This window comes from Alligator mississippiensis, chromosome 1, assembly GCF_030867095.1.
Source record: "Alligator mississippiensis isolate rAllMis1 chromosome 1, rAllMis1, whole genome shotgun sequence".
NCBI classification, from domain to species: Eukaryota; Metazoa; Chordata; order Crocodylia; family Alligatoridae; genus Alligator; species Alligator mississippiensis.
This window is the reverse complement of record NC_081824.1, coordinates 233,308,771-233,380,859: the sequence shown is the minus strand read 5'-3', so window position 1 is coordinate 233,380,859 and position 72,089 is coordinate 233,308,771. Positions and strand designations below refer to the sequence as shown.

Here is a 72,089-nt window from a genome sequence, read left to right as displayed (position 1 = left end):
CACCACATGGGGGCTCTGCATGAGCCCCCCAAAGCCCCAGGGCCACTGCAGGAGCAGTGAGTCCCGGGGCTTTTCTCTGTTTCTTTTTTCTTAAAGGGCCAGAGCTGGCCTGGGCGGGGCATCTGTAGGGTGGTCTGGGGGAGTGAGGGGGGATTTCAGGGGGCTCCTGGCAGAGCCCCCCATGCAGTGTGGGCCAGTGGGGATCACCCCCCGCCCAGCAGCACCTGGTGTGTGGGGCTTTATTTTAAAGCACTGGGAGCTGGGACGGGCAGGGCAGCCATGGAGGGACTGGAGGAGCAGGCAGGGGTCAGGGGAGCTGGCAGGGGACGGGGCCTGGCAGGGGTCCCCCCATGATCCCCTCCTCCCTCTCCCACCCCTAGTACTTACCAGCTCAGAGTCTGGCTTCAGCTCCCTGCTGCAGCCACTGGGGACTACCCAAATCATCAAAGCTCTCTGAATGTTTTCTGAAGATACGGAGAGCTTTGAATCAATTCAGACCTTTTAACTGGCCCCCTGATTTGATTCAGATTCAGAGATTTGGCCAACAAATCAGGCTGAATTTCCTCTGAATCAAATCACCACCCAAAGCTTCGTACAGCCCTAGTATTCAGGATCCCTGTGTTTCAAAATGGCAGCGGGAGCACTTTAACTAAAGTTTGTTGTATGAGCTTTAGTTAAATCACCCCGCTGTAATTTCAAAACATGCCACGCTGAATATACATGATGCTGTAGGCATTTTAATTAGACTGGCTCCCGAGAGCCAGTCTAATTAAAATGCTTCCCCCCACCCCACCCCACCCCACCCCACCCCAGAGCATGTGTATAGGTGCCCAAAGTGACTTGTCTCTCCATAAGAAGTTGCCAACAGGTAGGAAAAGCCATAATTTGGGGGGAGGGGAAGGGGAAGGCAGGATTGAAGGGGAGCAGTCAGTCCAAGGCATAGTGTGTTAGAGTATTGGACTGAAGACATCAGATGAACTGCAGAGACTTCTCAACCAAGGCTGCTTCTCTGAACCAGAACTGATCTCCAGACTTGGACAATTTCTCCAGCAGAAGTTTGACATATGATGCTGTTTCTTCCACAGGCATGTCCTATATATAGCTGCTCCTATAGTAAGATGTGTTTTTCTGTGTGACAGAGTTTGTTTAAGTCATTTTGCCTTTTGGTCCTATGTTTATTTTGCAATCCTGCAGATGATGCTTTGGAGGGACTTGCATAAGGTTTGCCATGCCAGTGCTGGCTCTCTGAATGTACAGGCATGTAGGATGCCTCCAGTAGAAGATAACATAAGGCATGTATTTGGGGTGGCTCAGTTGTTAATCAGCTACATCTTGGCAAAGTCCTGAATTAATTCTGTAGGTCATGCCAAAGGTCAAATTCCTTCCCTTACCAAACCTCAGTCATTTCAGAACTAAAGATATGCAAAAAGAAGGCAGATTCCAGCCCCCCCCCCACCTTTTTTTAAATGAGAATAGTGTAGACCCAAATTCCCATATGATGTTGCTGTTACTTTCTCAGTCTTGTTGCCTGTGGGCCAGAGAAGGTTGGTGACCACTTGCCAGCAGTCCATATGACCCTGGAGACCTCGTGAAGCTCACAAACCAATAAGGGGAGTCTCCAGGACTGATCAGTGCCAGACAGCAGGTAGCAGATGCTCCCTTTATTGGGTGGGTTGGGCTTGGAGGTAGGGAGAGGGCAGGGAGTTGACTTCTTTCCCATTTCTTTTTTTTTTTTTACACCAACTCTTATGAAATCCTCTCAGCTTGCATATAGGAATGCCCTTTGCTGTGCCACTAAGAGTTAAGCATTACGTTTTGCTAAACACTTTCCAAGTGTCAGATGTGGAACTTTAAACCAATTTGTATTCATTAGGGGTTTGCATGAAGAAGGTAACTTGAATTAATATGATATGGATTGAAGCTGGGGATGGTTCATTACATGCACACCTCAAAAGTGTATAAGACACAACTAGGCATCTCATCTTTTAAAACTGGCCACCTCCAAGCAGCTATATCGTCTGGAACTGCTGTAATGCTATTATGAGAAGCCTTCCACAGTTATATATTTAAGGAGATTACTTTGATTGCTAGAAATTGCTGTTAGAGTTGGAAGCTTGCAAAGATTAATCTGCACTGTAGGATGCTGAGCTGCCAATCAAAGCCCTCCTTCTGCTACACCTTTCTGTGAAATTTGCGATAAATCTGCTAAGTGAAAATTAATTGGTGTTATATTGAGAAGTGCTGAACCATAGAGTGTTAATTTAAATTGTTTCCTTTCTCAAACGCCAAGGACAAATTACTGTCTGTGCATTATTATGCAGGAAGGTACCCTTGTATCAGACAGGTTGAGTGGGCAGCTGTTTGAAAGCAAAATATTAATCTTTTACAGTTCAAGGGGAGTTTTACAACTTACTTTTTTGGAAACAGAGGTGGGCCACTACTGATTCCTTCTGAAGAAACCCACCTTACAATATGTTACGTATCAAGTTGTGGTCATATGGATTAATTAAACCAGTCATGAAGATCCCATACTTAGACTCTGCATACCTCTTGGGTAGACATGGTGGAAACTAAGAATTTCCACTCCACATGGAAACCTGACATTTTGAAATGGGTTTTATTTCAATGCAGAATGAAAACAACCCCACTTAATTCCCCCCCTACCCCCAAAAAACAAAACAAAACAAAACAAAAATTGGATAAGAAGTCATTTCAGGTTTTGTTCAGTAAAATCAAAATGTTTCATTCTGATTTTGGCTTCTTTAAATTTTGCATCACCTCATATTTTATGTTATAAAATGGATTTAAAAGCCAAAGGTTTTGACCTTGTAGAATTCTAGAAATGGAGGATTGGAGGGGACTTTTATAGTTTATCTAAATCATCTCTGTGCACTGAGGCAGTATCAAATATGTATAGACCATCCCCAAGAGAGGTTTGTCTGACCTATTCTGAAAAGCAGAGAAAGGTAGTTAGTGGTGCTAGTCTGAAATTAGTCAGAAGGCAGGGTAGGTATGCACCTTTTTAGACTAAATAAATAAGATAATTTATGTAATATATATAACACAAGCTTTCACTTCATCAGATGCTGTAGAGGACATGCAGAAAGCAGAGTATAAGAATAGAGAAATTAGAGTACAAAAGACAAGGGAGGAGAGAGCGGGGGTGGGAGGAGGAGGGCAGTGCTAGGAGAGAAAAGCAAATGAGCACTAAACTCATAGGAATAAAAGGGGTCACAAAAGTTAGTCCAGGTAATGAGCATCTGATGAAGTGAACTAGTAAAAATTTAAAGAAGCCAAAACCTGAATGAAACATTTTGATTTTACTGAACAAAACCGGAAACAATTTTTTATTCACATTTTTTGGGGGCGTGGGGGGAAGGGTGGAATACTATATGCTACTTCCAGTGCTGTTCAGCATTGGTGAAACCTCACTTGGAGGTTTGTGCCCAGTTTTGAGGACTGCACTTCAAGAAAGATGTGGACAAGTTCTTCCATAGAAAGATCCCAGCTGGGTGGAACAAAAAAGATTAGAGATCTAGGGGTGCCTGTACACATGCAGTGAGGCTGCTCCAACACACTGAAATTACAGCATGTTGGAGTGGACTTAATTAATTGAGTCTGCTGGAGCGTGAGCAGACTCCAGTGTCACATATATCAGTGTCCCTGAGTTGAAGAATGGCAGTGAGGGTGCTTTAACTAAAGCTGGTAGAGCTGCTCTTGGAGTCACTCTAATTAAAGCTGCCCCACCCCACTTCCCTGAGCACATATATAAACACTCTAAGACACATGACTTATAAAGAAAGATTGAAGGAACTGGGATTTTTTAGCCTAGATAAGAGAAGCCCATGGGGGATTTAATAACAGTTTTCATGTAAAATAAAACATGGTTATAAAGGGAATGGTTATTCTTTGTTTCCACAGAGGGTAGGACAAAGAAGAATAGTCTTAATGTGCAACAAGGGAGATTTGGGTTGTATAGTAGGAAGAACATGCTGACTTTGAGGGTGGTTGAGTTAAACTGATTGGTCTGTAATTCTGTGTCCTTTCTTTTAAATATAGGTATTAGGTAATATGCCCCAATCCTTTGGGATCTCACCTATCTTCTGTGGGTTCTGAGACTGCTTCATAATGGAACATTTTGATTTTGGTTTGGCTTTCTTTTTGTTGTAACTAAATTTCATTGAAATTGACACATTCAGACAATTACAATTTTAGTGGAATGGCATTTTCAAATGAAAAACAATCTTCCATCAGACACTTTTTCATCATCTGTATACATGACTCATTTGAAATAGAATTGAATCTTCTCCAATCCTCTAAATGGTAACCACAAACTGTATGTAAGAAAGATATTATTTGTAGCCCCCTGCACTTAGATTGCACAATACACCAGCTGGGTGACATGTATCTGCCTCTTTCAAAAGCAAAGGTAGTTTTATCACTGAGTTAAGAGGAACTGAGTTAGATCAATGAAAATTCTGCCCATAAAAAGATAGAAGACTATAATATTTCATATATGAAGTGAATTAAGACCAGTCCTTGACATTCAAAATACCTGAATGCTTGACCAGTCTGTAATGGAGACTATGATCCTTGCTTCCTTGTGTGCATAGACATAATTAAAAGCTGTTGCTTTCCACCTTTAAGGCCAAAACTTCAGTTTGTGCATTCTGAGGTTCCTTAGCAAGGTGGTGCTGAGAAGCTTTCTTTTATGTTCTATTTTCTTGAGTTGAAAGGAAAGGGGTAGGGATGAAGCAGTGCAGTAGAAGAAGCCCCATCCTATGGGCCATGTCTACCTCAGAAACATTCCTTGCACAGCTTGTAAATGTGTCAGTAGTTAACTGACCAGGAGGCCCCAGACTGCATGTTCTTGGTGTGACCTGGGACATGACAGATGCTGTACCTCCAGTGGTGCTAGGGATCAGTCAGAGCCTGCACAAATGCTCCAGGTCTAGGTAAAGCTGGTGTTGCTGGAGTAACAAGTTTACAGAGTTTACAGCACCTGGGCTAACTGGCATGTTTGTCATTGTGGCAGACTGCTCTCTTGCTTCAGGAGAGGGTTTCCTTTCACATTCAAAAGGAATCTCTCAGGTTGGCAGTTTTTCTCTACTCATTCTGTTTTTGGGAGGCTTTTCAGCAATGTTTTATTATTGTACAGCTGGACAAAAGAGCAGAGGCATCACTGGAAGTGACTAACCTGTTTCCAGACTGCCTACAACCAGGAGAAGGACTCTTTTATGACCTAACTACACTAAGTGAAGATGATTGCTTTCTATAGTAAATGAGGATCTTGATGGGGTTCTTAAGATCTGGCTTCATTGTGCTTAGTCTGCTCAGACTTGGCAAAAGCCCTGCTTCTTCAGACTAAACTCAGCAGGAGGCATGTTTTAGGTTGGGTGGCTTTGCTCTGCAATAGGCCTAAGGTGCTGCATGCTGTAGATGGGACACTGAGTAGTTTTGAGCATTTCTTGGTGTGTATGGGCATTGTGAAAGCCTGCAAGGTCTCCTCTTATCGACTCCTATGTTGCAGTATTTCAATCTTCCTCACATGTTTCCATTACACAGCATGACCTGGTTCTAAATAATTTCTGATTTGGGTAGGATTATCTAAATCCAGGAGGTTGCTTGGAATGGTAATCATCTTGCAGTGGAGCCCAGTGTTCTGCATACAGCCTTTTTCAAAAAAACCCTGGCCTCCACACACCAGGTGTTACTTATACATAGGGGATAAGACCAACATTTTTGTACTTGTGTGCTTAAAATAAGTCACCTACATCCATGTCTTCTTACTTATCTAATATCCAAGGTTGGATTTTGAGACATGATGGGTTCCCATGGCTCCCACTGGAGAGTGGCCTGGGAGGGTTTAAAGACCAGTTCTCTGAGCTGTCATCAAATAACTGGCAGCAGCTGGTGTGCTTGTGTGGGGAGGACTACATGTGGCAATGAAACTATTACATCACCACTGGCATTGCCACTGTACATGGCACACCATCTACCTTGCTCACAACAACTGAGGTAACAGAGGAGATCCTGCAGCAGGGGCCTGTTAGGAGCTGGCACTGAAGGGATGGGGTACGAGTAGTTGTGGGAGGTGAACCTGTCCACATATACAGCAGGAGAGATTCAGAATGAGGCTGCGACATAGCATCACTCTCCACAAGCATCAGCCGGGATCAATTGCCCTGCCCCCCCCCCACAACAGGGGGTCAGTGCCTGCTCCCCCCCCTCCCCCGCGCAGCTCACCAAAAGTCCCTAAGTGGCTCTTCAGCCCAAATAATTGCCCACCCTGTTTTAGCAGCTACCCCATAGTGCCACTGAGATAAGAAGAGGCCAGTCTAGGCTACGTCTACACAGTAGAACATAACATAAAATGGGCCATACTGGGTCAGACCAAAAGTCCATCTAGCCTACTATCCTGTCTCTGATATACAAGCCAGTGGGGTCCTCAGCTGGCAGCTCCTCCATGGAGCAATCACCATGGGCGTGTATCTGGCATGCTTTATGGACACCCCTGACAGCTGCCCCTTTTGCCCATAGAGGAAAACCCTGGTGCACATCTACCTTGAGGGCTCCAGGTTGCACACCCTCTTATGCTTCCTCCAAAACCTCCTGCGGAAGTTCTGGCTGCACTTCCCCCAGCACTTTTTTTGTTACACACTTCCTGTCCATGGGTCCACCAAGTCCCAGGACCTCCTGGTTAACCTCCTCCTGGCTCTGGCTAAGCTGGCCATGTATAAGACCAGGAAGGAGGCTCTGGCCAGGAGGAACAAATGAGGGGCTGCTTTCCTGGCACTCCTTTGCTTGCATCTCTGGATGGAGTTTCGCTGGTCGGCATCCACAGGCTCCCTTGACTCCTTCAGGGGCAGTGCACACTGGTTGGTGTGCTCTGTTTGGTGCCTACTTCCAATACCCTAGTTATTAACATATGACCTTACTCCCATTCCTGTTTTCTTTTTTGTTGTACCAAGCAATTAGTTAGTATGTCCCCAGTGGCCTCCAATCTTAAAGGAGGCTTATAGATTTTGTGATGGGTTGAGGCCCATAACACCAGGACATATTAAATAGGCCTGTCTCTGACACAATTAGTGTCCTCCATTACTAACGGGGGCTTATAGTTTCCTTGGTGGGCCTGGGACTGTGATTCTTATTGACATGTTAGAAGATGGGTTATGGGTCACGGGCACAGAAGGGAGAGACGTAGGAGTAGGCCTTGCCTGACTAGCCTCATTTGCTTCTATGACCAGGTGATGCAACACCTGGAGAAAGGAAAAGAGGTTGATGTCATATATTTAGATTTCAAAAAAGCCTTTGACTTGGTCTCTCATGATGTCCTTATGGTAACATTGGGGAACTGTGGCCTTGAGAACTTTACAGTTTGATGGCTGGGGAACTGGCTCTGTGGTCAGACCTAGAGAGTGATAGTTCATGGAACCAAGTCAACATGGCACATGGTGACCAGTGGCATCCCCCAGGGCTCAGTACTCTTTAATACATTTATAAATGATCTGGTTTTGGGTGTCAGAAGTGGACTGGCTAAGTTCATGGACGACAGCAAATTATGGGGAAGTGAGGACACTCTAGAGGATAGGCTGGCAATTCAGGCCGACCTGGACAGGCTCACAAAGTGGGCAGATAAAAACCTGATGACATTCAACACAGATAAATGCAAGGTGCTCCACCTCAGGAGTAAAAACCCACACCATACTTATAGGCTCAGCAGTGCTACACTCACTAGCACCACAACTGAAAGAGACTTTGGGGTCATAATTGATCAGAAGATGAACAAGAGCCACCAACGCGATGCTGCAGCCAGCAAAGCAAATAAAACTCTGGCTTGCAGCTACTGATGCATCTCAAGCAAGACCCAAGAAGCCATCCTCCCACTTTACTTGGCCTGGTGAGTACTGCATCCAATTCTGAGCTCCGCACTTACACAGAATGTGGAGAAGCTGAGAGAGTCCAGAGGAGAGCCACATGCTTGATCAGAGGTCAAGAGAACAGGTCTTATGAGGAGAGGATGAGAGGCATGGGACCCTTCAGCCTGGAGAAGTGAAGGCTCAGGGGTGACTTGGTGGCAGTCTATAAGTATATCAGGGGTGTGCATCAGGAACTGGGAGAACATCTGTTCACCAGGGCACCCCAAGGGAAGACAAGGTCTAATGGTTACAAACTGCTAGAAGACCATTTTAGACTGGACATAAGGAAAAACTTCTTTACCGTTTGAGTCTCCAGAGTCTGGAATAGACTCCCCCCAAAAGTGATGCAAGCACCTACTCTGGATACCTTTAAAAAATGCTTCGATGCTTATCTTGCTGGGGTGATCTGACCCCAGCTGACTTCCTGCCCCTTGGGCAGGGGGCTGGACCTGATGATCTAGGGAGGTCCCTTCCAGCCCTAATATCTATGAAATCTATGAAATCTATGAAGTCCTGTCTCCAACACTGGAAATAGTGGATGCTTTAGAGGGAGAGAATTGAATGGGCTATATCTAGAGTGATCTGTCACCTATTCATTACCCATCCTGGCATCCATTGTTATGCGTTTAGAGGTGCCAGAGGAAACAATGCCAACAATACACATACTGTGCCCAGCCATAGTGTCTCAAACACACACAGTTCCTTTGGGCAGGCTGCAGAGCAGCTGTGTCCATGTGTCACCGCAGGCATGGTAATTAGATCAGATGCAGGCTAATGAACCTGTTACTTAGCTGTGCTTATTACCCTGCTAGAAGTATTGCACAAATGTGGCTAAACAACCACCATGTTAGGAAGTGGCTTGCATGAGGCAAGTATTTGGTTTGAGGCCACCACTGCCAGACACTGCAGGTGACAGTATCTGTCCTTTGATACCACAGGTGATGTGACAGCAGCTCTTTGCTCTGCTAATAACCCAGGGTACAAACCGACCACAGGAGCTGGGTCTCAATAGGTATAAATCAATGTAGGCCTGCTGAAGCCAGTTCAACCTTGTCAGTGTCTGCCAGATGAGGCTGTGAGCTGACATAGCTCTCTGATTAGCGCTTGCTCTCCTAAGCTAATGGTGTAGATCATGTCTCATGAACTGCATAGCAAACCAAGACAGCTAGATCCCTGGCTGGTGTAAGCTGACATTGCTCCACTTGCTTCGGCAGAGTTGCACTGGCTGAGGATCTGGCCCCATTGGGTTCAATGATGTGTAGCTAATTCTGACCAGCTGGAGATGTAGCTCATTGACTTCTGTGGACCTATTCTAATTTATACCAAGCCAGGGTCTAGGCCCTCATTTCCAAAAAATCCAGTAGTGAGGTTGCTAAGTGACAACTAATCATTTGCAATAGATAAAAGCCAGAAGGTAAGGACATTAATCTTGTGCAACCCAGATTATTCACAGGCATATTTAATGGCCAGATTCACTACTGATTCAAATACCCAGAACCCTACTGAAGTCAATTTAAAGTCAAATTCTGTGATGGTGGCTGTATAGACTCCAAGGATGAGAGATGCTTCTAGGTTTGTAAAGGTTCACTGGGGAAGTCTGTGTCCCAATGCTGAGTGGTGGCCACTTTCAAATGTCCTCCAAGAGTTACACTTACTGCTTCTCAGGGAATGTCTTCTGCAAGCTTTCCTCTCCTTTAAGCCCCTCTCCCTATGTCCTAGTGATGGAGAGCAATGAGAGGGGAAGGTGCACAACCCATAGGGTCTGGAGAAGCTTGGATGCTTCACTTACAGCTGCTGATATAATTGCAGAATGCAGATCACTTTTGCTCCTGTGACACCAGTGTTTTATGAGGATGACTTTCACCAGAGACTTTTGGTGCATGGAGAAGTGGCAAACTTTGTGCCAATGCAATCATAACTGAAAGTTTAAGCCCCTTTGATAGGTTTAGAAAAATAACATGCATCAGCAACGAAGGGAGAAGCCTGGAGTGGTCTGACCTGGCCCAGAGCCTGCCGAATGTCCTCCACAGGTGCGGAGCAGTTAGAAGGCTTAGTCCAGGATAGGAGAGGATAGACTGAAGGCTCAGCCAGGGCCATGGGTCTCCCTCCCTACTCTTCTGTCCTGTAGGGAATGTGATGCAAGGTTGATGATGCCTAGGACAGTAAGAATGTTACTCCTCTCTGCCCAGGGACCCTACTCCATGCAAGTTTCTAGAAGCAGGTCCCCAACAGCCTTGTTCCAAAAGTATTTTTCAAGGGAGAAGATGGGGGTGGGGGTGGGGAAATGTCCTCAGGGCAGTTGTTTAACCTGTTGTAATTACAATGTTTAAATGATTAATCGTTATGGCAACCCCAGTGCAGGAAGGAGTGGGCAGTGAGGAGGAGAAAATGGGAGTGGGGACTAGTACCTAATACAGGGGTGGGCAAAATACAGGCCGTGGGCCACATCCAGCCCACCAAGGGATTTTGTTTGGCCTGCAGTGGGTCCTTCAGCCCTGCCTGGCCCAGGCATGGGGGCAACCTGGGCTGTGGTGTGTGAGGTCAGTCCCACTGCTCCTGGGCACAAAGTAGGGTTGGGGCAGAGCAGCTGCCAGACTCTACTTCCCAGCAGCCCTGGTGGTGGTGGCAGCTCCTTCTGGCTGTCGGAGTTGCCATATCTGGCCTCATTGTGCAGGCAGCCCAGCCGATCTGTCCTGTACCACTGATGGGGGAGGGACCCAGGAGGGCGGGCCATGTGGCTGGGCAGATAGGATAGGCCCGTGGGCTGCTGGGGGATGGTGTACAAGATGGCTGGGATCATGGGGCTGTGACAGTGCAGGGTTGGGGCCTGGGGCAGAGCCACAATCTGCTGCCTGCACTTCCCTGTGATGGGCACTGGTTGCATGGGCAGGGGCATGTGGGAAGTGGATCGCAGCTCTGCCCTAAGCCATGTCCCTGCACTGTCACGACCCAGCAATCCCAGGGTCTCCATGGAGACCAGCCAGGAGCCACGTGGGCAGGGTGCATGTCTAGGTGGACAGGATGGGGCTGCAGGCAGGTGGGGAGCTGCATCTGGGAGCAGGGTGGGTGGGGCCAGGGCTGGGATCTTGGGGCGGTGATAACACAGGACCAGGGCCCGGGGCAGAGCTGTGATCTACTCCTCACATGCTCCTGCCCACAGAACTGGTGCCCATCAGAGAAACATGTGGGCAGTAGATTTCAGCTCTGCCCTGGGCCCCTAACCCTGCTATCACCACCCCAAGATCCCAGCCCTGGCCCCACACACCTGTCCAGCTCACAAGTGCAGCTCCCAACCTGCCTGCCCATGGCCTCATCCCATTCTCCTGACTGTGCAGGTCCCAGCTAGTCTCCATGGAGACCCCAGGTTTGTGGGGCATTGACAGTGCAGGGCTGGGGCCCTGGGCAGAACTGCAATCTGCTCCCTGCATACCCATGGCTGTGGAATTGGTGCTCATTGCAGGTTGGTTTGAGGAGCTGACTGCAGCTCTGCCCTCGGCCTGGGTCCTGGCTCCATGCTGTCATGGATCCATGATCCCAGCCCTGCCCCGCCCCCTCCCCCCCCCTTTCCATTCTGCTGCTGGTTGCCACTCCCTGACCACCCATGTCTCCAACCCAGCCATCCAGCCCAGCATGGAGCACAGCCTCTTGGGCAGTTTTGGTGAGCTCTGCGGCGGGGTGGGGAGGGGAGGGGTGCTGACCCAGCCTGCAACAGCTCACTAAAACTCCCTAAGTGGCCCTCCGCTCAAATAGATGCTGACTGTGCTAAACTCTGTGGACCCCACTGCAGTCATTTGAAGCAAGGCTGCTACCTGACTGGAGCAGCCTGGACTCTGTGGCAGGTGCTTGCCCAGAGCCCAGGCTGCTCATGGAAGGTGGGAGGGAGGCTGCAAGAGGCAGCAGCAGGGGCCACGAAGCCTAACTATAGGTACTAATGCCCCTGCCTCTTTCCCTCGTCCTCTCTCCTTCCTTCCTCCTTCCTGTCCTTCCCTCCTTTCCCTGCCAGACTGTGCCCTGACCCTCACTAAACTATAACTAGTAAGTTATAACTGGTTATCACTGGGGTTGTTGGTTAAATGAGTCATTGTTTAACTGCTTATATCCCTAGCTTGGGCCCCATAATGGGAAGTGGTACCCATCTGCTCCCTATCCTAAAGGTGGGTTCTTTGGTATATAGCTCCTTTCCATGTGGAGCCCTTAACTGGAGCTGCTCCCAATCAAGTAAATTCACCATCTAAAAAAAAAACAAGCTGATTTCTCAAACATGGCAGGCTTAAAGCCTCCAGAGGAAGCAGTACTGCCCACTAATAGATTACCCATGCGCTGATAGCCAATATATCTGCTCATCTTTACCAAGACTCACTACCTAATGTGGAATAGGGCTCTGCCGCATCAACTGAAAATACTAGGAATTATTTTTCATATTTAGATCAATATTTACATTTCTCTAAGGGAGTGTCATTACAAAAACGTTAATTTTAGCCACTTCACTTCACTTCACTTCACTTCACCACTAACTGTGACTTAAGTACAATTTATGATTCTAGTCAAGGTCCCGATTGCATTTAGTTTGCTGGTGACAGAATCAATTCATTCCAGGTAGAAAGAATGATGCATTACTTGTCAGCCCTTTACTGGTCCATGGATTATTGAGCATTCCAGTGGATACCTTTGTCTCTTATGGAGCCTTGTACTCACTGCCTTATCTGGGCAGATCTGGCACAAATATAGGCCAGAACAAAATGGATCTCTGTATTGAAAGAGAGTTTCCTTGGTGCTATAGTAACTGCAAAATAGAATACAATGTTGCTATGGTTAACACAGGCCATGGTAAATTCTACAGGACAGTGCACTGGATTGGAACTATGATGACCTGGCTTCTTCTCCCAGGTTAGCCATTGGCCTGATGGGTGATACAGCTTTTTGTCTAATTATGCTGTCTGTACACCATGGCACAGACTTACGCATTGAATCAAATATGTGCAGGGCTTCTCTGGGTATGTCTGCACAGTCATGACTCAATTCCTGTTTCACCTCTGCAAAGGTCAACTACAAGAATGAGGCAGGGAGAATGTCCTGGTGGGCACCTTTGGGACAGCACCCAAGGCTTTGGTTTCCAGCCTACTCAAGAGCACTAGCTTGGGGTTCCCCAACAGCATCCTCACCACATCATTCCCTGAGTTGGCACACATAAAACATGGAGTAGGTGGGTGGGGCTCACGGTCTTGTTCCTCTGTTGGAGCCTATTCTTGACACATGTATCCTCTAGCTGGGAACTCTTGTTTTGTTTTGGGGTTTTTTTTGTCCTTTTTTCTGCAAAATCAGTTTGAAATGTTGGTAGAACAAAAAAAAAAAAAAAAAGAAAAAAGGTGGGGGGGGGAGAGAATTTAAACAAACACACTATCACAGCTCTTGCTTCTCCTTTTAACTTTAATTTGGAGATTTAAGGAATTGTAAACATATAGTTCAACAAGTTTTCTATTACATCTCTCCCTTTCACATTTTCATATGAACAGCAAAGTCAGTGGAAGAATTCATTGCTACAGGACCAAGAGTTTATCCCTGCAGCCAGTGGTGGTGGAAGAAAATATTATTTGGGGGAGGATGGAGATGTGGGGGGCAGTGCAGGGTGGAGTATAGATGGTGGTGCAGGTGTGTGGTGGGGGCACTGGGCACAGCACTGCTGTGGCGGCGTGTGGCAGTGGCGCTAGAGCAGTGGAGCCATGTTTTGTGGGAGATAAACCCTGTTAGCTCCTGCATTTAACACCTACAAAAACTTGTGGCTAACTCTGTGAAGCTAGACCATGCTCTGGGGAATACTTTCCAGAAACAATCTCCTTGAGTTCACTGGAACTGTTAGCATAAGTATATGCTCATGACTATGACTGTTTCACAATCAAACCCTCTGGGAACAGTTAAGAAACATATACCTTTGCCCTGAGAACTTGAACTCCCTCATAAGGAGTACAGGCTTTCCAGAAAGAGAGCTAGGAAGTGGACCATTATTCACAGGAAAAATTTAGTATGAAATGTCCACCAGAGAGCAAAGAAATACAGCACATGCATTTCAGTATACAAGTCATATCCCACAGGTGGACACCCAGCCAAGGTCTCTTCTGTGGCTAGATTGTGATGGACATTACATGTTCACTCAGGGAAAAAGGGTAGCAAGAAGCCCATTAGGTGCCAACACTAAGCTTGGGACAGGGGTATACTAGTCATGCAAGTAGTACGTGGGTAAGACATCAAGTCAAGGCCTTGCCCTCCACCCCAACATACCTGTTACTTCAGCATGGGCTGGAGTGATTTGCCCCTAGTGTATGAGTGAGCTGCAGCAGTAAGGAAGTTCTACTTAAGTCTATTGTTGTGCGGAAAATTTAAACACACAGGGCATCCATACACATGCTCTTGGGTGGGGGGGGGGAGAGGGGGAGGGTGGCATACTTTAATTAGAATGGCTCTGAGAGACATTCTGATAAAAGTGCCTACAGCATCATGCGTATTCATAGAATCACAGAATCATAGAAGTAGGGTCGGAAGGGACCTTGTAGATCTTCAGGTCCGACCCCCTACCTGGGCAGGAAGAAAACTGGGCTCAAATGACCCCAGCCAGGTAGGCATCGAGCCTCTTCTTAAAGACCCCCAGGGTAGGAGTCAGCACCACTTCCCTAGGAAGTCGGTTCCAGATCCTAGCTGCCCTAAATGTGAAGTAGTTCATACGGATGTCTAATTTAAATCTACTCTCCAACAACTTGTGGCCGTTATTCCTTGTTATACCAGGGGGCGCTAGGGGAAACAAGGTCTCCCACAAACCCTTCTGGTCCCCCCTAGTGATATTATAGATGGTCACCAGGTCCCCCCTCAGCCTTCTCTTGAGAAGGCTGAACAGGTTCAGGTCCCGTAGCCTCTCATTGTAGGGTCTGCCCTGCTGTCCCCGGATCATGCGGGTGGCCCTCCTCTGGACCCTCTCAATGTTGTCCACATCCCTCTTGAAGTGGGGTGCCCAGAACTGGACACAGTACTACAGCTGTGGCCTGACCAGTGTCACATAGAGGGGGAGGATCACCTCCTTGGCCCTACTTGAGATGCTCTTGTGGATGCACGATAAGGTCCAGTTAGCCCTGCCAACCGTGACCTCGCATTGTTGGCCCATGTTCATCTTGGAGTCAATGATGACTCCGAGATCCCTTTCTGCCTCTGTGCTCTCAAGAAGGGAGTTTCCCATCTTATAAGTGTGCTGCTGGTTACTACTGCCAAGTATTCAGCATCCCTGAATTTCAAACTGGTGGTGAGGGTGCTTTAACTAAAGCGTGTTGAACGAGCTTTAGTTAAAGTGTCCTTGCCATTATTTTGAAATGCAGGGATGCTGAATACATGTGATGTGGAAGCTGCTGGAGCATGCTAATTAGTGCACTCCAGCATACTCACAGCAGACTTGATTCACTGAGTCTGCTCAAATTAGCATGCATCATAGCAGATGTCTGTCAGGTGCCCATAGTTTTTGCCCAGGCAGGGTTTAAGACACTGTTTAGCTTATGACCATTCACTGGCCTTTTTCATTATTGCCAATTAAAACCAATTAAAGGAAAGGGAGAGAGAGAGAGAGAGAAAAAGAGAGAGAGACTAGTTGAAAATTTGTTGATAGAACAAGTCTCTCTTGGTAACAAGGTTTTCCTTTTGGTTTCAGGAACATGCCATTTTTGACAAAATTTTAGATGAGGGGTCAAATATTTAATTTTGAAAAGGTAAAAATATTTTGTTTTCATTCTTAATAGTTTGTAAGAATATGTTTTTATTCAACATGTTATATACCATGTGGTAAGCACAGGAGGGTGTGCTATTACGCTGAGCCACCCACCTCAGTGTGCCAGACCTGAAACCTCACTTTGGGAGTCTCCCTTGGGGAACCTACAGACGGCTGTCCCACTTCCTGGAGAACACGCACAAGCCTGGGGTAATGCTCCCGCCACCCAGGCACTGGTCTCTGGCAGGGCCCGGTGCAGCCTGGGGAACACAGAACCTGTGAAGCTTGGGGGTGCTTTGCCCACAGTAATATTTTTGGGTGTTTCTTTCAGCCTGAAGCATCCCAAGATAGCATCGGGTAGAACCAAGGGAAAATAAAAAGACAAACTCCACTGGCTAAGCTGGGAATGGAAAGCTTCTCTCCCCCCTCCTCAGTAACACAGCAAGGCAAGCTGTAACCTGACACCTTTATTTGGGGCGGGGCGTAGTATGAAGAAGTCAGAATACACTTTGAGCAAACATAAGCACTTGAGTCTTTACCGAAACTGGACTCAGTGATCCTTTTAAGACATGACTGGCCTACACATAATTCCTATCTCCTGGCTAGTTTCCAGGCTTTTACTTACAGAAAATCTCCAGGCAGCAGCCTGGTGTTTTTGCTTAAAGGTTTCCAAATGTCTGCCGAAAGGAAGAGAGTGCTTCCTCTCTCCCTAGGAATTTATCTTTCTGGGTTGTAGTATGAATTTTTGCATATTAGTTATTATGCTTAAATGATAATAGCATTTAATTGATAAACCTCTATGATTGTATGAACAACTAAAACTCCATTTTGTGCTTGTTGCCTGCTTGACATGAATAAATGAACTTCATATGCCCTGTGTACACGAGTGTCTGTGTGAGGTGAATGGTGAAAGAATGGTAACTATTTGCATGAAAACAGAAAAAGATTTAACTGATTGTGTAAGCAACAAGGCACCAATGTATGAGTTACCAGACAGTAAACTAATTAAGCTAATTAATGGATGGCTGAGGAACTTGTCTGTGATCAGGTGCAAAGAAGATAGTAAGAAGAAATTTTGCATATCCTGCCATCTGAACTACACAGTGCTTCAAGGCAGAGATACCAACTCGGAGATACCAACTTTACTGGAATGGTTTCAAGTTGAGATAACCAGAAGATGGATAAAAAACAACCTCCAATTAAAAACTAAGCATGGAAAACCCCCAAATGCTGAACAAAGACTTGAAATCCTTATAAAAGTGAGATGCAGGCAAGCCAAGATGGGGAATCAATTCTGCAACCTCCTGGAGCACAGGCACATCTGTTTACCCCTGCTCCCATCACTCTCAATGAGCCTGGACTGGCCATCCAGTACTAACATTGAGCACCTTTTGCTGGTTGTTGCGGCGCACCTCGCTGCCCCGCTCCTAGAGAGGGGGAAACTGCCAGAGGAGAAGCTCTGGCAGTGCATAAGGAGCCCTAGTGGTGATTAGGGAGTACAGGTGTGGGTTGCTGGGGCAACTAATGAGAATCAGCTGCCTGTAGGAGGCAGGGCCTGGCCCTTATAAAGCCCAGGGCTGAAGCCAGGCTAGCAGCCCCATGTTAGCAGCCAGAGAGGCAGGAGTGTTTTCAGCCATGACAAGAAGCAGTGAGAACCACAAGTACCGCTTGAGCAGAGCTACAGAAGGCAGCTCGGGAGGCTTGAGCTGTGGTGTTAAGTTATAGCCAGGTGGCTTCAATTTGTGTTACAGCCTAGGGGCTTGTGGTTTTGCTTTGGCGTTGTTTTGTTATTACACTGGTGGCAAGGGTGAGGCTATAAGGGGTTGGAGGAGGCCTCATAGGGACCCCCAGAGGGGTGGGGGGACCCAGCACCTGAGTGAGGGCACAGTGTACTCATAGGAGACCCACAGTAGTGTGGGGATCCAGGCGCCAGTCAGGGCGCAGCAGTGTGGGGTGTGGAGACCCTAGGCCCAGAAAGAGCCCGAGAGGGGCAAGATGTGAGAGGCCTGAGAGGGGCAAGATGTGAGAGGCTGGTAACAGGCTAGCACTGCAGAAAACCCAGGAGAAGGGCAGGATGTTGCGGTGGACCCCAGGAAAAGGGGATAGCTGTACAGCTTCCAGGAAAAGGGGAAGCAGCGTGGTGGGCCTGAAAGACCGGAGGCTTGATATAGAGTCCCAAAGCGGGCAAGGGTCCCTGAGCGGGACAACACTTTTAGAGGAGGCCCAGAAAGGGCACCGAGACCCCAGAGAGGGGGCTCGATTGAGAAGGCCCAGTGCGGGTGTGACGAACCCCAGGAAGGGGGGCAGCATTTTGGGAAGCCCAAGGTGGGCATGGTGAGCCCTGAAGAGGGGAGCGCCCTATGTAGAGAAGGTCCCAGAGAAGGGGGCAGCATTAGAGAAGGCCCGGGAGAGCGGGCAGGTACTTTGACAGTCCAACGTCCAGTACATCTGCGAGGCTTGGGGTGTGGTATTAGGGGTTGGTAGGAGCCACGTGTAGCCCATAAGGCTAGGGTGCCTGAGTAGCACCCATCGTACGGGGAGACCACAAGAGTCCGGGAAAACTGCAGGGACAGAGGTCCCGATACGCCGTGCCCAAGGCGGTATAAGGCAGCCTCCCAACATATACTGAACATCAAAGACGTGGCGGGCGAGAAGAAGAGGGTGTCCTTGGGCCGGCCTTGACACGGTGAGAGGGACCTTAAGGAGATCACGGCCCTCCTGCAGGATCACGCCGTGACAAAGGTAACTATAACATCTTACTGGAGTGGTCTTGTCTGTATGTTTGTCTATTTCTGCTTGTATGGCTGGTGTGTCCAAGCTTATTTATCTGCTTCATGTAATCAATAAATGCAGCATTTTGCCTTATCCCCCTTCATAAGGTCTCACTCTTGATTTGAGCAATTGGCAATTTAAAGTAACAGGGTCACCTGATTGACCAGCCTAAACCAAGAAGAAAACCAGGAGAGAGAGGGGTAACTTGCCCTTACCCAATTGAAGGGCAGAGAGAGGGGAAAAGGATTTATTTACATACCATATTTGATATCTTACACTAAAGTGCTTCAACAAAGAATTTTTATGAATAAAAAAAAAAATTCCAACATCACTGAAATAAAACAGTTGGACTTTACAAGAAGAAAATGTTTTGATAGTTTCAAATCTAAATTCTTCATCATTTCACTTCATTGAGAAATGTTGATTTTTCTGTTAGAATTAAAAAAAGAATCATTTAAAACTTGGAATTTCCTACAGGTTGGAACTTCTGGTTTCTGAGCAGGTGTAGCTAGAAGAATAATTCATAGATTTCATAGACCTTAGGGCTGGAAGGGACCTCGGAAGATCATTGAGTCCAGCCCCCTGCCCCAGGGGCAGGAAGTCAGCTGGGGTCACAGGATCCCAGCAAGATAAACATCCAATTGACTCTTAAAGGAGTCCAGAGCAGGTGCTTGCACCACCTCTGGTGGCAGTCTGTTCCAGGCCTTGGGGGCCTAGACAATAAAGAAGTTTTTCCTTATGTCCAGCCTGAAACCGTCTTGGAGAAGTTTGTGACTATTTGACCTTGTCATTCCATGGGCGCTCTGGTGAAGAGGCATTCCCCTAGATCCTGATGTACACCCCTTATATATTTATAGGCAGCCACCAGGTCCCCCCTGAGCATGCACTTTTCCAGGCTGAAGAGTCCCATAGCTCTCAGCCTCTCATCATAAGATCTGTTTTCCTGACCTCTGATCATGCGCATGGCTTTTCTCTGGACTCTCTCAAGCTTCTCCACATACCTTTTAAATTGTGGAGCCCAGAATTGGGTGCAGTACTTCAGCTGTGGCCTCACCAAGGTCGAGTACAGTGGGAGGATGACATCCTGCAATTTGCTAGAGAAGCATCTATGGATGCAAACCAGAGTTTTGCTCACTTTGCCAGCTGCAACATCATGTTGGTGGCTCATGTTCATCTTGTGGTCAATCATGACTCCCAAGTCCCTTTCGGCTATGGTGCTAGCAAGCGTAGCACTGCTGAGCCTATAAGCACGCTGCGGGTTTTTCTTCCCAAGGTGGAATACCTTGCATTTTTTGGTGTTGAAGGCCATCGTGTTTTCGTCCGCCTATTTTCCAAGCCTGTCAAGGTTGGCCTGGATCACCATTCTGTCCTCGGGTATGGACGCTTTACCCCAAAGTTTGGTGTCTTCAGCGAACTTGGTCAGTCTGCTTCTGACACCAATGTCCACATCATTAATGAAGATGTTGAAAAGATTAGGTCCAAGGATGGAGCCTTGCGGGACCCCACTGGTCATGGCATATCACAATGATTGACTTCCATCATCTACCACTCTCTGGGTCCAACCTCAAAGCCAATTCCCCAGCCAGCAGACTGTGCTGTAGCCAAGGCTGCAGTTGGCTAGTTTTTCTATAAGACGATTGTGGGATACCAGATCAAAAGCTTTTTTAAAGTCAAGATATATGACGTCAATCTCTTCTCCCTTGTCCAGGTGATATGTCACCTGGTTGTAGAAGGAGATGAGATTGGTCAGGCAAGACCTACCCACGAGAAACCCATGCTGGCCATCCCTCAGGAAGTTGCTTTCAGCCAGTTTGTCAAGAATGGTCTCTTTGATGATTTTTTCCAAGATCTTCCCAAGGATGGAGGTCAGGCTGATGGGCCTGTAGTTCTCCAGATCTACTTTCCTCCCTTTCTTGAAGATAGGCAGTACATTGGCCTTCTTCCAATCTTCGGGCACTTCGCCTGAGCACCACGAGTTCTCAATGATCCGTGCCAGGGGCTGGGCTATGATGCTTGCCAGCTCCTTAAGTACCCTGGGGTGTAAGCTGTCTGTGCCAGCTGACTTGAAGGTGTCCAGCCTCTCAAGGTGTTCCTTCAAATTGTCTACATTGATGAAGGGCAACAATTCTCTCTCACCCTGGCCATCCCATACTGTATTGAGCAGGGCCGTCCCTTGGGGCTGGTGAAAAACTGATGCAAAATATCTGTTAAGCAGATTGGCTTTTTTCTGAGCATTGGTTGTCAGTTGACCCATCTGGTTTAGCAGGGGTCCAATGTTACCCTTGCTTTTCCTCCAGCTCCCCACATATCTAAAAAAGGACTTTTTATTGTCTTTGATATGTGTAGCCAGTTGGAGTTCAGTCACAGCCTTGGCTTTCCTGGTTTTCTCCCTACAGGGAGTGAATAAGACTGTGAGCTGGGTATTTGTATTCCTTTATCCTGATACGTGTGACAATGAGGGTTAAATTCCTTTCAGTGTCATTCTCGTAGGATTTCTTTTTTTATTATTTGTTTGCTTTATTTCTTGACAAATCAGGAAAGAATGTTTTTGTTCTAAATGTGCAGAGGGAAGATGCAAAGTGGCTGAGGACACGTCTAACTGAAGCATATTGGAGGGAGGAAATGAAGGGAGAGAAGTTAACACTGCCAATCATTTGGTGTAACAGAATGAGTTACTGCACGGAAGATGACTGTCACAGGATCAATATACTTAACTTCAAAAATAAAAGCCTCAAGTTCTACTTCTAACTTCATCTTGTCACTTATTTGGCAACAAGAAGCCATTATTGTCTTTTCCATTGACATTATCTCTTAATTCTTATGGATGCACTAGATGAACTGGAGTGCCTCATCTTGTTTCTGCCATCATCTGTGTCACTAGAGTCCTCTTTAATAGTTTGGATATTTCAAAATAGGTCAGGATGAAAGATTACCTTGCCTAGTCTAGGGCTATGTCCTTACTACAAAGAAAAAAAAAATAGGCCTGTTTTCACCTTAGAATAATTATATTGATGTGGAGACAAGGCATGTTGTTGTAGGTTTTACCTCCATGAAACTAAACAAAGCCAGCTTCAGGTTTAACTCTGACTAGCTACACCTGAGATAAAGTTAACAATCTGCTATACCTATAGTAGGACTTTCTGTCAGAATATAGCTAGGGGTCTACCTACATCGCAGCTGAATACAAAATTTGCAGGTGGATTGTGGTGCCAGGCACCATTTTTGTGGTCTTTTTGCAGTGGGGACTCTCTACCACTGATTGGTGAAAAATGCAAAATCAGAATTTCAGTAGGTCCCTAAATATAGGTATCCTGCTAAAGTACAACCAAAGCACACCCTAGCATTTAAAGGCATGGCATTCACAAGTCCCCTGAGCTGACTGATGGGCTTTAAGTTTCCAGTATTCCTACATATGCAGTTTGGGATTCAGCTCTGGTGCAGATGTCCACAAATTTACTGAACTTGTGGAGCTATGCTAGGAAGATAGATGGCTCCTGTGTATACCCATATGTCCTAGGCAAAACCCCATGACTAGTGGAGGTGGATAGGGGAGGGAAGGAGTAGAGGAGGATAGCCCTCCTCCTGCACCTTTCATTTATTCAGTAAATAAAAATGGGGTGGAGAGCAGTGGGGAAGTCTCTGCCCCTTAAAGAGCAAATGTCAAGGCTAAAACGCAGGGTTTGCTCCCTTTCAGAGAAGCATCAGTCTTTCTGCCACACACCTTGGTTTTTTCATTTATTCCTAGCCCCACATACATTTGTTTCTTGGCTGTATGGGTGGCCATTTTAAAAAAGGAGATCTGGAGAGGCACCTGGATAATATATAATCTGTGCTTGAGTGGTTAGAGTACTATGCTGAGAGATGTAAATTCAAAATCCTCTGGGTAATATGGACCTTGAACCTATGTGCCCTGTTTCCTCAGTGAGTGTCTGAGTCATTCAGCAGGGGCACATGACTTATGAGGAGAAGCTGAGGAAACTGGGCTTATTTAGTCTGGAGAAGGGAAGACCGAGGAGGGATGTGATAGAAGCCTTTAAGTACCTGAAGGGTGGTTCCAAAGAGGATGGAGCTAGACTGTTCTCAGTGGTGGCAGATGGCAGAACAAGGAGCAATGGTCTCAAGTTGCAGCAAGGGAGATTTAGGTTGGATATTAGGAAAAACTCTGTCACTAGGAGGGTGGTGAAGGATGGGAATGAGTTACCTAGAGAGGTGGTAGAATCTCCATCCTTGGGAGTTTTTAAGGCCCAGCTAGACAAAGCCCTGGCTGGAATGATCTAGTTGGGGATGATCCTGCTTTGAGCAGGGGGTTGGATTAGATGATCTCCTGAGGTCCCTTCCAACCCTAATTTTCTATGATTCTATTGGAGCTAAAAGATAAGATATCTGTCCTCCATCTTACTTCCAGCAGATATTCATATGGGACAATTCTGTTTTGCCGCAGGGTGAGAGAGAATTCCAAGATCCATAGGTACCAAAAACTGCAGTCATGGGGCTGTGTGAGTGCTGTTTTGGGACATAAACTGAAACAGGATTCTGCCTGAAGTGTTCAAATACATTTTATATTCATCTTTTTTTTTTTTTTTTTATTCACAAGATCTGTCTGTTTACCAGTTTTATTGCTGGGATATGATCCTAGAAACTCCTTTAATTGGAGTTAGCTCAGATTAATACCTGACTATTCCTCCTTTCTAACTCATTGACAGTGATATCTGATAGCATCATGCAGCAGACGTTTGAAATGAAAAATATGAGGATAAGTCAAATTAATGTAAATGCACATGATGAAGTAATATGTAGCAGGCTCACCTTTCAGAGCTTGGGTTGAGTCCCAGGCTTGAGATCCTGCTGTTTTGATTGGTGGAGCCCATCCAGCAATCAGGAGGCAGCAGAGCAAATAAAGTCACATCCCTTTCCTGAGGGGAGGGAGAGAAGAGCTCTCCCGGACCTGATTGAAGACTGTAAACTGTCAGGTCCGGAAGACTTCAGGGGCAGAGCCCTGGAGCTTATAAAAGGAGCTGCGTGCCTAGTAGAGGGGGCAGATGCAGTGAGGGACTCAAGAGTGGAGTCAAGAAAAGCTGGGGAGCTCTCCCCCAGGAGGCAATAGGCCCAAGTCTCCTGAAGCTGCCATTGGAGCAGCCTGGGGAGCCGTACGAGACTGCTCGGGCTGTTGATGGCACATGGAGACCTGGCCCTGGGAATGGTGTGAGACTGCACAGGCCATCACGGAGTGTGGGTGTGTGGTTCGGTGCATGGAGCCCAGACCTGGGGAGATGCAAATAGCGGCTTGAGCCTGCAACTCCGGCAGGGCCAGCGGGCCACACAGTGCGCAGGGCAGTGCATGAGGCAAAGGCCTTGGGGCTGCAATGAGGTGGCTCAGGCCCCATTGCCCGGCAAGCAGCCTGGTCCCACGGTGCACAGGGCAGTGCATGGGCCTGAGCCTTGGGAGCCAGGGAGCAGCGGAGGCTGTTTGGGTTAGCCACCCAGCGTGAGGATGGCCAGCCGGAGCCTGAGGGGCCCAGCCTGTGCTCAGGGAGCCCTCAGTGCTGAGCCAGGGCATGGGGAAATGGTAGTGCTGCAGTGTGAGGCCTAGCATCCAGGAGCCAGCAGTGGTGGTGCAGCAGCTAAGAGGACCTGAGCCCTCGGTGCCCAGAGTGGGGCACAGGGTGGGGAGGAGCCCTGTGGCACAGGAGAGGCCTGGAGAGATGCTCCAGCAGAGGGTCCCCCATTGAGCTGCACCCTGACCACCGCCACCTGAGGAAGCGTGAGTCATTGGGCCCTTGGGTCCCACAGGGGAAGGACGTTTGAGGTAGGCAAACCCCAGAGAAGGGGCTGGGTGAGCAGCCCTCTGCCTAGTCAAGGGCCTAAGGGGAGGGGCCCCTGGTGCTTCCTGGACACCCCCCAGGGGACCCCATTGGAAAGAGGACTATCTCTTGCCAGGGTCAGGGACTAGATTAAGGAATAGATGTTATTAAGATTGTTCATGTTTGCACCTTATATTTTGTAATTGAAAAGTTGTATTGTGATGTTGTAAATAGTGTTATTTGGGGTTTGACCTTGGTTATTGCTTAGTGTTCACTGTGTAAATATATGCATATGATATTTAGTTTTATGTTTATGTAAATTATAACTTAATAAATTATATATAGTTAAGAACTTTGGGCTTGGGCTAATTCTATAGAGGAAAGAAGGATCTGCTTGAAATTCTGGCATCCCTCTCACAGCACCCCCTCCTGCCTACCCATCCCATTCAACTGAGAATAGGGCACATCCTTGGGTGTACCCAGGTTACAAATATATTATTTTGCCAAATAATATATTTAAAAAAAAAAAAAGTATCACTATAGCATGAAGAGAACTCAAGCAGCTTTTGCTTTGTTGTTTTGGGCACTGTAAAAATGAAGTGTGCAGCAGTCCCACCCTCGAAGGAGTTTATATTTTGACATCTCTTGTTTTTAATTAGTGAGTAGACCAGTAGCTCAAAGAGGTGTTATTACTTTGACGGTAAAGTTTTTAGAGAAGCCAAGGGAAACCAGGCACCAAACTCTAATATTTTTCCCTGAGAACGCCGGCAAAAATATCTGAAGCTGAACTGATGGAGGGTCATTCTTCTGACTCATCCTGTCATCCAGGTGACACTGGCTTCATCACTTGCAGTCTAGGAGGATGGAAGGTAGAAATTTTGTCAAGCAAAAGTATGACTTCTGGAACAAGCCAGGAAGTCCTGCAAGGAAAATGCTAGATTAAGATTGCCAGTGTATCTTGTGATTCTGCATGACTTAGTTTGGGGGTCTCAACCTCAGATATCTTAAAGAGACTTGCCTTTCAAAAAAAGGGTGCTGAGTGTTTCTTGAAGAAAAAAATCCCTTTATGGTGACTCAGGTTGGGCAGCCAGAAATTACAAGTCAGTTTTGAAAATCTTAGCCATCCCTTTTGTTCTTTGCTTTCAGTCTTTGTGAGCATTAAAATAGTGACACATTTCAAATCGAGCTATCACATGCTTGGGGAAAGGGCAGAAACTGAGGGCCACACATGCATAATGATTTTTGGAGTCCCTTTTGTACATTGCCAACCTTGGACTGTCAGCCGATCCTGAGCCCAGAAAATTCCTAGTACCAGTTGCAGCAGGAAAACAGATAACATAATTCAATTTTGGAAATGTGTAAAGAATATGGTTCAATATGTCCTTTTGTATGAGAGGCATGCAGTCTGGAGTCTCTTCTTGTAGTATCACAGGAAGGTTTTAACATGACTACAGGTGTCCTCTAGTTACTGACGGAACTTATGGAGGATGGAGCAGATAGCAAAATGTCACATCAAGAGGATTCAGATTCACAGCATGTGAATATTTCATAGGCAGGAACTTGCTTCAGGTGACCAACAGTCATGAATCAAGCCTTCCATATACATGAACTTGGCTTAAAAACCACAAGATTTGTTAAAAAGTCTAATGGATGGTGAATCCTTTTTTTTGCTTCTGGGTTTTGAGCCACCCAATTTCACATTTCCAAGGTTTTCTCCCTTGCAAGGAGACATGTGCTTATATTTTTAAATAAAAAGTGAAATTCTCATATAATGATGTGACTGCAGGAGCTGAGGCTTTCAAAAACAGAACCACACTTATTGCCAGCCTCACAATCCCAAGAATTGAGAGCAGCATTACACAGATCCTTGCTGGGGTCCTAAAGGATGCAAGTGGCTGCAGGAGTTCCTGTGCGTTCTGCAAAACAGTTCTCAAAGGACAAAACAAGGTGTGGGACCAAACAGGTGGGCAGGGCAGGAGAAGTGGGTCTGGAAACAGCTGACGCCTTTTTGGTTTAGGCATGTTGTGTGCACCATCTGAACCTTGGGTTGTGTGGCAAGTGCTGGGCTTGAAGGATTCTGGGAGCTACCTCAAGATATGACTTGTAAGTTGGAGAGGAGGTGAGATGGGGAGTCTTATGTGATAATCCATTGTGTCAAAATGGCTACTCAAGGGGTAGAGAGCATCGCCTAAGTCTTCAAAAGAGGATGTATAAGGGAATAAAGAGCATGTGACTCTGGTACAGCCACAGCTTGCTGAGCCCCTGACTGTTCAGCTTAGACTAAGAGGATCTAGATTCAGTCCTATGTGTTGCCCAAGGTGGTAGTTGCTATGCATGGGTGGTTGGGTTGGGGGGGGGAGGAAGGGGGCGTTGACCCTCCTTGCACACAGTTTTCTTTTTTCTTGTATGGTAGCAGAGTCTCAGCTGCCTGGTGATGCCAGCATAGGTGTCTGAGAGAGAGGAAAGCCTAGTTACAGTGGAACTGCCCTCTTGAGGGGACCCAGGGTGGGCAGAAAGAGCAGGTGGCACACAACCTTTTAGGGAAGTTACAAAGGCATCCTTCTTTGCTACAGGATAGGCCCCATACTGAAACCATGAGCTTCTGGGAGGGCCCCTCAGCTCTTTCACGATGTGTACAAATGATGTGGCTCAATTCCATGTGGAGATCTTGGTCTTTGCCTGCAGAGAACAGGTGTCCCCCAAGCTTTGTTAATGGTGGTCTAGCATTCCTCCAGATGCAGCTCCCACCAACAGCTTTACAAGCCTTCATTTTAGCTCCTGTTGCTCCAAACACAAGAGCAGCAGGAACACTTTTTTCACCGGGTTAAATATTTATCACATGCACACCAAGGGGTATCAACAGGTAGTTAGACAAATGTTGTAGTTGGCCTCTTTCTAAGAGAGGCCTTGGCACTGTTGGTGGAGAGACCGTTCTCATTGGTGGACAGAGGACTGTGGGGATGCAGTGAAGCCTGGGAAACAGTAACACAATCAAGCTGGCTCTAAGCCACATACTGGGTAAGTGAATGTCTAAGCATCATGCTCTTTGACACATGCTGCAAATGAGATGACTAGCAACAAACAAAATGCAAAAAGTGCTGCAGCCTGGAGATAAACCTCAGTCTAAAGGCCCATGCCATGATGCTGTCCATCAACACAGATGCCTGGGGTGTTGACTTGCAATGGCTAACCTTGTTACACAGGGCTGGCCCTCAGCCAGATTTCTGGGAGGTGTAAGAACAATAACAGCTCCACTCTCTTTCCAAGAGGTGCCTGTCATATCCAGCCACCAAGAAGAGACAGCAGAGCTGCAGCCAACCCTGACAGGCTGCTGTCTTTCAAAGTACAGGTGCTCCTTTTCAGCAGCTTAGCATCATCAGCTTCATATACCAGTTGCTCATGCCATTGTCCAGAGTCTCAAATAGGAGGACTTTGTCCATCCTGTGTGGGCTGGCATCCTTCCTAGAGTCACCCTGCTCTCATTTTTTACCCCACTGCAGCTTACCCACTTCTATCTCTCTGTATTCATTGTTTTCTTCATCTATAAGCTTTGTGGATATAATAAGCCAAAGCTCACTTGAAGATGATGCCCCCCCAGGCCCAGCTGAAAATGAACAGGGTCTAGACAGAGTCATCCCCAAAGGCTACAGGAAGGGCTGACATCCAGTGAGGTGATGAAAGCCCTGTTTGGAGCTATTATGTGCTATAGCATAGCAAATAAATAATAATACCTTTAGTCATCAGGCTGCAGTCAGCTATGTTTGTGTCCCAGGCAAACCACCTGGTTCAAAACCTTGCAAATCTTGCAGTCCATCTTGCCTTTCTATCTATTGCACCCTCTAGGCTACTGTGCAGACCAAGCACAGGTAATACAGTCTCCCTGTAGAATTCATTCTTCTGCTGATTTCTATTAAACTGTTCAAGTGAGAATTTCCTCACCTGTGCAAATGTGGCAGAATCTGGCCCAAGCTGGAGCTCAGACAGAAAACTGCGCACACATGTTTTGTGGCACTGCAGACCTATCTGCAGTGCCACAAACTGCACACGCAGCCATTTGCTGCACTGCTAAGTTGCAGGGTGGAGGGGTTTTTCGACACTGGGAGATCCTGGCATCAAAAAACCTCTGGCAGAAAAAAGCATGGTGGTGCACATGGTGGCAGTGTGCGCTCCCCGAAACCGGAGCCTGATCTGCCAGAGCCACACTCCGGCTGCCAGCCAGGCTCTGAGCACTGGATCACTGCTGGAGCCTCAGGAGGCACCCAGGACCCTGGGTAAGACTGCTGGGACCAGCCATCCCACCCCACACATGCATGGGCATTCCCTGGGAACAAGTAGCAGTGGCACAACTATGTGTTGCGGATATTGTCCCTGGTGAAATGCACGTGCACGCTCATCTGGACATACCCATTGAGGGTATATTCACACCTCTGCATAACTTTCTTGTTCTTTTTCCGTAGTGTGTGAGCAGCATATTCTTTCTACAGAAATCTGTAGCACTGAATTTGTGATGCAGCTTTTTTGTTGAGCTGTCTGAAACCCTAGGATCTTTCTGACTCAACTGCTCTCAATAGTGGCTATTCTTGAGATGCTGCTGGGTGGGCTGAACACTGTCACTGCCTGCTTGCTGTTTGCAACCACCTCTGTTCCAGGACTAGGGTATATATTGTAAATGGAGAAGTGGTGCTAAGAATATACCCATATTCCTTAATGAGTCATTGGGAAGCCAGCATTTCCAGTCGAGTGGCAAAAGGACAACTGGAGAGACTCTATGTTCTTTTCAGACTAGGAACAGGATTTGTATTCTATGCCTTGCTTACATCAGGTGCAAGGCTAGGGTATAACCTACAGCTTCGGGAGGAAATCAACTGGACCCAGTTTCTTTTGAAGGCTCAGTCACTCATTTTACCTCAGATAATCCTACCCCAGGTTTGTTGATTTTCAGAGAGTAACCAGGTTCTGTTTGGGAATAGGGATCCTGACAGGCTGATCCATCCCTCAACACAGAGAGGAGGAGCCTCAAATATAAGAAATGTCATCTTCTATTGTTGCCAGCACCCAGCTTGGGACATCTTAACTGGCCCTGATTTTCAGATCCTGAGTGCTGAACATCCTCTGAAGGTCTCAGCCCCTGGGAAGAAGAAAAAAGCAGAGAATAGTAGATCCACAATAATGTCCACATGTTCTTGAAGATACCCTAGGGTCCCAGAAGCTGCAATCAGTATGAAAAATAGAGAAGTGGGACTGCAGATGCTGTCCTCTACCTTGAAAGTCAGGGGCAAGTTGGACAGTGGCAGGCTGGAGCTCCCAACAGGCTCTACTTGCAGACTTCTGTAGTGGTAAAACAGAAACAATTTAATTGGTAAATGCCAGCTCTCTTCATGTAACTAAAAGGAGTCAAATAAATGTCACTGTCTTGGGATTACACAGGGAAAATTAATCTAAGTCTTTGTCCCTCTGATTTTCAGTCTGGGACAGAGGAAGAGGAGGGATTGTCTTTTAGGTCTGCTTTTCCCTGAATGATTTAACATGTCTAGAGAAAATAGGGAATTAATAGCACAGAAGCAGCTAATACTATATTAAGGTATAATGAAAGAATGATACAATGCCCTTTCCTTTGTAGTTTGTTAGTCAGTTAAACCTAGCTTCTGGAAGTTGTACATAGGACCTGTGATGTCTTATAGAAATGGCTTTGAAATCATTATAGGATTTCTATTTTAATCATTATTGCTATGCCTTTTCAGCAGCCCTGTATTCAGAGATCTTCCCAAAGCTTTAAATAAAGCAATAAAATATTCCACAATAATAGGAAGAATTTAAATTCTGTTGTTACCCTTTAAACAATTTCCAGTCATAACAAAAGACATTATTTTGGGAAGAGGCACCAGTCAAAGAGCCCCAGTGATAATGCATTACATTTTAATTAAAATATTTTAGAAAGATAGGAGCAGATTTAAATATATATATATTATGGGGGAAATTTTCCAAAATGCTTATTTGATTTAGAAACACAAAGACCAGCTAAAAGTTGATGGATCTTGGACTCCTAAAGCTACTAAGCAATTCTGAATATCTCTTCCTGTATTCTAAGCTATGCCAATGATGTCATTTTCCATTCTTTTTAATAAGGCACGGTCTGCTTTCATCTCATAATATAACCAGGCAAGCATTTAAATACCAGCACTGTACCATTATCAAGTTACATGGTGTTTTTAATTTCCCTAATTATTTTTAATTGCTGTATACACTATTCCAAGGATCTCATTAGCCTGGTTAAAAAATCATTCAGAGCAAAAATTTCTTCTAACATTTTATCATGCATACTAAGAGTATTACCTTATAATGCCTAAGACCTGCTTTATGTCTGCAGAGACAAATTCATCATACACTCCCATAGGCTTTGTAACAATGAATAAAGGCAGCTAAAATGCAGCAAGAAAGGAGTTTGCACAGTGGGCCAGATCAGTGACTCATCCATTATGTCTTGTGGATGAGTCCTGTCCATCTTTCCTGTACCCGCAGAATCACCCTGCACAACTGTTAAATTGTGCATGGAAGCCCCTGCTGAAAGTAGGGGGCCAATGAGGTAGGCCAGTGATTTTCAGTTAAGGTGCTAGGACACGCTGGGCTGCCTTGAGATCCTTTCAGGTTTACTACAGGATGCCATACAACATTAACACTATTAGATGTACAAACATGATTCACAAGATAAACCCAAAGAGTACAGACAGAAGTGCAACTCCCAGGTCTAACTCATGGCATGCCACAGAAGGCACTATGAGTTGGACCAATCCTCCCAACCCAACAGATGTTAGCTGTTAGATCAGGAGGCTATAGGATGAGCTCCAATTTGGAGCTGATCCAGAGAGAGAAGCTGGGTCTTTGTGGCCTCTCCCCGTAGCTCTGCCCTCTCTCTCCCAGCCCCCATGCTGTCTCAGGGTGGAAGTGGGAGCAGGCAAGGGAGGGAAGTCCATTCTGACGTTTCCCATCTGCACTGGGGAGTGCAGCATGCAAACCCAGCCACCCTCCTGCTGCCTTCCTGCACTGCCCCCAGGGCAAGCCATCCCATTCCCAGGTGGCCCCAGGCATCCTGCTGGCTGCAAATGCCTGCTGAAGGCAGAAGAGGCAAGGAGCCTGATCCTGTTTTTCTGCAGAGCCTGCCTGCCTTTCCCTTAGCTGGGAGGTGAGCTGCAATGTTCCAAATTGCAATGCTGCAAACTAAATTACATCGGGATGTAGTTTAGTTTGCAGTGATGCAAACTCATTTAAAACTCACAAAACTCGGGTATGTGTAATGTGTGACACCACTAAGCCACACAAAGAGAAATTTTCATCACGTGTACATTGTGACATTGTTATGTATACAGGTGCCCTCTGGCTTGCTCATGCCATAAGGAAGGGTGAGCTTTTGCACTCAGCAGGGGGTCAGAGAAACATTTACAGTAACACAGCACCAGGAAAGGGAGTAAGACCCATCTGCTCACAAGCCCCCACACCTCTGTTAGCAGCAATGGGGAATGGACGAAGGGTTATATTCCTACAACTTTCTTCCCAAGAAGAAGGGGAGAGAGAAAGGGAAGTTGCAGGGAAGGAGACATCTTTCTTCAGTTGGTCTGGTCCTACAGGTGGGACCCTAATGATTCTGGAAGTGAAGGCACAGCTGGTTGTGAGGGCAAGATCACAACTGGATGCAGGGATGAGGCAGAGCCATTTCCCCCCATCCCTTTTATTGACCTAGGCAGTAAATCTTCTTAAGTCCCAGATAACAGCAGATTTAATTCCCCATGTTCCTGAAATCTTTGTCTCAAGGAGGGATTCATATTTTTAGGGACAGAAATGAAAAGCAGTTTGAATGCGTTCCCTTTGAAAGGCTGTAGTTCCTCCACCCCTTTCTCGTGTGCCTTTCCTTAAGTGATTAGCAAAATCAGGCATGGGGAAGGTGAGAAATAATCCTTTCCAGTGGGAAGGACGTCCCATAAAAAGGACGGAGAGATTCTGTGGCATCCCAAAACACTGGCACTGAAATCTTCTCTACTGCTGGAAATGTCTGATGAAAACCTGCTTGCAATGTCCCTGTCCAGGGGCTTCAACTATATATATCAATGAGAATGTTAATTGCTTTGCATCTACCAAGACATATTAGCATCATCTGAGCAACATCAGGAGTTTGGCTCATTAAAATTTTGTTTGGACGCAATTCCCAGGAATGTAATTCTTGCCTGTTTCTTATGAGTACTTCAAGTACTGTTTCTTCATCTTCCTCTGCTATCATTGGCCTCATTTAGCTCTCAGCCCCCAAAATGGCCTTTAGATACATAAGCTATTGTGATCCAGATCCTCAGCTGGTATAAGGTAATGGTCCTACACCAATGTTAATACACCTATGCCTGTTTACTGCAGCTGAAGTCAGGCTCTAAACCTGACTTTGCTTTACTTTTACATGGCATTTCTAGCTGTAACTGGCTTATAATAGATTTCTATTGCAATATTGCTTGCAAATAAATTAAATACATCAGAATATCATTAATAATAATTGCTATATCTACTGCAGCAGTATCTGGGTCCTAGGGTTTAACTACTGCCTCCAAAGACAACTAACTAAAAATGAAGGATACAACACTGGACTGGGTTTCAGGAGACCTAGAATTCAGTCCTCTGATCTGCCACAAATGTCTTACGTGGCCTTGGGCAAGTCACTTAAAGTTGCTCCTGCTCCCAAGGTAGTACAGCTGCCATAGACATTTGTGCTGCAGGATCAGTATGGATATGCTGTGCACAGCTAACTTACCCGGATGAAAAGACCCACGTAAAGAACCAGGGTAACTTATGGAGTTCACCATGAGAGTGCCTAGATTGCTTCTGGCACATGAGTTAGCTGTGTGCCATACAGGCAGGGTGTGTTTCATGTGAGGACTACTTATTGTGCATGTGCAACTCTAGATTGACTGGGCCCTGATATCAAGTAGGGCCTTTAGCCACCATCATATGCTTAAAATATTGTTTAAAGAGCATATCAAATCATCAGTGGATAACAGAGCAAGTGTTTCCAATTGCTTCAGTATGCTTGTTTCAGCTCTGAACTCAGAGCCACAGAGATCCTGGCACAGATCTCAAACCTTACTTTTATATTCCCTCTTTTCCTTCAGAAATCCTGGGTAGCATGCTGTTCCTATTTTAACTGCGCAAGCCTTTCATAACTGCAGAGAGGGAGAATTTATATCAAAGAACATTTTATTACTGATTTCATATATGGGATAAAGAACTGAAGTGCACTTTTATTATTATTCTTCCATGAATAGAAGCTAAAAGTGAAAAGTGATTCTTTTTTCAGCCACGCTTATGGTCTCTTTGGTGCTTCCTAATTCTGCGGACACATCTACAGTCAAGTTGTACTGGTGGAAATGTTGGAAGAAAGCCTATTTTAAACTTGAACACGCCCATCTTAACAGAGTCAGTAGCATGTTTGATCTAGAATGGGACCCTGCTTGGGATAGTGCAAGAAACAAGGATCTATCCCAAAGCACTCTGCCAGAGCTTGGGTGCTAAGACAATGAATCAAGGCAGCTTTTTTCCCTGCACATCAAGGCAGCTTTTTGCCTTACACCAGCTAAGTCTGTGGACTTGCAAATATCTGTGCATCTATGATGACTGAAAATTCAATTTAGCTCAGCTAATAAATCTTACATGAGGTTCATTTTTTCAGGAATGACACCTCAAGGCAAGGTCTATTTAAATGAGGAGGAAAAAAAGCCAATCATTCTCTAAATTATTTAAATTTTATTTACCTGTTCCTTCACCGTAAATGATTCAGAGCCTCAGTAGCATCTTCAAGAGCCCCAGTAGCATTCCTGACCTTCCTATAATGATCTTAGGGCCTTATTAGGGCCTTGTTATATGTTACACTGTGAGCTGCTCAAGTGTTTATCAGTGCTAGTTTTAGAGTTTGGAGCAGTCACAGTTCAGGCCAGCAGGGGCCTGCAGGACTGAAAGGTAAGAATCTGCCACCTTGCCATTCTGGGGCTCTCCCCTACCCCACACTTACTTATGGCTGCCTGTGCAGTCTGTCCTGGGGGAGCAGGCAGGGAACGGTTAACTTGTTTATCTGATCCCTGCTCCTTCTGAGCTGCTGCTGCTGCTACTGCTGCTGTTCTCTGGGCTGAGTCCCCCCCAGAGAGCAGCAGTGGTGGTTGGGGCCAGGCAGGCAGGTGAACCCTTCCCTGCCTGCTCCCTGGGACAGACAGCACAAGAAGCCACAAGTAAGCAAGGTGAGTGGGCAGGGGGACAGTGAGCAGGGATCTAAGGTGATGGGGGTGGGGGCAGCAAGCCCGATCTGGGCCAGCTGGGGAAGAGAGGGTCAGGTGGGGTGTTTTCACTAAAGTGAAGCCTAGAGTGGCTGCATTTAGTGAAACATGAGCTGGGTAATAGGGATCAGAGATAAACTTGCCCTGGAGCATGCAACTTTGAGCTGCCTAACTAGTGCTTAAACTAGTTTGAGGTGTTAATCTGCAGAAAATCCAAGGGTTCAGAGCTCCAAGAGCACTCCAAAATTATTGTGTAACAAGGCCCTTACACATTAATTTTAGGTGACTTCTGGAGCTCTTAAACCCTGGATTGTCCATCCATTAACACCTGAAAGTTGTTTTAAGCACACTTTCAGTACCGCACCTACACTCCTGGTGGCCCTGGGTGAACTTTCAGTATTGGGCCCCCCTTTGCCAGAGGTAATGATAATAATAATCAGACAATGGGGAAAAAAATACCATTTTCGGGTCCCCTTTCTGTTCGGGCCCCGGGAGGCCACCCAGTTTGCCCATGCCTATGTCTGGCTCTGCACACTTTAGGTGGATTAAAGTTATGCCACTACAGGGCAGGTTTATCTCTGATCCGTGTTATTCAGCTCATATGCCATTAACTTGTGGCCACTCCCCACAAATGAGCCACCCAAGTTGCAGACCTCCAGCATCCCAGGATGCAGTGTCTCTTCCCTCAACCCTCCTGTTCTGTATGGACAAACTTTTGACCCCCTGAACTCTGATGCCCCGGGGGCAGTTCTAACATCAAGTCAGTTCCCTCTCCAATCCAAAGGGGTTTGACCTTCCTACCCTTAGGGGTGTAACCCCATGCAAACAGCCTGCAGAACACATTCCATTTTGCCAGGTTGCAGGAGATGGACAGGCCTGGGAGTGGAGCCTAGGAAGGTGTGTGTATGTGGAGGGGTGGTATAAGGTAGGGGACCAAATTAGGTTCCCGTGAGCTGGGGCTTCCTTACCAGGGTAGGGACAATGGCTTCCCCAAAAGTGCCTTCCCTCACCACTGCAAGCTCCCAGCCACCCCAGGAAGCATCCCCCCTCCACACACATCCCAATCCCAATTCCACTTTATTAAAACATGACACCTTCTTTACTTCCTTTTTATTTCATTTTAAATTATTTTAATTACTTTTCTTTTATCCTTCATTAGCTGATTTCCTCGATTTCAGCACCCATCCCCATTTCCTTTCCACTTCCTATTTCATGACTCACCCCCATCCCATTAACTCTCCACCTTCCAGCTTCATGTTCCTCCCCCCACCAACACATCTCTCACACACTCCAGCCAAGGGCAGGGATAGAAGCCTGTCCTGATTTACTGGATTTTTAGTGGCGACTCACAGCTGTAGCTTCTGGTCTAGCCATTACTCCCCAGCCATCTAGTGGCAAGTCACAGTTTTGCAGGTGGGGGAGAGTCAGAGAAGGTTTTTAGCCTTAAGGCGTGACTGTTCCAAGCTCAAGCTAGCACCAGCACCATTCAACATTGGAGCAGCTCAAACTGCCATGTGCAACAAGGCCCTTAGTCTGGTCTTCATCATGTTCTACATCAGGGGTGGGCAAAATATGGCCTGAGGGCCACGCTCCCACCTGCACCCACTGATGGCACTGCTCTGGCCCTTGCCTTGGACCTGGTCAGAATGCAAAGCGTCCCAGTAGGGCTGCCTTTCACCCACTTGACCCCCTATCAGTGGCTGTGCAACACACTGGGTGGCTGAGTGGGTGGAAGGCAGCTAGGAGTTAGAGCTGGAACTCCATGCACTTGGGCAGGAGGCACCCAGTTACAGCTCCCACACTGCCTGGCTGGGCATGTGGTGCCCTGTACTACCTGCTGCCCAGGAGTGGTGCTGCAGGGGCAGGGAGGAAGAAGAGCTGCTGGAGGCAGAGGGAGTTGAATAGTACCTGGGAAGTTGCAGCAGCAGACCCACTGGGAACCTATGCATGCTTGCTGGGACTAGGATCATCGTGGTGCTGCCTGGTGGGCACGGGGTGGGTGTAGGTGGAAGCACAGCCCAGGCTGCCCCAGGCAGGAGTGAACAGAGCTCAGTCCCATGCAGAGCACGGTGGGGGTAGCTGTGGGCTGGATGTGAGTATGTGTGGGGGCAGACTGCACCTGCACCACACCACCTGAGTGAGCTCTTCTGCGTACATCCCCTGCCCTGCCTCCTTCCCTCCCCACCACCAGCTCCCAGGACCTAGTGCACAGGCAGCCCCCCCCTCCCCCCCCGCCCACACACATACCCTCCCACCCCCGCCACATATGCCCAGCCCCACATCCCTTCACACAAACAATATACAAGAGTAAGACTTTATTTTGAGCTATTATGCAATTGCGTCTATATACACTACTCAAAAAAACCATAAATCAGGACAATTATTTTTTTAAATAAAATTAAAATATGTTATAGTAGATGCTTGATTTTTAGTATATTATTTGCTTTTCATCTATAGTTTGTTAAGATGATATCTTCTGAAAGATTTTGTGTGTGCAGGTCTCTACAGCTCACCAAAACTCAAGTGGCCCACCAGCCAAAATAATTGCCACCATTGGTCTATATGGTCAGGAGTCAAGGCCACTGACTCCATACATTCATGAAGTCCCATTTTCATCAATAAGTATTCACATGGGGTGCATAAGAGTTGCACTCCATCACTCAAGGAACAGAAACAGTGCTTTGCAATTAGCGTGACCCATCATAAGTAAACAATGGAGTTCTTTACATGTCTATTTTTGAGTAAAAAACTACTCAGTAACTTTTATTTAGAATTAATATATTGATTACAGAACCTTGCAAAGAAATCAGTCAGGAAAGCAGGCTAAAGAATAAAGAGAAGAACATCCCAGTGTGCTTGCAATATTAAAGGAGGCACCATACATTGAGTAAATCATTCATAGCAAACTGTTCGGTCTCGTTTCTAGAGTTTAAAATTTATCTTTGAAGCAAAAATACTAAAACTTGCTCAATTCACTTTCAAACAATTAAAAATACTTTTTGTATATTTGATCAATGTTTTTCTAATTTGTTTTTCAATGGAAAATTGGCTTTTTGAATAAATGAAATTTTCCCTGAGTTTTTGTCAAAAAATCAAAAAATGAAAGAAAGAAAAAAAATCCAGAAATTCAAAATGTTCATGTGCCTCCTCTCCCTCTGTACTCCTTTACAGCATGACTCATACCCCTGGACTCTACACTGGCCAGCTTATTCTTCCCATGATGCACCACAGCCTTAGACTCCCATAATGCAATAGTTAAGAGGAAGCCCAGCCTATGTTATGGGAGAATGATGAGAACAGAACACCTGACTTGTGATGCCTGCGAGGCTTGCCAGCAGCATTGCTGAGCCAAAAAGTTCAGGTTTGGGATGAAATGTTAAAAAAATCAAATTTTTACACAGGGAAAAAGTGTGATTTTCTGACTGGATTTCCTCTTTGTTTTATTAAACTTCAGAATTTGTCCCCCATTCTCTAGCCTAACATTTAAACATATTTTTTTCTTTATTTTGAAACTATGCTATTGTCTGACTCCACATGCAAGGAAATGATAAATAAGTGTCCATTTTCCTGGAGTTTTCTCTTCTGTTCTTTTATTGCTATGGATACTTTGTCACCTGTAAATCTGTATTTCAATATGAGTACTGCTGTATCTTGGAAGACCAGAATGGGTGGCTATAAAGAAGGAGGAGGGAGAGTACTTCCCCATGGAATTTCTTTTCTAACTGAAAAATATAAGAAACAATTGATAAATTCAGTCAGTTATAGCAGGAACCAAAGAATCTGAGGCAAATATAAGGCCTCAGCTTGTAGTGCTCTGGATTCTCCTTATTGGGGCATCAGAACAGCACTGTGTAAATCGGAAATTGGCTCAAAGTGTAAGACCATTGGTCTTTCAGACAGTAACATTGATGACAACCTCTAAAATACGGAGGAAGATGAAAACATTCTACTAGCTGATACCTGAGTCTAAGTAAGACCCAGAATAATGTTTATGTTCTTCTCTGGATCCCATGTTATCAAAGGTAAATGCTCATCGACATCATCATCATCATCATTATCAATGTCTCTCCCACTAAAATGACAGACCAATCCATAGCATGGTAAAGTCTCGCACAGCCCCACAGTGGTTCTTGGCTGGAACAGAAAAGCCTTTTTAGCATAAGATTCTGATTAATTAATTAATGTCTAGCACTTTGAAAATGAAAAAGGCCATGAAATATTAAAGATGATCATTATTACAGTTATTAAAACTATAAAGAAACACTCCATTGGCTTTTATGAGATTTTTTCCCTTGTTTATTTCACATGTAAGTGATTTTGCCAATATTGAGAGAGTCTTTTACTTCACAAATTATAATCAAACTACTTGGTATTTGGCTTAAATTTGGATTTTATTCCTATTGGGTGGCCAATATGAATCAATGCTCAAATTAATTTCCAGAAGTATTTTAAACAAACAAACAAACAAACAAACAAACAGCTGACATTTATTACTGATCTGAGTATGATGGATGGATCTAATACATGCTGTGCCTACCATATATATTTTTCAAATCAGATTTTCAAGTACCTTTGTATCTTATTTTTCTTTGCCCTTCATACGAAATGTTGCTTATGATGACAGCTTTATTGTTGTTGAAATTATTCCTTTTCTGACTTTCAGATCATAATAATCTTGTTCTCCTTTTGAGTTTTACTTATTGTTGGTTTTTTTTACTTCCTATCATAATCCCTATTCATTATTTCTCTCTCTCTTTTTGTTTTCCAAGGCGATGTCTCTGTGACAGTAAGAAGCAAAGTAATTAAAGGTATGGGATGTCTCTTGATGTTTAAAGCCCACTATGTGTGTGGAGTTATTAAAGTTTTGATGGTTTGTAGCATCTTTGAAGACATTGAGGAAAATGTATTCATGAATCTTTTTACTTTCACCTACCATTTATTCACTCTTTCTAAAAATTGCTTCATTTCTAAAGCATGCCCTCAGGGTATTTTAACTTTTCATACCTCACAATGCATTTACGTGGTGGATATATTCTGAAATTGACCATTAGGGAACAGCGACAGATTTCACAAATGAAAACCACAGAAATTACCATCACAATAGAATACAGATGCTGATATTGATGCTGCGGTTTTGTAAGCCATGTGAGATCACCTCTGTTCCCTGATTGGATCGCCTTCATGTAATTAACCAACATGGGGCAAATTGTGCATTTTATAATTTGATATGCTTTAGAATAATACTTGCATTGTCTCTTCAGGTATTGGAGCCAGATTTTCATTGGGTAGATCAGCACAGCTTCATCAAAAGCTATGCTAATTTATATCAGCTGAGGTTCTGGGAAAAAAAAGCTTTAAGTTTGCTTTCTGTGAAAATGGGCACCAGTGAGTTGTGAGCTGGTGGGAGGTGAATTCTAAAGGCCTTTATGTGCAACTGAACTGTCATTTTCTTTAAATGTACATGAATGCCCATTGGAAACTTTCTTTTTTTTTGTCATGGCGTAAATCATGAGACAGCATTTTCCTTCAGTAATTAATATGGTCTAAGACTTCCACATATCCATCCATGTGTGTAAGAGAGTAATTAAGCCAAGTCACTCATGTCCCCAGCTTTAAGGGAGTGGGACAGCTGATATTCTCCCATTGCTCAGTGAGCCTAGTAGCAGTAGTTCCCCCTGGCAAGAGATTGACAGAGAAATTCAAATCCTGAAATCTTAAGGGTGTTTCACCTGCTACCTCTAGAGCTCTCTACATCTTTAAATGAAGTAAATGTCATATAGAGGTTAACTGTGTATTACTTCATACTTAAAATATATCATTTTGGTCACAAACTGACAGAGAGCAGATTTAGGCTAGATATCAGGAAAAATGTCGTCACAGTAAGGGTGGCCAAAATTTGGAACGGGCTTCCAAGGGAGGTGGTGCTCTCCCCTACCTTGAGGGTCTTTAAGAGAAAACTGGATAGGTGCCTGGCTGGGGTCATCTGACCCCAGCACGCCTTCCTGACTAGGCAGGGGGTCGGACTCAATGATTTGTCGAGGTCCCTTCTGACCCTAGCATCCAGGAATCTATGAATTTTTTTTACTCAGTCATTTTGCCTCTTGTTCATTTTCCTTCATTTAGCTCTGCCTTTATGTGCTAGTTCCCCTCGTTTGCCTTCTTTTGGAGGTCCTGCCCTTTGGTAGGTGCTCAGCATCATTCAGAACCAAGGTTTGCTCCATTTGCATTTTACCAGTCAGACAGCTCAACAAGACTGTATTATTTGATAAAGGCTTCATCTGGTTTTTATTTAATCTTAAAGAGTTTAGCTGAGTTCTCATGCACAGTATGGGCCAGACCCTATTCCACCTAAAGATGTAAACGCTTTTAGATGGGCTAGGGTCTGGCCCATACTGTGGACTTCGCCATCTAAATGCAATTCCAGTCCATCCTGCTGGAGTCCCTGAAAAACAATGGATGTATAAGGTGAGTAAGTCCTTTGTCTTCTTGATGCTTTTTTTGCTTTTTGCTGCAGGACAGATTATGGTGTTTTATAAAAGAAGGTGAATTAAGTATTCTGAGGGATTTGAACAGGAGGGAACAGAAATGCATTGAGGTAGCTCAGTCCACTTAGATGCCCAATCAGTGGAGTAGGTTCTAGCCGTCTCTCCAGCAGACAGGCTCAGCGTAGGAGTAATGAGGTGAGGTCCTAAGCTCAGTATTGTGCAGGAGCTCAGGCCATATCTACATTGCTATTTGAAGTTAACTTTCAGGCACCACTCATCTACACTGCTCATTTACACTGAACACACCTTAGCTTGATCCCCATCTGCAGCACAGCCCAAGCCTATAGCAGTTCTACTGAACATCAGAGCCCAAGGATGAGCCTCCCTCATGCAATGGGTTTGGCATTAGCCGACACCACAAACACAAGTAGCCCTGCAGCAGCTATCCCACAGTTCCCTGTCCCTGGATTATGGTCCTTCTGCACCCCACTTCCTGTTCTATTGCCTGTAATTGTAATTAGAGTTAAGCACAGAAAGAAAAGACACATAGTGAGCAGATTGATTCCTAGAAGGCTTGTTTCTGGGGGGCAGGAAGTCCTATGCAGACAATTTTGGTGTGGGCTGCCAGGAAAGATATTGATGTCAGCCACAGCTATATGGGCAACCCATAGGCAGAATAGGTCAGAATGGTGTCCTCTGGCCTTAACGTGACAAACTCAGCTGAAGACCAAAGTGGGTGAGATGTGTGCTGATGCGTCCATTAGAATGGCTAGGTTCTGGCTTCAGGTGGGATGGACTAGCTTGACTTTGGACAAATTATTGAGCATCAAGAAGAAAAATGCAGGACAGCTTGGGGTTCAGGGACTGGACTTCCCCACAGGAGCCCCCACCTGAATTCCATGCTCTGCCACAGACTCCTTCTGTGGCCCTGGGGAAGCCATTTAATTGGTTTGTGCCATGTTTTCCCTTAGCTGCAAAAATAGTCTGCCTTGTCTGTTTAGGTGGTTAGTACTTTGGGGGAAGGTCTCTTTCTTAGGACATGACTGCACCTCACTTAGCAGGAAGGAATTCCCTTCCCATCTCAACTGGAGCCTCTAGATCAGGGGCTCTCAACCTTTTCAGCTTCAAAGCACCTCTCATTGGACTTGAGGCACCCTTCCATAATTTCTGTGAATTGAGTGGCACCCTGTTTTAAAAAGTAAACTTATTTATTACAGTGCTTACCTCCTTACAGAGGGGCTGGGGGTGGGGAGTAGCTAAGCAAAGAAGAGCCAGAGCTTCTGCTTATCTGTGTATCCCATCACACCTCACCACACCCTTCAAAGGATGTTGTGGCACTTCAGTGTGTCTGAGTACCCTGGCTCAGAAGCAGTGCTCTGGATGATACCTTAAAACAAATAATAATCATCATAACAAATAACCCCTTCGTAGTGAGCTGCTCTCAGATCCCCAATAAGACCTGCAGCTCATCTAGGCACTTTGCAGAAAGTTTCTGAAGCAAAATGTTACATCTCATGAACACTTTTCTAAGCCTGCAAATAAGCTGTGCTCATACATGTCCCAAACTGCAAGACAGACGAGGCAGATGGTGTGCTACCTTCACTTGCTGCAATCTATATGACAATCTGGTTGCCCTTTAGTTAGATAATTGCTGGCATTTCTGATGCACTGCATTATGTTAAGACACATGTTGGAAAAGAAGATAAAAGTGGGGACATAGAGTACTACTGGTGAAAGTTATACAAACTCATTAATCTGCTCCTCCCCTCCATTCAAAAAAATCGGGGATGTGAGACCTAAGTATAGCACTATCAGGGGACTGGTTGAAAGACTGGCCACAGTTACGGATGGGGAAAAGGATGTACAAAGGACTGGGAAAGCAGCATTGGTTGGTTCAGATTTTAATACGGAAGCCAAGAGGGACCACTATGTCTATGTAGTCTGATCTCCAGTATAATACAGGTCCCCACTGCCTAGGGCTTTCTGCATCAATCTCCACCCAAGGTATCAACTCCATTCTTGGTGGCAACAGGAGACTGTACACATTTCCTCTGTCACACAGGACCTCCAGCTCCAAACCCTTACACTGGTGAGGATCAGAAGTGACTTCTGGGCAGTGCTCCTTTGAAAAATGTAGTCAAGACACGACTCCTTGTGGCACCGTTGTGCCACTCAGATTCTGGGCTGTCTAGGGGCCAAAACATTTTCTGGTATAAGAGCAGCCCCAAGAGTGAGGGGAGGGGGGGGCGTTGTTCTAGCTTCTGGCAGCTCTAGCCACATGGTCTATGGATTACCCTGCAGCCTAGGATCCCTCATACCACTGAGAGCTACAAACCCATTTTCTGGGGTGGTCTGGCCAATTTTTTCTAGCTTCTAGGGCCAGAACACAGTGGTATAAATCAGGTAGAAGAGGAGAATAAAGCTTAGAGACCCAGTCAGGTAAAGCTTCTGCATTCCAAAAGCACAGACCTCTGTTTCCAATGGAAATGCACGTGCATGTCATACTTGAGGGCCAACTTAGCCTTGAGGAGGCATGTAAGTTGAGAGTGCACACAGAACACAGCTCTGGGCAGGCATCACTAGGTGAACCTCAGCAAGCAGGCATGCCCAAGTTAGTTCACACAAGTGTGTGTACAGGTACCTCCTCCTCCATTAAGATCTCTTTTCCTCACTTCTGGCAGGCTGATGTAGGGTTTATCAGGAATCTTCCCATGGGGGACTTTGAGTGAACATTGGATTTGTCCCTGTTGATCTTGGGACTGGCAAGTGTTTTGATGTATGTATCCTTTTTTTTTGGCCTATGGAGTTTGGTGCTGCAGCATGTTTCTGTAATATTCTAGGGAGTAATATTGCCCAGCACTGTTATGTCAGCAGTCAATTAACATGTGAGGGATATATTGGGGTGGGCACAGAGTCCCACATAGCACTCTGGAATAGTTGTATTGTTGGAAGGCAGAGAAATTTCCAGAGACGGTTCTGCAATGCTTCCTTATACATCAGAAACAGCATAGCACATGTGGGAGAACTTGGGCTCTATTTTTGGCTCTGCAGGGTCAATTTGGACAAATCAATATGCCTGTTTGTGGCTCTTTGTATACTGTAAAGTCTTCAGTCCAAGGACTGTCTCCTGCCATGAGTGCTATCAGCACCTAGCGCCCCATGGATATTGTTAGCTGCCTTTCAGTACCACCGTGATATAAATAATGATGAAGGCACAGAGGAGAACCAATTTCCAAAGAAAACATGCCTGTGTTATTTACTCTGCTCTTGCTGTGGTGGAACAGCTGCTCTAATAAAGTAAGACCACATGGCTGCAACCATAAAAAAACCCAGGGAGTGTGAAAGAACAGAAGGATGTGCCTGTCTTTAGGAGAAACTGCTGTACTATGTACATGACTCACAAACAGTCTAGTGGTTTGTTTGTCAAGAGCTTGCTTTAGCTTCTGAAGCAGGAAGACCTTAAATAGCCAGACTTAAGGGCCCAGAAGCCCTTAAGAAGCTTTGGGCTTCTGCTGTTCCTGGGCATAAAAATGAAAATAAAAATCTCAAGTTTTCCTTTTAAGAAGAAGGGTGGGGGGTTGGATCTTCTGCTGGGGCCAACTGCAGCCATTGGAGCTTGGCCCATTTATGGCACCTATGGCATTTCTCCAGAAAACTAGCTTTTAAAAATATATGTCTTTTGTGATTATCTTGCAACTTGGGGCTTTTTATGACAACATTTTAGTGCCTTCTCTCCAAAATTTTCCATAGAAGGGTACAGTATTGAAAAAAATAATTCAATGTAATTTTTTCAAAAATATTTTAAAAATGTTCCTTTAAAAATTGGGGGAAATCACCCCCCCCCCCAAAAAAAGAGCAATGACTCCAGGTCTCACACACCAAATTAAAACAAATTTATAATTATTACAGAAAGAGAGTTCCCCTTTTTGACCAGATCTGTGTTTGAGGCTTGCCTCGGTTTATACTTAGGATGTATTAACTTCACTTAAAATGTGTCTGAATGTTCAAACAATAAAACATGTGTTATGTCCCACTGTAGCACAGCAAAATTAGGACTTTTCCAGTGAGGAGTAACTCCAGATTGTATTATCTAGCACATGTTGAGCTAATAATAGAGATAATATAATCAGGATTGATGCAGCAGGGGAGCAGTTGGTTGATCCCATCCGTGCTAGCACACCAGACCTGGTTCAAGGCTCTGGTGAGGTGTAGAGGCTGGGAGTGGCAACCACTTGTTTTTCACTCAGTCCCTGCAGCACACCAGAGTCTTCAAGAGCCCCAGTGTCTAGGACATGTTTTATTATCACAGTGGGCACGTATACATATGCATTTACTGGGCACTAAATTTACTGCACTAGTAAATTACTGCATAGTAAGCAGGGTTTAGGCCACTGTTTACATGTGCAGGTATTACAGTGCAGTAACACTGTGTGTGGACTGACTTCGGACTTGCAGGTATCAAATTTACACCCAAGTTGGCCTAAGTCACCATATTTACTGCACAGCATGGTCATGCATATATGTGCCTGTACTGAGCGGTAATCTTTGGTTACTATGCAGTAATTTAGTTTCTACATAATCTAAATAAAACACATCCCAAATATAATATGCAACAAGAACCTTTGACGATATACATTTCTGTCCTTTTATCTTGCAAAGACAGCCTTGTAAACTTGACAGATCCAAACCAATCAGAACTTTGCTTGAGCACTGGAAATTTCCAGCCAACTCACTGATTCAGTCCTCAGACACTGAACGGTGGATTTTTGGCACCTGTGAAAACCACAGACCCAGATATTTCAGTTTCTAGGAAGAGAACAGATCAATTTGCCTCAGTTTAGATCACTGCCACTTCACTGATGCCCACGTGGCTGCTGAAAGATGCATAATTTCTTTTGCAGAGAGGTAAGTCTGACTTCCCATCCTTTCTGCCACGTGTCGGGACATATGGTTGTTCTACTTTTGCAGTGGAGAGCAATGCACTAGACATCACCAAGACAATGCCTGCTGTAGTTGTAGAAAACTAATCACAACACTGCCTAATGATATCCTAGTTCCCTTGGGCACATGCCAGTCCAGGAGAATAGATGCCCTGGCCATGACTTTGCATCTGACACGCTTGCGGGCATGCCCTTATGGTGACCACTACTCACTAGATTCAGAGCTTACATCTACCCTGATAGTGAGTTCCATTCTGGTGGCCTGAATTTATCACTAAATGTTGTTAGGGACAGACCATTAGAGGTATGCAAAGCTTCAGTCCCTGGTCCGATTCAGCAGAGATTTGGCCCGATTCAGTGGCCGAATCTCCAAATCCGAATTGAATTGGAGGACCCTTTAATCTCTCCGAATCAAATCAGAACCCTTCAAATTGATTTGGAGAAATTTGGAAAGATTTGAAGATTTGCATACAGACACAGCTTTAAATGACTTTTCTACATACTTCTAGGTAGTAGGCAGCTGGTGAGTGCTGCAGTGCTGGGGCATGCTCAGCAGCAGACCCAGAAGTGGACCAGAAGCACTTCTGGTTCACTTCCACATCCACATTCACATCCACCAGGGAGCACGTGTCTTTATCTGATTCACTGATTCTCCGAATCAGCATTGAATCTTCAGATTCGGATTCAGCCAATTTGAATCAGGGACAGCAATCCAAATTAACGAATTAAATCACTGTTCCCGATTCGGGCCGAATCTGAATCCAAATTGAATAGGGCCCATTTTGCACACCCCTACAGACCATGGTAAGGTACTGGTGGCATAAATTAGTACTTTTCCCTTCTATCCATTGCCTCTTGGCATTGCTTTCAGCTGCATGGCAATTGTGACAGTGGTACTGAAGGGTTCTGTAATTAGGTTAACTCATTGCCACGCACAGACTATTCTGGCGATGGAAACAATCCCTTTCTGCCTGCACCCACCTTAGGAATCTTTTTTTTTCCAGGAGTCACAAAATCAGTGTTCACAGGACAATTTACATGCTTCCCAGTATATGGGGCAGTGCTTCACTAAGCCAACATGGAGAACACCATCCTTGGCTGTTAGCAGAGAGACAGGCCAGCTATAAAATTCTACTTCCCAGAGCAGACGATGTGTTTTGTTGTATGTACTCTGAGGGAAATGCAGCAATTCTTTTCCCCTTACCATCAGCTTTCATTTGCTAAGATTCCCTATGCTGAAGGGTGCTTGCTTTCAGAATTTTCAACAGACAATTCTCAGGGTTCCTCTGTGTGTTGAAGAAGGAGACACGTCCACAGATGAGCTGACGCTGTGCACTCCACTAACTAAACATGAATACAAATGCTAGTTGCCCTTGGTGTCTTTCTTTGAGTCCTGCCAGCTCTATACCACACAGTCACTGGGTGCACAGGTTCTTTCAGCTGATCTGACATATCTTTAAAAACACAATTAAAAAAATTTAGAGCACAGTTCATTGGTGGGGAGAAACTGGAGCCTAGAGATGCAATTAACAGAAGCAGGAGGGAGAAATAGATACAGGACTTGTATTTTTTTGTAATACAAGCAGGAACCAAAAAAAAATGTCTGGCACGTGGCAGAATGTATTGCTCTGTTTATTTGCTGCACACAGAAGTGGTGAGTAAAGATCATAGTGTCAACACATTGTTATTGTGTCCTCATAAAATTTGAGGGGCTGTTTGCCAGGGAAAGAGAATATTAAAGGGCTGCTTCTGATTCCATGGTGGATTTTAATTGACAGGAGTTGTGCACAGCTGGGAGGACACTGACTGTGCTCCAAGCTTTTCAGAATTTGCCAGTATACTATGTGGAATCATGGGTAGACAGGATGTGCAAATGAGACATTGGTGCATGTCCGGTGCCATACTAAGGTGGCTACGTTGCTTCTGTTTTAGGAGATAGCATGCCTGGAAGTGAGGCAATACCAGTACAGTATTGAGATGGTGTGAGTATGTCTTAGGTCTAGTGTTAGCAAGAAAACTGTGGGTGCCCATAGCTTCTGAGGCACCTAAGAAATTAGGTGTGGGTTTAGGGTTTCTCAGTGGAAACTAAGCACCTAAATTCTGCCTTTAGGTGCCTGAATCCTACACTTTGGTTTGGACCTGGCCTGTGGTCCTCAGCACATTCAGATTCCTTTTGGCAGAGAATCACTTTACACAAGATAAGATATTGTGTCATAGGGTTGGACACCCCATGCCTAAGAGTCCATCTGGCTAGAGAAGGGCCCTTCAAGCAAGCACTAACTGTGCCCACTGTCAGCACCATCTCTTTGCATTATATGAGGTGGAGAGCCATGATAATAGAATAATAGAAAAGTAGGACTGGAAAAGGTCTCTGGAGGTCATTTCTTTCTGATCCCAAATGTGGTGGTCAGTCTGACTCTGAGCAGAGGGGCAAGACCCTTTACCTAGTAACCTCCAGGGTTTAGTCCCAGCAGAAGTATTAGCACACCCTAGTCAAAATCCTCATGATAATGGATTTAGTTGTAATCTGTTGCAGTCCAGAGCTCTCAGCGTAGACAGTGGTATAGACAGCCCCAGCAGGGCTAAAGGGACTGTATGTCACGAACCCCACTAAGCTACAGTCAGGCCTCTTACTTGTCAAAGTTTTGAGCCTGGGCAACCAGGACTGATCGAATGTAACGCAATCAAGTGAAGCTATTGGAATCCTTTAAATGGAGTCCTTCAAAATCCAAGTCTCAAAGCTTCTGCAAAACACCTTTGAGGATTGTACACAAATACTAACTTCTACTCTATCTCCAGGCATTATAGCTGTCTCTGCAGCTTGAGGATGATGAGCTAGGACATCCATAACTATAGTGCTTCTTCCCAGTTACATGGAATCCCCCTGCCTGTGTGGCTACCCATCTCCGTTCTGTGCTTTTTTTTAACAACATTTAAGCAAGATCATCACGTTTCTGTTTCAATGCAATGGAATTTTTTAATGGAAAAATATTCCACTGGACAATTTTTAAGGAGCACAATTTACAACTCTTACTCTCACCTTTAAATAAAAACACAGCTGTTTGGACATAAGTTTCAGGTGTCTCGATAAAAACTACAGCATGTTGTGTCAGGTGTGGGGTCTAAATAACATCTGCTGTTAATTGTTTCTTTTCCCCTAGTGTCTCCATTCCTCTTTCAGGTTCCTTTGACTTCCTCCTACAGTAAAGTAAACAAGCTCATTCATCTCTGTCAGTGCCCTGGGAAGTCTAAGCACTTGTATAATATAAAGGATATCCACTCCCCACTCCACTGAGAATGTTCTGATGCCTTTTCAGGTATGCTAGTGTAGAGGAACTCAGGTCCATTGAAATAACTGAAGGCACACTGCCTGAACTATTGATTTTTTTTTCAAATTTGTATTATGAGTCTTTCAATGATTGGTGTCTTTCTCCCTAGTTTCAGTTCTTGGAGTCATGGTGCTGTAAGACCCTCTCAGTTTTAACTGAAACTATTTTTTCAAGCTATTATGACTGCAGAGAGAACTTGATATGTGACCCTTAATGGCACAAAAGTCTGAAGGCAACTTAAAAAAGTCCACTGCACACACACGCATATGTGTGTGTGTGTGTGGATATGTGGGTTTGGGTATAGATAAGAGTTTTAAACTCTAATTATTTCTGGCTGATATTGTTGCCAAAACGGCTAGTTTCGTTCCCCTGGAGGCTTGTTCAATTACCCTCAAGGAAAGAGTCACACATACAGGCTGGGTCCATCTAGGTTTATTGTTTGCAAACAGTTCGACCGAGGAGCAGAGAGCTCAAATCAGGGCTGACGATGAGTCCGGCCTGGAATCACATTTTTATAGCTTACATTCAACAGAGTCTTGACGTACTAGAAGTTTATTGGCTGCAGTACCAGTTCCTAATTGTGACGTCTTATCTTGTAGGCTGTACTTAACTAGTTATTGGTTAATGTGACTTGTCAGGGTTAGTACGTGCGCACTCAAAGGTAGAATTGCAGCATGCTCAGAAGAAAAGAGCAATTTCAACAAAGTTAGTTAAACTTTAGTAACTTCTTATCTTAACGTAACCTTAAGGCACTGGACAGAGATGATTTCAAAATGCAAGGCAAGCAGTAAGAACCACAGCTTGGACATTAGGCCTCCTGATCTTTACACAAAAGGGTCATAAGATGGTCATAAGACACTTCTATCATATGGTTGTTGCTCAAGCATTACTGGAAAATTATGGGGGCTAACGTCTTTTTACTACAATATCATGACTTCTGGGGAGCTGGCCTCCTACCATTTGACTGCTTTGGTTTGATAAAAGTGCTGTTTAAACCAGCTGAGGATCTGGCTTTGTGTGTTTTAAGGGATGTATTCGTATAGAAACAGGTGAAAACAAATTTCATATTCCAATATCTGCAAAGAGATCCCTGTTCTTTCTGGGTAGTTCAAGAGCCTCCTAAGTGCTGAAGTCTGAAAATTGGCCAAGCCCAGCCCACAAACTGTATCTGCAGATAAATGTACCTTAAACTGTTCATTTGCTGGAATCCACTCAGCCAATTCACGCCTAAGCCAATTTCCTAGCGTTAGATTTCCTTACATCTCTGCCATTCCATTCATCTTCAGAATTTCAGAGGTCCCTGTTGCAGGTCAAGAAAAGAATGTGCTGTTTGTTTTTATGAAAGGAAGTGCAACTTGTTTCTTTCTCAGTGTTTGGACCAGCTGATGCTTGCTTGCATTTGCAGATTCAAATCATACTTGGCACACCCCTGTCCCCTTGCACCTATTGCAGACACCTTTTGGCAACTACAGGCCACTCTTATGATGCAGGCAGGGCCAGGCAAGGCCCTTCACCCTAGTAGTAAACAAAGAATCTTCTCTGTCTGACACCAACAGACATAAGTCAGGCCTAGGTAGCTTTAACCGGGATTGTAAATGGATCCCCCTGAATAATCTCTCAATTAGCTCATTCATCTTCATCAGCATAAATAACAGCTCTCCTGAACTGTAGGCTGATGACAGTAATTAGAACTAGGCCCTGAATACCTGTTAAGCTACTGGAAACTGGGAGTGACTTCTTCACACAGTTCTGAGTGTAGAACTCATCTATACCTCCTTGGTCCTTTGACCCTCTGTTGTATCTGACTACTTCCTTAGCAGTCAACAAGAAGAATGACAGACACTACTGTCACTACACCTGTCCTAATAAGCTTGTGACACCATGTTGGATAAAGTCATTGTGACTTGGCACTTTCTCTGGTGTAGCACCTCCTGTTCCTGCCACTTCTTCCTGAAAATTTTTTTCACAAATTCAGGGATTACTCATAATGTCATCATATACTATTCAACACCCTTCAGCATCAGAGGCCCAGAGAGTGATAGTCAATGGAACTGAATCAACATGGAGCATGGTGAGAAGTGGCATCCCCTAAGACTCTGTACTTTAACCATTACTCTTTAATATTTTTATACATGATCTGGATTCGGGTATCAGAAGTGGGCTGGCCAAGCTTGCTGGTAACACCAAATTATGAGGAAATGTCGTCACACTAGAGAGTAGGCTGGTGCTTCAGGCTGACCTAGACAGGCTTGCAAGGCGGGCGGATGAAAACATAATGGCATTCAACATGGAAAAATGCAAGGTGCTCCACCTTGGGAGGAAAAACCCACATCATACTTATAGGTTTGGCAGTGCTAAACTCACCAGCACCATAACTGAAAGAGACTTGGGGGTCATAGATTCATAGATGTTAGGGTCGGAAGGGACCTCAATAGATCATCGAGTCCGACCCCCTGCATAGGCAGGAAAGAGTGCTGGGTTCAGATGACCCCAGCTAGATGCTTATTTAACCTCCTCTTGAAGACCCCCAGGGTAGGGGAGAGCACCACCTCCCTTGGGAGCCCATTCCAGACCTTGGCCACTCTAACTGTGAAGAAGTTCTTCCTAATGTCTAGTCCAAATCTGCTCTCTGCTAGCTTGTGGCCATTATTTCTTGTAACCCCTGGGGGCACGTTGGTGAATAAAACCTCACCAATTCCCTTCTGTGCCCCCGTGATGAACTTATAGGCAGCCACAAGGTCGCCTCTTGACCTTCTCTTGCGGAGGCTGAAAAGATCCAGTTTCTCTAGTCTGTCCTCGTAGGGCTTGGTCTGCAGGCCCTTAACCATACGAGTGGCCCTTCTCTGGACTCTCTCCAGGTTATCCGCATCCCTCTTGAATTGCGGCGCCCAGAATTGCACGCAGTACTCCAACTGCGGTCTGACCAGCGCCCGATAGAGGGGAAGTATCACCTCCTTGGACCTATTCGTCATGCATCTGCTGATGCACGATAAAGTGCCATTGGCTTTTTTGATGGCTTCGTCACACTGCCGACTCATGTTCATCTTGGAGTCCACTAGGACTCCAAGATCCCTTTCCACCTCTGTGCTACCCAGCAGGTCATTCCCTAGGCAGTAGGTGTGCTGGACATTCTTCCTCCCTAGGTGCAGCACTTTGCATTTCTCCTTGTTGAACTGCATTCTGTTGTTTTCTGTCCACTTGTCCAACCTGTCCAGGTCTGCTTGCAGCTGTTCCCTGCCCTCCGGCATGTCCACATCTCCCCATAGCTTTGTGTCATCTGCAAACTTGGACAGAGTACATTTCACTCCCTCGTCCAAGTCACTGATGAAGACATTAAAGAGTATCGGTCCAAGGACTGAGCCCTGCGAGACCCCACTGCCCACAACCTTCCAGGTCAAAACTGACCCATCCACCACGACTCTCTGGGTGCGACCCTCCAGCCAATTCGCCACCCACCGGACTGTGTAGTCATCCAAGTCACAGCCTCTTAACTTGTTCACCAGTATGGGGTGGGATACCGTATCGAAGGCCTTCCTGAAGTCTAAGTATACAACATCCACCCCTTCTCCTGTGTCCAGGCGTTTCGTAACCTGGTCATAAAAAGAAACTAGATTGGTCAGGCACCATCTGCCTGCCACGAACCCGTGCTGATTTCCCCTCAGCATAATTTGTCCTGCCGGGCTCTCACAAATGTGAGCCTTGATAATTTTTTCAAAGACTTTGCCAAGGATGGAGGTGAGACTGACAGGTCTATAGTTGCCCGGGTCCTCCTTCCTCCCCTTTTTGAAAATGGGGACCACGTTGGCCCTTTTCCAGTCCTCCGGGACTTAGCCCGTGCACCACGAGCTTTCAAATATTCCCGCCAATGGCTGTGCAATGATGTCAGCCAGTGCCTTCAGCACCCTCGGATGGAGCTCATCCGGGCCTGCCTACTTAAAGGCATCCAGTTCTTCCAAATGACTCTGCACCATCTCAGGGTCTATGCATGGAAGTCTGGCGCCTTGCTGCTGCCTCTCTACAACCCCAGTGAGAGACTTGTCGTGCCCCTCACTTAGGAACACTGAGGCAAAGAACTCATTGAGGAGTTCAGCCTTGTCCCCCCTGTCCGTCACCAATTGTTTTTGCCTATTTAGCAGGGGTCCTATTCCTCCCTGGGCCTTCCTTTTACTACCTATATATCTAAAAAACAATTTCTTGTTGTCTTTTACTTGGGTTGCCATCCTCAGCTCCATGGTAGCTTTGGCCCATCTAACTGCCTCCCTACAAGCATGAGCAGAGGAGGTATATTCATCTTTGGTGATCTCTCCCTGTTTCCACTTTTTATGTGCTCCCCTTTTGTCCCTTAGGCTGCTCTGGATTTCTCTGGTCAGCCAGGGAAGCCTCCTGGCCCCTTTCCCTCTTTTGCCTCGCTCGGGGATCGTCTTGCTTTGTGCCCGAAGGATCGTTTCCTTAAGGCACAGCCACCCTTCTTGGGCTTCCATCTCTTCAAATCTCAACAGTGCGTCCTTGACTAATCGCCTGAGTACGTTGAGATCAGCTTTCCTAAAGTCTAGCACTTTCACCCTACTAGTTACCTTACCCACTCGCCGTCTTATGGTGAATTCTATTATTAGGTGATCACTGTCCCCCAGATGGCTACCGATCTGGAGGTCCGCTACCATGTCATCTCCCGTTGCCAATACCAGATCCAGTATGGCATTCCCCCTAGTGGGACCGTGTACCTCCTGAGTCAGGTGGAGGTCCTGTACACAGGTTAGAAACCTGCGTGAGCGGTGGGACTTTGCTGTCTGTAACTCCCAGCAGATGTCCGGGTAGTTTAGGTCCCCCATGACTACTGCCTCTTTAGCTTTTATGGTCTCCGAGAGTTGCCTCAGGAGCCCCAAATCTCTTTCTTCCCCTTGATGTGGGGGTCTGTAGCAGACCCCTACCACCAAATCCCTTTCTCCTTGCCCCCCATGTAGCCTAACCCACAATCCTTCTACTTTCTCATCCTTGGATTCCGTCTTGATGAGGGTTGATGTATATTGCTCACTGACATAGAGCGCAACCCCTCCCCCTTTGTTCCCCATCCTGTCCTTTCTGTACAGTCTATAACCCTCATGACTGACCACAATATGAACATGAGCCACCAATGTGATGCTGCAGCTGGCAAAGCAAATAAAACTCTGGCTTGCATCTACTGATGCATTTCAAGCAAGCCCCAAAAAGTCATCCTCCTGCTTTACTCAGCCTTGGTGAGGTCGCAGCTGGAGTACTGCATCCAATTCTGGGCTCCACACTTTAGAAAGGGTGTGGAGAAACTTGAGAGAGTCCAGAGGAGAGCCACGCGCCTAATTAGAAGTCAAGAGAACAGGCCTGGAACAGACTCCCCCTAGAGGTGTTGCAAGCACCTACTGTGGATACTTTTAAGAAACACTTGGATGCTTATCTTGCTGGGATCATTTGACCCCAGCTGACTTCCTGGGGCAGGAGGCTAGACCTGATGATCTCATGAGGTCCCTTCCAGCCCTAGTATCTATGAAATCCATGAAATCAGCTGGCTGCACACTGCAAAAACCTAGTGCTCGCACACATCTGAACAGGGGCAGAATGGTTGTCTGTCTCCCTTCCTATTGGCTTTCCAGAAGCATTTGCATGGCTGTTGTAATCCTAATAGCAGCTAAGGAGGTCCACTAGGCAGGCTTCTCTATGCACACAGCATAATAGACAGTCCCAGCCCCAAACAGCCTGCTGTCTAAATAGGTGAGACACAGACAAGAAAGTACCCCTATACACAAAAACAAGGACATGAAGGCCATATCTATGCTGCCTTTATGCTACACTGAAGTCTATTCCACTTACTCGTATGGGACTGAGCCTGGGCCTGAGGCAGTGCCCCTGCCTTAGGATGCCTGAGACCCAGCAGTTGAAGACATGTGTGCTCAGAGTCACTCTAAGCCTTCTAGTCTTGCTTCTTTCTGGAGCTTGGGGCTGACTGGGCAGGAACCAGTGAGTCAGCTGTGTCAGGACCACCCCTGGGCTCAGCCTGGAGGCAGCATAAATAAGGTTAGAGTGACACACTCAGGATCAATGAGGGGGTCTGTGGCACAGCCTGGAATTGAACTTCAGTCTCCTGAATCCAAGATCAATGTAAGACCCTCTTCATCCAAGAAAGCAAAGTGTATTTGGAGGAGCAGCTCTTGCTTATACAGATGTTTATATATACAACATGGGGCATGTTGTATCTGAGAAATGCAGCGGTTTTTTAGCTCCTGTTTCACTAAAAAAAAACTGACTGGGGTCTTAATGATGTTGAAAAGGAAAAGTAACAGTGAGGTTCTTATTTGTGATGATGCAAGCTTCCCAAATCCTTTGACAAGGAGTGCCAGACCTAATACACAATCCTCCTTTTCCAAAGTGAAGGCAACTGATCAAGCTCCAGCCTCTACTACATTGCTGAAAACCAGCAGTACTTCCAGAGCAGTCTAGGTCACACAGCAAGAAACCAACATGGTAGTCAGAGTAGCTCTTACTGAAAACTAGAAAGGAATCATCAGAAAGATGGAAACAGGGATGTAGGACAAGTATAGCAGGTTGCATCTACACAAGACGCTGACTGCGTAGTAGCTCGTTACTACTGAGCAGTAGTGTTGTGTGGTATGATGCATGATGTGATGCTGCTGAGCAGTAGTAATGAGCTACTGCGCAGTCAGTGTCACCTAAAAGCTGTTTGGCAATGCCACTGCACAGTAACTCTGGTTACTATGCAGTCATTTAGTACTTGTGTATGCAAGTACTAAACATACACATACAGCATACACATACAGTGGTGCAATTGGGGAGGCGAAGGACTACATGCGTTATAACTAAAATGGGATGGGAAGATGACAAAAAAAATGTTCTGTAAATGCGTTAGAAGTAAGAGGAAGCAAAAGGAAAATGTAGGTCCACTACATATTGGGACAAAGAGGGTATGAAAGGTAGTGGACAATATTTGATGCCTGAATTGCTTCCACTTTCCCACAAAAACAGTTAATTGTGACTAGATACTTAACGTGATTAAATGTATGTGGAAACAGACGTACAGGCCAGAATAAGGAATAGGTTAAAGGAGTTCCCAGGAGCCCAGAGAAGGGCAAACATAGTGCCTTTCTTTAAAAAAAAAAAGTGGGGAGGGGGAAGTGGGGGGCAGAAAGGAATGGAGGACCCAGGGAACTGTGGAGCAGCCAACCTAACTTCAATATACAGAATGATAATAGAATAAATTATGAAACAATCAATTTATAGCCACTTAGAGGATAATAAGGCGGTTAAAAACAGCCAGCAGGGATTTGTCAAGAACAAATCATGTTAAACCTAGAAGGTAATAAGTTGATAAAAACTGCCAACATGGGTTTGTCAAGAACAGATTTTGTCAACCCAATCTAATCTCCTGCCTTGACAGGATAACTGTCCTAATGGATCAGGGGGAAGCAGCAGATGTGCTATATCTTGACTTTAGCAAGCCTTTGACACTGTCACACACAACATTCTCAGAAGTAAACAAGGAAAATAAAGTCTAGATGAAATAACCACATAGTTGAGGCACAAGTGTTGCAAAAATAACCTTTGAAAAGTATGGTTCACTGCTAAATTGGGGCAGCATTTCAAGTGGGGTTCTACAAAGGTCTGTCCCAGGGCTGGCTCTATGGTGTATTTTCATTAAAGAGCTGATGCGTGAATTACAGAGTATGCTTACAGGACCTGCAGATGACGCCAAGCTGGGAGGGGCTGCAGGCACTTTGGAGAACAGAATCAGAATTAAACCTCCACTTTAAAAGAGTTGGGGAAGTGTCCTAAAATTAAGATGATGGAAGTCAATAAGGACAATTATTAAATATTATATATGAGAAGGAAAAAAAATCAAGGGCACAAATACAAACTAGGGAATAGCTAACTGGACAACACTATTGCAGAAAAGGCACTAAGGGCTATAAAGAAACCCAAGCTAAATCTGGATTGATAATGCAATGCTGTTGCAAGAAAAGGCAGAACACATACTCGGATGCATTAACAGATGTGTTGCATTTAAGACACGGGAGATAGTTATTCCACTTATCTCCATTCTGGTGAGGCTTCTGCTGGAAGATTGTGCCCAATTTTGGGCACCAAGCTTTAAGAAAGATATAGAAAAAAATGAAGGAAGTTCACAGGCAAACAAGGATGATAAGAGGTTTAGAAAACAGACCATGAGGAAATATTGAAAAATGTGCGTTTGGTTTGGTTAAAAGAGGGTAGATTATTAGGGGACATAGTCTTCCACTATCAATGAAGCTGACATAAAAAGGATGGTGATCGGTTGTTCTCCATGGCCAGCTGGAGGTAGGAGAAGGAAAAAAGTTTACATGAAAGAAGGTTTAGATTTGTTATTATGAAAACTGTAAAAATGGTAAGGATAGTGAAGCACTGGGACAGTCCATCTGGGGAGGCTGTGGGATTTCTTCTATTGGAGGTTTCTAGAACAGGTCAGACAAACATCCCTAATGGGTGGTGTACGTATACTTGATTCTCAATGCATGAGGAGGGGCTAGCTGGCCATCTGAGATCTCTTCCATCCCTACAGTCCTATAATTTTATGGATTCATCTGTTGTAACCTAGCTTAAAATCTTCTTCATCATAATTAAAGAAGAGAAAAAGATGGCAAAAGGGGCAGGGGAGGTGAGTCAGTGCCCTGTCAAGACTCAATGGGCTAGAACTTCAGTGGATGCCAATCTGTCCCACACACAAAGAAGTTTTACTGGAATAATTTGACATAAACTTGGCTGACATAAATAAGTGTAGTCTTCTGGAAGTCAGTGAGATCAACGCCACTGATGATATATTTTGCTATAGTTCCATTAAATTCAAGGGGACGAGAGCTTCAGGTGGTATAAATCACTGAAATGAGTAGAGCCTCGCTTCTCTCCTCTTACTGGAGATCATCCTGGAAATATGTAAGCCTCAGTTGTCATATCATGTATAATTCTGAAGTCAAAATGACTAATAGTACCATCGTGTATTTTAGGAAAAGTGTGGGCTGGGTCAGTACAGTGGCTACCAACTGAGCACCAGACCTGCCATGGAAGAATAATTGGTGCTAAAAACTGCATTGGTTCAAATCTGGCTTATTAGGTGAGGCCCAATGGAGTGAAGAAAGCAAGTGATTTGTTACTGGGCTGTAGCCATGTCACATAAATACCTTGTGATTAATTATTTTTCAGTGACAAAACTAGTATTCTTAAAAAATAAGCTCTCCAGCTTGCCCCTTGTGTCATCTTATTAGATGACCTTTGTAGTCCAATGTCCACATCAAAAAGCTACCACTTAATGTGTAATGGCTGAATATTTCATTCTGAGAACTGGGACCAGTGTGAACATTTTCATTAAAATAGGCTTGGAAATCACCTAGCAATGTCTTAATGCAATAAGCATGCCTGGACTGTGGGTTAGCTAATGCAAGAATAAATCAGATATTTTGGCTCCAAACATTTCCTCAAATTTCATAATGAACTCTTAGATCTGCACTGCAGCCCTCTACTGGTTGGAGTCAGAATAGCTTTATTGCTTATAAGGCAAACTCCATACCTTTTGAACTTCATCCATCACTCTTAAGGTGCTATAAAAATTTAATTACTGTCAAAACCAAGTGTGATAAGCATTTGCAAAGATGTGCGCGTGGGATATACTTGCATAGAAACTGGCTCGTTAAATCTGTTTCAGTGATAGTCAAGACTGATATGCATTGGCAGAGAAGTGCATGAGGGATTCTCTTGCAGAATGACTGGCCTAGTTAGTATGTTTCTTTTCAGTGCTAATACTCCCCCACTTTCGTGTCAAAAGTCATTCAAATAGTGGAGGATAAAGAAACTGCAGAGAAGTTAAATTGTTCCTTTGCATCTGTCTTCATCACACATGATACTGGATAAGATACATGGCTTGCTCCTATACTTTTTAGATAATAAAGTGAAGATAGTGAACAATTATCAACTAGAAACAGATCACAAGGACTGGGTGGTACATTCTGACATAAAGGAAAGGCTGAGATGCTAACACAGATATATAGTCTCTCCTCAAAATCACATGCTATATCAGAATGAAAGGTGGCAAATTTGCACCTAGCTTTAAACAAACAATACCCACATAACCCAGTCTAGGGACTGCAGACTAATAGCCTTTATTCAGTACCAGGTAAGATCATTAGAGGGACAATTAAAAACCAAATTTTCAAACCTAATTGAACCTGATAGGATAGGATCAAATAAGTGAGACTTCTGGAAAGGAAAAATCATGGCTAGCTAATCTATACCTTAAGTCTGTCAATAGAACAGTGGGTCAAGCAGATTCAGCTGGAGTAATTTATCTGGACCTTGAAAATGCCTGACAAGGTTGTTTAAGAAGTGAAATTGTCGTGGGGAGATTGATAAGGTGTTGTCACAGTTGAGAAACTTGCTGAAAAATGGAAAACAAAGAGTAGAACTAAATGGTTAGTTTGCAACAGGGCAAAAGGTTACCAATGGAGGACCCAGTGATTTTACAGTAGGACTGTGTTTTAAATATGCCCATCAATTATCTACATTAAACACCTTATTCAAATGTTTCATACCCACTCAATAATGAAATAGAAGCATACCATGTGATCTCTGCATGCATGAATAATCACAACTAGAAATGAGCTAAATCCCAAGAATTAAGGATTAAATTCATTAAAGATATATCTTAGTATGGAAAAGATTCTAGTGCATTTAGAAAAACAACAGTTATCTTTTCTTGTGTTCTGGGTGCTGTGTCTTTAAATTTGCAAGACTTGTCTGCAGAGGCAGCTGCCATATGGAAAGGTGAAGCTGATACAACATGTGGCAGGAGCATCAGATTTTGTACTGAGTGATGTGCCTTTACATTTATTTCTCCTGACTTTTCCCCTTTAATCTAAAGTAATTACAACAATGTATAGAATTGCTCTTTGTGCATGTTGAAAGTTTAAAAAGAATAGAAGTAATTGAGATCTGATTTTTCTTCCTATGAACAATTTTGATAAAACTGACATTATTTTGGCTTTATCCACTTGGGGAAATAGAATAGAAAATCAATATTTTTTCATATCGCAATTTTCAGCAAGAATAGAACATTATTGGCAAAAATTTCCATTAGCCAAAAAGCTATTTGTATCTGAAAAAAGAAAGTTTGGACAAAAAATATTTATTCAACTCTAAATAAGAACAACTCAGGATTATTTTTTCTCAAGATCCAGTGCTCTGAAGCATTTATTTGAATGATAACCAATGAAGACACACTTGGCTATTGCTGTTCTCAACCATATTCTTCCAGTTCCTACTAATGGGAAGGTAAATCAACACAGGAGCAAGTTAAAATTATCACAGTGCAGGGCAAAAACTTCCAGGGCTAATCATTTGCAAACACTTCTTCTGAAAATAGTGATGGAGAGTTAGACACCAAGCCACTTTCATTACAAAGAACCTACATAAAATACTGAGTAGCTCCTCTGCATTGGAAACTGACATCCTCTAACTTCGGTTAAATACACAGATGTACCATAACATTTCCAGGATGGGTTGAAAACACACTTTTTGTTTTCTCTTCTTCCTAAAGCCCTTTTGTAAAGTAAGCAGACCCAATTCATATTTTTCCTTGCTACTTTTAAATGCTTCTTAGAGTGCATAGGTATTATACATTTGTTTTCTTTCTTTCTTTTTTTAATTTTTTTTATTTTTTACATACATGAGGCTTAACAATACAATGTGGAGCTATTTGTATATTATGATATTGAGTGGTGATTATGTTCATATAATCATATGTCAGTTAGGTCAGAAAAGCCTCACTGGATTGGGTGTTCTATCCACCTACAAATGCAAGACAGATCCATCCCATCCATTTGCCATGGTTTGGTCCAATCCAAGTTTAAATGATTGAAAAAATATCCAGAGTATTTTCTCCCTCAGATACCTGTTGTGGCGGGCTAGTAGGGGGTGCTCCTGCATTGAGCCACCCACCTCACTGCACCCGACCACTTTCCAGGATCCGAGTGCTCCCTGGGGGCACCTCATGTCTGGCCGACCCCCTTCCTGGAGCACACCCACTAGCCTGGGGTAAAAAACTGCCACCACCCAGGGCTGGGCTTGATTCTGGCTCTGTGTCCCCTGGGTAACACAGGCATAGTAGCCCTCAAGGGCACTTGACTCACTTCAAGCACTTGGGGGTGCTTCCCTCAGTCGGAAGCACAAGTAGTGGTCTCCCTTAGACAGCCGAACCAAGGGGACCTCAAGGCATAATCTAGACCCACACCCAATAAGTCTCTCACGCTAGGTACAAAGGAGAACTTTATTGGTTACGAGGGGTAGGGTTGGCATAGGGTACAGGGTAGAGCAATATCAGAGAAATCCCATAGAGCAAACAGGGTGGCTGGGTAGCCTTTGATCACGCATCTGAGTTACTGCAAGCTATATATCTAGTTAGATCTCAGGTAGCTTACTCACAAGCATCATCCAGAGGCAGGTGGAGATTCCCTCTGGAAGCAGGCAGTTCCTTGATCATGAGTTTTGAGAGAGAGAGCAAGTTTCAGATGGTCCAGCTCTTCTCTCTCTCTGAGTCTTCCTCATGGCTGCTGCCCGCTCCTTCTGGGAAGTCCCTAACTTATATAGCCCTTATGACCTCATTTACCTGGTCCAATGGAGGCCAGCACCTGTTGGCTGTCAGCCAACCAATTTGAAATGCATCACTAGTTGCTGGGCAGACTGGCAGTTCCTAGCTCCCCAGGGAGCCCAACCCCTCACCCAGGTACGTGATGCTAGTCACGTAGCAAAAGGGAGCAGGTTTCTCCCCTCCCTCAGGAATGCATCTAGCTCAGGTTACCTAAAGAGAGAGGGTAAGGTGTGTACCCTCTGCAGGGCCCATCTTAACCAAATTGTCACAGAGCAGAGTTTTTGGGGAGAAACAGAGGTGGCCTTCTGCCACACCTGTGAGTAATCCTGCATGCACATCTCTCTTCCGTCTGGTCCTAGGGCCTATTTTGCACACTTATGGTGCGTTCAGATGAGCGCGGCTGCACGGTATGTGAACCACAAACACGTCTGCAGAACCACATACTGCACAGTCAGGTGTTCTCCGCACTGCAAGGGCACACTGCCTGTGCATTTACTGCTCCAGTTTCTTTTTTCCATGGTTTTTTTTGACCCATGGAAAAAAAAATGGAACAGCGCATGCATGGCCAGTGCGTGCCACTAAAAAGTGGAGCCAGGCTGTACAGAGCCGCACTGTGGTTGCTAGCCAAGCTCTGCTTGGCAGGATTGTCACTGCTGCATCCCTAGAAGGACCCCAGGACCCCAGGTTAGGCTGCTGGAGCCAGCACAGTGCTGGCTCCAGTCTCCCCTACCACCTCTGTGGTAATTGGCCGCACGCCAAAAGCATGTGTGGCACAGGTGTTCCCCAGGGGACAAATAGCTGCAGTGCAAGGTACACTGCTGCTACTTGTCCCTGGGGAACCAGACATCCACGCTCATCTAGATGTGGCCTTAGGCCTCTGGCAGATGTTAGACTTAAGATGCAATTAACTAGGCAATTAATGGCATAACAAAAAGTGAAACCAAGCACAAAATTATTACACAAAAAATATGTAATAATTTTGTGGCTGGTTTCCATGATGTGTGGCAAGGTGAACCACATCAGGGCTCAAATAGGCTGTAGTGCAGTTCCTGCTGACTGTGGTACCATCAGGACTGCACCAGGGCTCAAATGGGCCCTGGTGCAGTCCTGCCAGCTCCCAAGCAGGACAACACTGGGGCCCATCTGAGTCCGTGTGGTCCCAATGCAACCGATCCTAGGCAGGATCAGGATGTACCTGGGCTCCAACCCCAGTACAGCCCCTGCCAGTAACAATCAGCTTACCATTGGCAGCATCAGGACAGCAATGGGCAACCCAGATGTGGTCCCAGTGCTGCTGCTTACCAGCTGATTGTCAACTGGCTAGTTCAAGCTGCAGTTGTTTGCTGGCTTACTATGGCTGGTTTGAGCCCTGGTGTAGTCCTGATCTAGCTGATGATCAATTGGTGAGTGACCAGCTTGGGGGACTTGAACCAGCTCAATGGATCCCCAGAGCTAGCCAACAATCAGCTGATAGTTGGAGACCATTGCTGGTTCAGATGGAGCCCAGGGTCATGATTGCCAGCTCCTCCTGTACTGGCAGTGAGGGTATGATTTGGGTCTGGTCCCCAAACCCAAAGTTGCATGCCCTGCCATGCATCTATGAGCTGGCAGAAGGTATGAGTATTGGGTTGACAATGTCCCAGGCCCAGTTCCAAGACTGGAGCCAGCCCGGGCAACTGAGCTGTGTTCATACAGCCAGTGAAGCACTGAAATAGGGTTTCTTATCCCTCTGTAGGCACATCTACACATGTGCATTTACTGTGCAGTAATCAAAATTACTGCACAGTATGGGCATGCGTCTACACGTGCATGTCCATGCTGCACAGTAAATATGGTGACTTAGGTTGACTTGAGTGTAAATTTGATACCTGCACCATGGAGGTGTCAAATTTATGCCTGATTACTTACTGTGTAGTAACACATATGTAGACGCCTTACTATGCAGTAGCTCTGTGTGTGTGAACTGACTTGGGACTAACTTTAGTCCCAAGCCAGTCCACACACAATGTTAATGTGCTTTAATGCCTGCATGTATAGATGTTGGCCTATTCCTACTTACTGTGAAGTAATTTGCTGCACAGTAAATTTAAGCCAGCATAAATGCATGTGTAGACATGCCCAGTGTAAGGTTCTTCTCATGCCTCTTCTCCTCCTATTCAGTAGAGTTCTCCCATCTCATTAGCCCTGATGCTTACTCTTCTGTGGGCATGTGGCATATCAAAACCTTGTCCAGAGGATGTGAGAGGAAAATCCACTTCTTTGTATCTTTTGCCATCCTTGGGTGTGTTTTCCCCATTGTCCAGTATATGTCATTATTTATTCATTAGCCGTAAGGGTTGCACTGATGCATTCTTGTTCTGATATTCTGGGTGAGAACATATTCACTGCATGTTTCAGGTGTCTCCACAGAAATCCTTCTCCTTCATTTCAAGGTCAGAATTTCCTTGTGTCATAGCAAATTTTGAAAGGTTTGGTACAATAGGAGATTAATACTTCAGCTGAAGAAGACAGAATGATTTAAGCGTAATTAACCCTTATTTTTTCCTGTGGGAGACATAGCTTAACCTGGCTCATATGAACAGAACCTGCTATATAAATCTTGGTTATGTTAACACTTGGTGTTTTATATGTTCAGCATGACAGATGCATTTTTATTACATGAAATGCCATCTCCATTTGCATAGTAATGAAACCGTCTCTAAAGGTTTGTGAAGTCAATCAGCAGGTCAGATTTTTACATGAATTTCTTCAATCAGCAAGCTGTTTACATCCCTGGATCAAGGATACTTGTTAGTGTAAGGCTTCATACAAAATTCATACCTGCTTCTCAGGTGCTTGTAGTCTGCTTTCCCGTGACATTTGAGCTCCTTTCAGTCTTTCTGCTGTGCTTTCACCATGTCCCTGTGAGGTAGGGTGTGCTGATATCCCCACCTGACAGGTGGAGAACCTGAGGTTAAAGGCCAGTTCTTCAAAGGCACCTAATTCTCTTTCTGACAAAAGCCTAGCTCCACAAAGATATTTATGTGCCTAAATGTCTTTGACATTAATTGGATTTAGGCATGTACATAAGAGTTAGGTGTCTCAGTGCTTTAAGGGATCTAGGCCTACAGGCAAAATTCACCAAGGGATGTAGGTAGAGTGGCCTTGAGCTTTCCTACAGCTAGCAGCAAGGGCTCATCTGCAGGAGTGGAATTTATAGACCCAATTTAAGCACTGAAGTTTCCTACACATTAAATGGGAAGAGTCGGGTGCCAAAGGCTGTGATTTAAATCAGGTAGCAGGCTGAGATAGGGATGCCTGAGCCAGCCTGTAGATAGGACTGAAGTGGGGTGTTTATCTGTAATCCTCCTTCTCTCTTTGGGCATGTAGCATTCAAAGCCTGAACACCCTGCTTAAGTTATCCCTTCATGGGTGACTGACTCATGCTTTTTACATTAAAGAGCCATAGAAGCAGCTGCAGGAGCAGTAACAAGAACACAGGCCTTCCCATTCCTTCAGGGAATGCCCTCATCACTGAGATGGAGAGAGAGGCTCTCTCTTGCTTGCACTGTCTCTGGCCCCAGCACTCTTGCATTCCTCTCTCCACAGCTGCCCAGCTTCAAAGAGAATGGCAGGTACCTTCTCCCCATACCAGCTTAGTCTCTAGGTTGGTGGTGAGGGCACTGCTGTGAGTGATGTGGTCTTGAACCTTTCAAGGTGAGGAGGGCCCAGGAGCCAGGTTTTATTGTATCCTAACCACTAGTCTGTTATAGAAAAGGTCACCTCCTACAGCCATGTTTTTGAAGAAAAGCACCTGTGGGTGCATCTATATGTGCATTAATGCACCATTAATAATGTGCATTACATTTAGCGCATTTGCACACTTTTTTAGTGACAATGTGCAGTAGCCTATTTTACTGTGCTTTAGTGTAATGTCAGATATTTATGTGACACTTTAAAATAGTGTACTGAGCATTAAAGCACACATGTAGACCTGCCCTGTGAGTACTGAACTTAAGTCAGTGCGTGTTAGGCCTACTTGGAGAACTTCTGTTGGATAAGGCCCATGGATGTTGGTGCCATGAAACAAGGACTCACTACAGCCCAGCTGGGAACTACAAAAAGGCTTTTTTATCTGTAAGGCTTTCATCCTGCTTAACCCATGTTTAGTTAAGAAAGTTTGAGGCCTGCTCGAGGACATTTGTCAGAGTGATCTGCTGAGTTAGGAGAAGAGTAGTCTAACTAGTTTTCCCCTCGTGTCTGTTCTCTGCTATGTCAATAAAGCCTGATTTTAATTAAGATAACTGAATCTGGATTTGGATAATAACTGACAGGCACCTTGGAGAATCAGAACTCCAGCTGTGAAGATGGCTGAAAGTGGACTGAGTAGTGACCTACCTGCCTGGCTGAGGCTATGGATTGCCATGGTGGTCCATGCTGTGATGAAGCTGGGAGGACTAGCCTGGGCACAAGGAGCACTGAATCAGCTGAGATGTGCAAGCACTTTGTTCCATTCTCATGATCAGTATCTGTGGTGTAAATGGTCCCCTTTACATTTGGGTCACACAGGACTGGCAGCCACCTGAGCTGCACAGATCTTTTTTTCTGGATAAGCAAGCACTGTATTCCAGCTGGGTGTGTGGGTCTGATGTTCACTTGATTTGAACCCATGAAAACCACTGAGTTGCTTTGTGTTGTAGATTGCAGCAACAATACTGTGTTTGTTGTGCAAAGTGTTAAACTCTTTCCCTTGCCACTCCTGGGAGGATATTTTTGCTGGTTTATGTTCCGAAGAGGAGTTGAATTGATACTTCCAGGAAGAAAGTAACCTGAAAGTAACCTCCAATCTTTTTTTGCAAAGATAACTGCACAGTGGGCCATATTAAAGGTCTCTGGGGAGCAATTCAAGCCTTGCATATGCAAAATGGAAAATGATATCAGCCTTAAGCATGAATAGCAAAATGGGCAGATTCATGTGTGGGAAATCACAGAGCTCTGATTTCATGCATCCAAGCACAAAAGAGGAGCTTCTGGTGGATAGTTTGGGAGCTGAACTCCACAGCATTAAGCTCCAGGCAATAATAATGAGTCTGGTTTTGATCTCATTTCTACCAGTATCCATTGGTGGTTATGAAAGGAGAATTGAGCCCACTGTTAGAGCCTGTTGGGAATTTTTCAGTGAAATATGTGGTGAAAGGAAGTTGTCAGAAAATGCCGAAGTGTTGAGAATTTCTTAGGTCTAGGGTGGAATTTCTCTTTACAGAGACACCTGGACACCATGTGCCAAAGAACCAATAGCTTGCAAAAGAGGGCATGTCTAAACTGCTTCTGTGCCTCTGTGAAGCAACCCCATCTGTTTGCTGCCACTCTGTGCATACCCAATCCTGGAAATGAGGCAATGTAGCAGCCTCAGGGCATCCCTGACCATGTATCAGGAAGCATGCTCAGGACAACTGAGCTTAAGAGCAGTGCTGGGCTTGGGCTCAGTGCTCCTCCAGCATGGCTACATTGTTCTTCTTGGGTAGTCAGTCATGCTTCCAGGACTGGCACAGTGGCAGGGTAAATGTTCCTGAAGAGTATATGCTCCAAGTCAGGTAGAGCAGGTACTTGAAGCTGGATCTCTCATATCCAAGGTGAATGCTTTCTCCAGTCAGTTCTTGTGTCATGATGTTGACTTGACATGCGCCAGATCAACACTCAGGATCTCAATATTGCACTGTTTGACAGGAGGGCGTGATACAAAATTATATACACACACACATAAACTACACAAACACTCTATGGGTTCATACAAAACTATTTGCACATACACGTGCACTTTTGTGGCTGTGTGTTAACACTAGGGGGCATTTGGGTAACTTGGTGCTTGTGGTTACTTGAGGTCAAGTGGCCACTAGGGTTACTCGGGGTCACTTGGGGCTGGAGTTACTTGAGGTCACTGTTCCCTGGGGTTATTTGAGGTTACTGTGCCCCGGGGTTACTTGAGGTCACTGAGACTTGGGGTATTCAAGGTTAATTGGAGTTGATTGATCAAAGGAAAAGCTGGAAGGTGGCAGGGCAGAGGAGCAGTGCTGGGGAGAAGCTGGCACAGAAGCCAAGGATGGAGTCGAAGCGGAGAGCCTGTGGGGGAGCTGGGAAGCTGGGAGATATGGGGAGCTGGGAACTGGGTCGGGGAAGCTGTGGGTGCTGGGGTAGCTGTGGGGGAGCCAGGAGAAAGCTGCAGGTGCCAAGAGAGGCTGCAGGGGAGCCGGGGAATCTGGAACTGGGTTGGGGAAGCTGTAGGTGCTGGGAGAGGCTGCAGCAGCCGGGAGAGGCTGCGTGGGAACCAGGGAAGCAGCGGGTGCTGGGGAAAGGCTTTGGAGGAGTTGGGAAGAAGCCACGGGTGCCAGCGTAGTGTGTCTGGGGAAGCTGGGAAAAAGCTGTGGGTGCTGGGAGAGGCTGCGGGGGATCCGGGGAAGCTGTGGGTGCCAGGGAGAGGCTGCAGGTGCTGGGGGAAGAAAGCAAGGAGCTGCTGGAGGCAGTGGAGGCAAGCCAGGAGATCAGGAGATGCTATGGGAGGTGCTGGGGAGATCAAGGAGAAAGTGGAGGCAGCAAGGCACACCGGGGAAGCTGGGGATAGAGAGAGAGAGAGAAAGAGAGAGGAAAGATCAGGGAAGGAAGCAGAGGTGATGGGGCATAACGGGGAAGCCGGAGAACGGAGAGGGAGGCAGGGAAGATTGGGGAGAGAAAGCAGACACAAGCAGGAATGGAGGGAGAGATCGGAGAGAAGGCAAAGGTGGCGGGACACAAATGGAAAGCCGGGAGGTCAAGGAGGAGGAAGAGGGAGGCAGAGGTGGCAAGACACAAGCAGGAATGGAGAGAGAGATTGGGGAGAGAAGGCAGAGAGAGACAGGATTCAGGGAGAAGGCAGAGGCAGAGAGAGACACAAGTAGGAATGGAGGGAGAGACCGGGGAAGGAATGCAGAGAGGGTTAGGGATCAGGGAGAAGGCAGAGGTGGGGGACAGAGCGGGGGCTAGAGCTAGGAGACCAAAGAGTAGGGCCAGGAGGTCAGCGGAGAGGGAGGGAAAGCTGGAGCCGGGGGAGATTGAGGCAGTAGAGATGAATGAAGCCCAAAGGAAGGTCAGAGAGATAGGGATTTAGTTGGGAGCCTGCAGCAAGACAGAAACCAACTCAGGGTAAAAAAAAAAAATCAGTTTTATTAGACAGACAATATACTATACAGCTCACAAAGTTTTTGGTACACACAAGTACTCACACGCACACAATGGTAGGAGGAGAGGAAAGGCTTGGTGGAGGGATTGAAGTCAAGGTGCATAGGGACAGAGTCCAGGTCCTTTGCTTGGGGAAGAAAGGTGGGTGATAGCTACCTATCCTGGTCTGTGAGTTGATTCTCAATGGCCAGTCGGGTTCTTCTCCAGCAAGGTGTTGTCCAGAGGGGGTTGCCGGCAGGGCCTCTGGGTGGATAGCTGGCATGGCGTAGTGCTGGTCCAGATGGAGAGGGCATCCCGAAGAGATCACACTCTACCACTCCTTTTATAGGGATGGGCTACCTGTGTCTCCTATGGGGAGGACATGTCCAGGCAAGGACAGTCCTGCTCAGATGCATACGTGCAGATCCAGGTGTCCTCATTGTCTGGTGAGACACAATGGTGGGGTTGCTGGTTTCTGCATGGTCTTTGTCTTCCAAATGTTGGATTCCTGTAGGTTCTTTATCTTTCAAATGCTGGGTTTTGCCTCTGTTCCTGGGTGAGGTCTGTGGTTCCTGGGTGAGTCAATGCAAGGCAATGGTCCAGTCATTGAATTGATGGTCTGGTCATTGAGTTGATCATTCAGTAGAATCCTGCTACCATTGTACCTCAAGCACCCTCATTCATTCGCATTCATTCAGGAACCAATTTACACGAGACTGCTTAGAGATGAGTCACAGTTACAACATACTATACAATAGGTTATACCCGGGCAGGAGACACAAGATGGAGGCTTGACATACAAAATGTAATATGAATCCAGGAAAATGGATCAATACAAACATAATAGAACACTATTTACAAGATAAAAGGGGCTTGTTACTATAAGGGAGTATAAGAACTTACCTTAGTTTACCTAGTACTATTTGTAATCACTTATAAGGGATAGAGAGGGCAGAGAGAAAGTCAGAAATGGTTGGAGAAGGGGAGGGAATTAATTTTTAAATAATAAAAGAAAAAAACTGGTAATAAAAAAAAAGAAAAACTGGGGGTTTTCCTACAGTGATCTCTCCTACTGGAGCCATTCCATTTTATAAACACAACAAAATATTAATTGGGGGAGTCAGTGGGACATACCCACTGAATAGCCTGATGAATAGAACATGGACTGGGAGTCGGGGAAACCAAACATTATCTCCCTGGTCTGAATCAAGCCAGGTAACGGACTAAGTCTGGTTATCAGCTGAGTGCCCAAGCCAGAGGAATATTCGCTTTTTAGACCTCCCAAAGTGTGTTACAGTGATTTGTCTTCTCTTTACCAAAAGCTTCCCAAAAGCTCCTAGTTTCCTAGGAATGCTGTAAGGAAAACAATGGGGGTGTCTTCAAATTTATTCTTATAGGACTGAGCTCTTGTTTCCCAGCCAGCCATCTCCAACACAAACGCTTTGGGGCAGATGACTTTAGCTTTCAGAAAACCCCTAAGGAGGACAGTAGAAGAAAGGTAATACTTCCAGGCCCCTTAACCATTAGTACAACAAAATTTAGTCCATCCACTCAAAGGATGGAAAGTGTGGATCCTAGTGCATATGGCTCCCCAGAGAGTTGCATTGATTTTAAGGCCCACAGGTAGCTTAGACCCTCCACACAATATCTTTCTGCCTTTGTCCTACCACCTTGCAAAAAAGGGGCTTCCAAAAGAACCTGTTGTGTTTCACCATTTCAAACCCAAACTGATTCTAGGCTGGTTTGTAGCTGATGGTTGACTGAGGTCTGAATAAGCATGTATGAAATGTTTAGCGATTCTCATGTGACTCATTCTGATGGCAGTGCTATAGAAGAGGCAGAAGGGAATCCAGATCCTTTGGAGAGGCCTGTGCTGAGGAAACAAGAGGATCCTGCTAGATGCTGCTGGGATCATTGCTGTCAATCTGCATTAAAAGCAAAGCCAGGCTGAAGCGATTACTACCTGTAATGTATGACTAGGGCTTGCCAGGACAGTTTTAGTGACAGGTGTTTCCTTGAGCTGGATTTGGATGATAGCATGACTTGACTTCATGGTGCTGCTGATAAGGAGGTAGTATGATCTCAATGCTAGGCAAGAAATCAGGGAATCTCAGTTCTACCCATTGCCATTGACCTTTTGTATGACCTTACAGAAGTTATTTTAGCTCTCTCTATTTGTCCTCCCATCTTTTCTCTCTCTTGTCTAGTTAGATTGTTCATGATCATAGCTTCTTGTCTCTCGCTATGAATGTGTGCATCATCTCAGGAGAGGCATGAGTTAGGTCTAGGGCTAGGGACAGACATTACACATAAACCAGTTTAAGTGATCAGAAACTGGTTTAAACCTGTAACAGAACAGATGTTCAGTGCACATCAACCAGTTTGAAAATGGCTAAAACTGGTTTGAGATAAACCTGGTTAAATGTAGTATCAGATTTAACTGATTTGAGTCAAATCTGTTTGTGCAATGTCTGTCCCATACCTCTTCCTGGTTTAATTTAAAGCAGAGTCTCCCAGCATCCCAGATGCTTTGCAGCCCTGGGCTGGGCTGTCTGTTCCAGAGCAGGGCTGGCCCAACCCCTCTGCTCCCTGGATGAAGCTCCAGCAGAGACTGCAGGTACAGTAGTGTCTGCCTAGCTTTCCCCTGCCCCCCCACCCCCTCCTCCCTGCTCAAGCAGGGATTCCCCCACTCCTCTTTCTCACAGCATGGACAGTAGCCACCATGTGGTTTGCTAGCTAATGATGAGAGGTGTCCGTTTAAGGCAAACAGGACAGTGTCTGCTTAGGGCTTTTTGGAGCTAATCAACAGGTCAGCTGGTAATGTCCCTCCATTCCTTCCTTGGAAAAAGTTGGTTAAGAAGAACTTGAACTAATGAGAGAGGCTTTTGTTTTCTTGATGGGCTAATAAATGCTGTGTTATCAACTCCCTTCCAGCTTCCTCACTCGTCAGAAGCAGTGGGGGTGGGGGAACCCCTCCCT

General features: G+C 45.4%; 1 long non-coding RNA gene across 1 annotated transcript; it reads right to left on the bottom strand.

Moving 5' to 3' along the window:
- Positions 1-29,004: 29,004 nt before the first annotated feature.
- On the bottom strand, positions 29,005-61,896 carry LOC109281306 (uncharacterized). Its single transcript, XR_002087907.2, has 3 exons — positions 61,775-61,896; positions 29,495-29,561; positions 29,005-29,361 (listed from the first exon to the last, which is right to left on the bottom strand). It is a non-coding gene; the product is annotated as an uncharacterized LOC109281306 (long non-coding RNA).
- Between the last annotated feature and the right edge of the window lie 10,193 nt (positions 61,897-72,089).